Source organism: Candoia aspera, chromosome 4, assembly GCF_035149785.1.
Source record: "Candoia aspera isolate rCanAsp1 chromosome 4, rCanAsp1.hap2, whole genome shotgun sequence".
NCBI lineage: Eukaryota > Metazoa > Chordata > Lepidosauria > Squamata > Boidae > Candoia > Candoia aspera.
The window spans coordinates 69,622,258-69,683,205 of NC_086156.1; the positions used below are offsets into that span (position 1 = coordinate 69,622,258).

General features: G+C 41.5%; 1 protein-coding gene across 1 annotated transcript; it reads left to right on the forward strand.

Annotated features, from left to right (window-relative positions):
* Positions 1 to 34,330: 34,330 nt before the first annotated feature.
* KRCC1 (lysine rich coiled-coil 1) lies at positions 34,331 to 60,365 on the forward strand. Its single transcript, XM_063300398.1, has 7 exons — positions 34,331 to 34,467; positions 53,883 to 53,989; positions 54,908 to 54,988; positions 56,446 to 56,608; positions 57,031 to 57,300; positions 57,828 to 57,927; positions 59,199 to 60,365. Exons 1-7 carry the CDS (start codon positions 34,359 to 34,361, stop codon positions 59,977 to 59,979), a joined length of 1,611 nt encoding a protein of 536 aa, XP_063156468.1. The 5' UTR covers positions 34,331 to 34,358; the 3' UTR covers positions 59,980 to 60,365.
* Positions 60,366 to 60,948: the final 583 nt, after the last annotated feature.

The following is a 60,948-nucleotide window of genomic DNA, read 5'->3' on the forward strand; positions in this document are numbered from 1 at the left end:
TGGGAATGCTGATAGTTTATTATGAAAGACAGTAGATAATTGGTGGATTTTACAAAATAAGGTAAGAGTGATGTGAGCCAGACTGTGTGACTGTAGCTATGGAGAGCTATTTGGCACTAAAGTCAAAGAAAAGTCTTTGTCTCTTATTTATTTTTTATTTATTTTTCAAATTTCTGTCACTGCCCATCTCCCCCAAAAAGGGGGACTCTAGGCAGTTTACAATAAAATCAGCAATTAAAACCATGTGAAAAGTGTGAAAGGTCCCCTGTGCAAGCACCGAGTCATGTCTGACCCTTTGGGGGGATGCCACTTTCGCAACATTTTCTTGGCAGACTATAGCGGGGTGGTTTGCCATTGCCTTCCCCAGTCGTCGCCTTCCCCAGTCGTCACTTTCCCCAGCAAGCTGGGTACTCATTTTACCGACTTCGGAAGGATGGAAGGCTGAGTTGACCTGAACCGGCTACCTGAGAATCCAACTTCTGCTGGGATCGAACTCAGGTCGTGGGGAGAGTTTCGGTTGCAGTGTTGCCACCTACCACTCTGCACCACACAAGGCTCAGTTAAAACCATAAAAGATATAAATTACAATTATATAATATAAACAACCAGTATAAATAGAGAATAAAATAGATATAAAATCCAAGGAGCAAAGATCTCATTCATTGGGGAGATCTTTTCCTTTCTTTCTTTTTTTTTCTTTTTCACATTTGCTATATTTTTCCTTTGAATGTATTTCTTATATATGTAAATTCTTTTAACAAAAACTATTTTTCAAAATAATCACGGCAAGAATTGTTCAGCCACCCCAAAATCAAATGTCTTCTCCAACCCTGAGTTTGTTGTTGGAGATGTATTGGACTAATGCTCAGATTTTAAGGCCATATTATCTGGGAATTATGACAGTTGTATGGATGGAAAGAATCAGGTTTGGGAAGGTCACATTAATTTATTACTAAGCAACTTTGTCTTAAAAACAGAGGAAACAAATGTGAGAACTGACAAGCTTTGGTAAATGTGTGTAATGATTTGTGGGAATGACCTTGGGAGACAGGAGAGAGAGCTGTAGATGGGACAACCAGCATGTAAAAGATGTCTCAGCCCACAGAAGGGGGGATGGCATGGGAAGCAACTCAGAAGGGACCCTCCCTAGTTTTCCAGAGAGTAAAAGGAAAGGAGGGGAGAAATACTTTGTCTTGTTAATGAACTTTACAGAGCTAGTACTCCTGCTTGTGTTTCTTGCCTGGACTACCTCATAGGGCTAACAACCAAACTGAATGAGGAAAATTCCTGTTGTCCTTCCTAATCTCTCATATTCACTTTTGGAGTGTCCTCCTCAGACTCTTTTTGCCACCAGACTGAAACTGGGGGGAGGGAATTACCTATCCTTAGCACATAACTAATTCTGCACATACATATGCCAATACCAATGGCTCTGCAGGAACAGATAGACTGATATTCTTGATCCTAGAGTCGTATTTCTTAAACTTTTTTCTCTCAGGACCCCTTCCCACTTTTAAAAATGATGGAGGACCCCAAAAGAGCTTTTGTTTGCATGGGTTATATTTATTGATATTTACCATATTAAAATTTTAAACTGATGCATTCACTGCTGCTACCACTTCTCGTGATTGTTTGATGGGATTTTAATAATGCATTATTTTCCAACACAGGCTGGCAAATAATTTTGATTTCACGGACCCCTGAGAGGGTCTTGGAGAATCCACAGGGGTCCTACAACCACACTTGAAGATACATTCTCTATTTGCACCTGTGTTTCCTGCCTGTAGCTACCAAAATCCCTCTTCCTGTCTCTCAAGCTTAGGCCTTATCTTACCTTCTCTTGCCAGTGGCTGAGGGAAGCATATATGTGTGTGTTTAACTTCCCTATGGCAGCTGTGGGGGGTGAGGCAGAGCAGCCTTTCTATATCCCTCCGTTTTTTTCAGCTGAGGAGCTTGGTGATGAATATGTCTACTTTTTTTTCTACAGAGTCCCTAGGTAGTGGTGTGCTTGCCCAGATCTACTCTGGGGTAATAAGAATGCTGGGAATGACTGGGAGATTGTGGGAGGAATTGGTTTCTATCACATACTAAGCCAAAATTAACCAATCATATTTTAGCCTAATGACACTAGGGAACTCCTGGAAGCTTGGCATTCAGACAAATCAGCCATCAGTAGACACATAGAAATAAAACATATTTACACACCATTCAAAAGAGACAACAAAAAGCTAAGAGGGAAACAAAAAGGTCCAGAACACATCCTCTCCAGCAACCAACACCCAGATAAGCAGGGATTAACACTAGACAAACAATCAAGCAGAAAATAATGGCCTAATCAGGAACTACCAAGGAGAAAACCAAACCCTCACCAACACTGGCAGGGCAAGCTATTGTATATAAACAGGGAGCAAATCCCACACTCACTTGCACTGAAGACGTTGCCTAGTCTGGCAATGAAACATCTGCAAGAAAGCAAGGCTCAGAGAGCACCAAGGACTCCACAGTTCAACCCAGAGCTACAAATATTCTCTTCTATTAGCCTAATGAAGTATGTAAACCCACCCAGCCTATGTGGTTTGGTTAAGTTCAGTGCAAGCTTGAGGTGTATGAACACAAACTATATTGGGCTTCTAGCAGTATCTTACTCAGGGTCATCTCAACCCTAGTATTGTCATTAAACCTTTAGTACACAATTCAAAGGTGAGACTTTAGCAAGCACAGCTTATGTATAATAGGCCTTTTGTTGGCAATAAAAAAAACCAATATGAAAAATATAGTTTGCATAAGGATGTGACCTGTAATTTGTCAATGCTGCTGCTTTATGAGCACATTCCCAACTGCTTAGTCTTCACAGAGTTGTAACAACCTCCAGCTTTATTGCAAGGGTGGAACTTGTTGAGACCAGCCCTTTCCACATTCTAGAAAAATGCTTTGGGGAACAGTGTGGCAGGTTCACTTCTAAGCATGACAGTAATACTAAATTGAGTGGTAATGATGATGCAAGAAATGAAGGCTTGGTTCACAGAAGTCTTCTAGCACACCTGCTTCCTGTCTGCACTAGTTGCCACTGTTACACAGGAGGGTTACTGCCCTCTCTGTGTTCACTAGCCAGCCTTAGTGAGTAAAGTTCACAACATCCTGAGCAAACTGCCACATGTCCTATTATTGTAGGGCTGAACAGACTTCAGGCTTCAGTTCTGTGTTTTCAAGATGCTACAATCAGCCAGCTACAAAAGACAAACATTTCAAACTAAATAAGAGTATGCCAGACCAGAACTGTATTCCCAGTCCCTTCATAAAGAAGTCTTTTCCATTTCAGCAATATCATTTAGGTAGAAAATATCATTATGTGGTTGCTGCTGATAAGCAATTAGGAGTTAGGAGACCCTTGCCAATCTTCCTCAAATCATCCAAAAATCTACCAGTAATACCAAACCAATGTTATATTCACCCTACAAAAGACCGTAAGTAAATAACAGATCTGGGCTGTACAAATTTGTACCATCTTTAGATGGCAGCAAAGAGCTAGAGTTTTCTGTATCTCTTTGCTGATGTCCAGCCATAGAAATGAGAGACGTTCTGAACCAAAACAGCGGCATGCTCTGAATACTTCCTTCTGTATTCTCCTCTAAAAAAAAAAGGTCTGCTGTTATATTTTTACGCGTATATTTTATGTTGCAGTCATTACACTAGTTCTATGTAGAGGCCAGTACGAACTATAAAGAGATGGTTTTCTTGTGTAAATAAACTGGCTGAACACTGCGGGATAAGGATGACAGATCCCCAGTTGTTATAGGAAACTTTACTGTTAGCAAAGCCACATAACCTCTATGAGCATTCTTCTTATCCATACTACACTTAGGTTGTGCACATTTATTTATTAGACTTGCATCCTGCCTTCCACTCAGGAGCAAAAGGCAGCATACACAGCAGACCCTTTTTCCATTCTTCCACACAACAACCCTGGGAGGTAGGTTGGGCTGAGAGAGAATGACTGGCCAAACTCACCCAGTGAGCTTCTGTGGCTGAGGGGGGACCAGAAGCTAGGCCTCCCCAGTGCCAGCCCAACATCTCACCCTCTATATTAGGTCTCTCATGAGAACTTAGGCAGCTACGGAGATCACAGAACCCAGCACCTATTAGTGCTGACTGAGAAATGCCCTGGCTTGTTCACTGGGTCCCCAAGCCACCAGTGAAACTTTTCCACAGAGCCCCTGAAACAGCTTCACATAGGGCTATTTTGAGGCTGCTATTTAAACTTCCCAGAATGCCCAAGGGCAGTGTTATATCCAGCCACCTATTTAAATAAGTAATAAATATATAAGTGCAAATCTGTGATTCCATTGAAATCCATTTGTCCAGATTCCTCCATATGCTGCTGTCTCTTTCCATAGTCATTAGCAATTCAGTCCTAGAGAAAGATTATTGGGCTCACATTGGCTACTACTACAACTGGCTGTTTTGCATTGGGCTAGTTACAGGGGTCATCCTTGTCTTTGTACCTGTTGGAAGATACTCTGTAGGGAGCCAAGTATGACATAGGTACACTGCTGAGTAATGGTTAGCAAATGTTCAGTCAGTGCTAGAGAGTTAATGCTATCTGGCCTCAGCTTCTTGCTTGGCCTCCTTCTATCAGTATGGCACTCATTTGGAAATATAAGTTGGAACAGATACTATTTAACTTTCCCTGGTAGGAAGATACAGTGGAATTCTGCCTACATTTTGAACTGTTTCATTTGGTTGAGTTCTCATTCTTCACAGTAAAGAGGTTCTTGACATCACTATCAGAAATATCCATAGTCGACACGCAGAGCCTGCTCTTCAACAATAGAACATTCTACGTTGCCCTTGCCTTCACAAGTCCATGGTGGAAACGTTCTTGCCTTTCAGGTGCCATGAGCAACAACTCCTACCTTTAGCACAACACATAATTAACCTGTTTCCCTGCATGGAATCTGGTGCTTTTCTCTTTTGAGAGGAGAATAATTATATTCAGGAGCAGCCAAGACATGAATATTTGCGTCTGAGACATAGAATTCCACCCCTTTGCACCTGGGTGAGTTGCTTTGTCCTTTCATCACCAGCTGAGGGTAGGGTGGTTTTTATCTGGTACTTATCTGGAGTCCTGAAATAAGAATACTTAAGGGAGCTGGGAAAGAATTGTTAACAAAAGGTTCTTCCTATGAGACAGACTATTTGCAGGAAGTGTTCCCTTGTACCAAGGCTGCCTTTGAAGATGACTCAGAAGTTTCAGCTGGTAGAGAATGTAGTTATTTAAGTCTTTGCTGCTGGGGTTAGATATGACAATCACATTGCATCAGTTCTGTACCCACCACACTGGTTGCCAGTGCTTTTCTGGTCCCAATTCAAAGTGTTGATTTTGATCTTTAAAAGCCTAAATAATATGGGTCCAGGTTACCAACTATACTGATATAAACCTGTACCCTTCTTTAAGATAAGTTTCAGTGGTCCTACTTGCTGATCCCTGTCAAGATTAATAAGGCTGGTGGACACTAGAGGTAGAACTTTCATGATGGTGACTTCTGTGTGACAGGACTCGCTCCCAAGATGCCTGTCGCTACCCTATTCCAAACTTACCATTAAGAGGGTATTTCAAAAAATTTTCATCACTGTGGGTTTTTTGGTGAATAGATTTATAATATTTGCCCATATCTGATATTTAAAATTATACTTTATGATTTCTGGCTGAGTTTAGAACTGGTTTAAATGTACATCTATTATAATTTTGTTATTTTGGGGGTGTTTAATTGAACAAGCAAAATATCGAACCAAAAATTACAAAACAGTTACAAAGTCAAAAACAAAATCTAAACTAGGGACAATAGCAAATCAAAAACTAAAAAGAATAGAAAGTAATTCATATAAGATCTTACAAAGAAATATAAATATTGTAATTATCCATATTCAGTATTTATATCCAGAACTGGATTGGAACATTTGAAGGTAATCTATTAAAAATGGAGGGAGAGATCTTAGTATAGCTAATAAATGGAACCAAATTTGAATAAATTTGTATTTTGGAAATAGAGATAAGATTTGAATAACTTTATCCTTTAGATAAATTTTGTTATATTGATCTTTCAGATAGAACAATTTCTCATATTTTAAAAATATTACTGAAATAAGTTTTAGCCTTTCTTTTGTTTGTGTGTGTGTGAGTGAGTGTGTGTGTTGTGTGTGTGTGTTAATGAACCTAGCAACTAATGACAAACTAATGACTCAAACCACCCAAACACATTATTAATAAGCTCTGGCACATACTGAACAATGACAGTGCATGTTCTCAGGCACTGGGTGACAGACCCTTACTTGCACACAGACAGTCACCTAACCTGAAGCAGATTCCCACAAGAAACAACAAGACGAAGGTGGAAATCAGACCATGCCAAAAATTCAGATGTCTTCTTTCCCCCTATGTATTCCAGTAGCAAGCGCAATCATTACACACCCAAGGTAAGAGGCACCTGCATATGCTCTTCCTCAAATGTTATGGGACTGTATTTTCTTGGAAAAAATAAAGGACAAACCTGAAAAGAGAATGAATCTGAAAGAGGTTCATATGGATAAAAATATTAAATTGCTTTACAAAGGAAAAGTCAAGAGCAAAACCAAGAAAAGCTCTACGAAAATGACTATTCTAATAAAAATATCTAAAAATCATTAAAAACTATGAAGTTATAAGAAGCAAGTATTCAAAAGGATTTCTTCCATCAGACTGTGCATTAAGTAGTACCATTTGTATGGTAAAAGTTAAATGAACAAAACAAAGGACAAAAGTGAGTTTTGAAAAATAAATAAATCTAAAGGACAGTTTTCTGAAATAAAGGACTGTCCTTTATAATAAAGGGCATATGGTCACTGTATCTAATGTGATAGGTGCCATTGTCTGTCAGCAATGCCCCTCTGGATTCTACATAGAACAAGCAGGCCAAACTTTGCACAAAAGAATTAATAGACACAAGTTTGCCGTCAGGATTCAAAACAAGGAGAAAGTAACATCAGAGCATTTTAACTTCCTAGGATACTTGACATATGGCAGATCTCAAAGTTACCATTTTGAAAAATGAGACTTTAAAGCATAATTAAGAGTTTACTGAACTCACATAAAAAGGTTTCAGGCTATCTCAAAAGGTCTCAATAAACACAATGGGTTTTTAACACATCACAGTTGATAAGGTACTTAAAAACTGTCTCACATACGTCTGCAACTACATAACCACCCTGTCCTCCCCCTCTTCCCTCCCCGCTTGCCTAGGCTGCCCATATTCCCTTGAGACAAAAACAGGACATTGGGATGGCAAAACGGGATGGGGTTAAACTTATGTAATATTCTGTATTCATGAAAAAGTAAGACGATAAAAAAAGTTTTAAAGAATTTTTAAGATCCATTTGCTGGTCCTTAAACAGATTACTGTTTATATAAAAAGATTTTTGTTTTCATTAAAATGAAAGTTTTATTACATGAACATATTGAGCTAACAATTATTCTTCAGTGACAGAACTCATACAAAAATTTGGGTAGACGTAGAGGGGAATTGTATTTTATCACTTTCACTATCACCATCACATCTCATAAACAAACTGATGATTTTAACTGAAGCCAGAGTCTTTTCAGCATCCTTAAGTTTCTGGCTATGTAGATGCTGACGTCACTTCTACCTCCATGAGCAATGGAAAAATGGATATTACAATGTTGGCATACCACTTTTGTTCCATCACTGCAGTTTGTCCAATTTAATAAATTTGAATTCCTTCTGGAGATCGTCATTAAAACTGCAGGTTCGCCTCTTTGTCTTTGGCATTGCAAGGGTAGATTCAAGCTATAAAAAAATATGAATCCAGTTCACACTAGGTGCAAGGCAAGGCTTGAGTCCAGTTCACACTAGGTGCACGGCAGGCACTAGGACCGGCACAGAAGCCAGCAGGGCCAGGCACAGAGCTCCAGCCTGGTACCCCTTGGAGGCAGCAGCAGTGATTGGAGGAGGCGCAGGAAGGCAGACTTGGGTGGCAGGCTGGTTCAGCAGGGTGGGACTGGAAGTGGCGGTGGGCAGAGAAGGCGCAGGAAGGCAGGCTTGTCTGGTGGTCCGGCTGTGCAAGGCCAGGAAGGTCTTCCCGGTTCTGGATTCAACTGGAGTCAAGAGGCGAGGTCTGGAAGTTGAGCCTGAAGAACAGCTGTCCCCGACAACCCGTTCCTCTTTTTTTCCATCCTTTTATTCTTTTTTCTTCGTGCTGTTTGGAGATAGCAGCCAATGGGCTGGCTTTCTTTTTGGCGTTCTTCCCAACTGTCAAGCTGAGCTTTGTTGCAACTGTTCTGCCCTTGCTGCAGAGCTCAGCACCTTTCCCGCCATTGCTGCAAAGCTCAGACTGCATTCTAACAATAACGGCTCCAACGTTTTTTAAAAAACGGGACAAAATTGACATTTATATTAAAACGACGAGATGGTCGGGACATGTAAAAAAAACAGGACTGTCCCCTTCAAAACAGTACGTATGGTCAGCCTACCCAGTTTAAATCCTACATCCTTTAACCACTCCATGCATCTGATGGAGTGAGCTGTGGCTGTTACACAAGCTTTTAACAAAATTTGTTGGTCTAAAAGTTACCAACAGACTCTTCCTTTTTTTTTTTACTTTAAAATACTCTTTATTAAATTACTTACATAAAAAATTTGAACATAAGAGACACCTACATACAAACCATAAAAAAAGAAAAGAAGGGAAGAAAGAAAGAAAGAAAGAAAAAGAGAGAGAGAGAGAGAGAGAGAGAAAGAAAGAGAGAGAGAGAGAGAAAGAAAGAAAAAGAAAGAAAAAGAAAGAAAGAAAGGAAGGAAGGAAGGAAGGAAGGAAGAAAGAAAGAAAGGAAGAAAGGAAGAAAGAAAGAAAGAAAGAAGAAAAAAGAATTTAGAAGAGGGAAATAAAAAAAAAGTTTGGGTTTCCAACTCTCTAAGCAGTATATCTAAATATCTTAACATCTTTTTTTTTTCATTAATACTCTAAATTTAACTTCTATGGTTCCGTTTAAATTATATAGTAAGAATAATTACTATTTACAGTTTATATATTCATGTTAACATTTTGAGTCAGTTCCACATATTTAAAGAAGGGTTTCCAGTCATTCTGAAAGTCTTCCATATTTTTGTCATTTAATTGTTCCGTGAGTTTTGCCATTTGTGCCAAATTAAGAGACTTCAGTATCCATTCTTCAGCAGAAGGGGTTGATTCTGATTTCCACTTTGACGCATAAATAGTTCGAGCCGCGGTGATCAGATGTAGTAAAAGTTTTCCATGGGTTCTCTCCAAATCTTTATCCATAAAGCCCAATAGATAAAATTCTGGTGTTTTATCAATGTCTATTGCCAGCATTTTACAAATTGTATAATGTATAAATGTCCAAAATTTGTTCCCTTTTTTGCAAGTCCATCACATATGGTATAATGTTCCTATTTCTTTTTTACACTTCCAACAAATGTTTGTAGTATTTTGAAACATTTTTGACAGTTTATCTGGAGTAATATACCACATATACATCATTACCAACAGACTCTTCCTACCATGGATTAACATGGCTCTCTTCCTGCTATGGCCCTACAGCCGGAAGCTACAAGAGCATCTTATAAACTATAGGCAATCTTTAATTATCGAGTTACACAGCTCACCAAATTATTTAATTTTCACTGAGTTCTAGTGAAGAATTTAGACTGTATGTAGAGCACTAGAAACCAGATAGTTTGTGTTAAGAATGAATTCCTTAGGCAATTACCTACGATAAAAATGAATCAGCTCTCTGTGGCCTCCAATTACAATACAGAGAGCTACTTCCTTCCTGTAACTTTTAAGTTTATACTTGTTTTAGGACTTGTGGTTTGGAAGCAGGCCTACACTCTCACTGCTGCAGGGTATTTAACAAGGACATTTAACAATAGTTGCAATATATTTTATGACACTTATTTTACACCATCAGGAAGAAAAGGAAAACATCATCCAGCTACTTAATTTCTTATCCCTAGCTGTTATAGCTATGGGAATTCTCCTTAGAGAACATGGAACAAGATACCAATGCCAACACCATTCCTGCCCTTATCTTGTGAACCTGCTTATCCTTTTTCTGAAATGCTGAAGGCCCCTGGAATCCATAGGTCCCCTGGCCATTTTGCCAGGTGTCACACGTGGAGGATTCTTGCAAATTAGCCGTGCCCCACCCCGTAAGAGGAAGCCAACTCTGCTCCAGGTGCGGATGGTTCCAGGGTTGGAGAAGTATGTACAGAATGGATCAGTAGTAATATTCCACCCGAAGATTGTCACCAACAGGAAACCCAGAGAAGCAGCACTCTTTCAGAGAATGACTGTCCTGACTAAGCAAGAACCACACTGAGACGAGGAAGAAGTCTCTAGTGCTTTATTATTGCTATAGTAGACAGAAAATCCTACCAAACTGAAGAAGCATGGGAAAACCCCGACAGATAAACCCCCAAAAGTCAAGGGGGTCTGTTCTGTGTCTCTTTGAATGACAGCTCAAAGTCTCTAAACTACGCATGCGTTTTTGCCCCTGGATAGTGGCCCCCTTCGGCTCACCATCAGTACTCATAACAATGACAGTAGCATTCCCTCTTTCTTCTGGGATCCAGTGGGGGAGATTATTTGAGACTCCTTAAATACACCAGAATGGAAGAGTGGGATAGGTGGTAGGGCTACATCAATCTATTCCTCGTGTGGGTCTGATGGGGTTGAAGAGTAACTAGACCAGCTATGGACGACAAACCTGCTCTGTTCTCTATCGGGAAAGAGAAAAGGGAAATGTGATCCTGTTGTTATTTCTGGATCTCTTTGAAGCTTTTGATAGCATTGATCACAGGATCTTCTTGGAGTGTTTCAGGATCTGGGAGCTGGAAGCCCTGTTCTGTGACGGTTCTACTGCTGCCTGGCCACAACCAGAAGGTGATATAGACCAGTGTTTCTTAAAGTGTGGTCCTAGGACCCCTGGGATCCCCCAAGACCCTCCTGGGGTCCTCAAAATCAAAATTATTTGCCAGTTGAAAAATAATACAATATTAAAATCCCATCAAACAATTGTGAGAAGCAGTAGCAGCAGCAAATGCCTCACTTTTAATTTTTAATACGGTAAATATCAATAAATATAACTAATACAGACAAAGCTTTTTTGGGGTCTTCCATCATTTTTAAAAGTGGGAAGGGGTCCTGAGAGAAAAAAGTTTGAGAAACACTGATATAGAAGATTTTTGCTCAGCACTTAGGAGCTGTCCAGGAGAGCCTTATAAGGTATCTTTTATCTCCCATGTTACTTAATAGCTTTATGAAACTACTGGGAAGTATCATTTGCCGGTTTGGAGCTAGCTGTCATCAATGTGCTGATGATATGCTGCTGCTGCTGCTGCTGCTGCTGCTATTATTATTATTATTATTATTATTATTATTATTATCATCATCGTCGTCATCGTCATCGTCATTATTATTCCTGCTTTTTTATGTATAACTCAAGGCAGGGCACTGTTTATATTTTTACATAACTATGTGCATCCCAGTGAACCCCAAAATTGCTGCTGTAGTAGCTGCATTGGCCATTGGTCTGTTTCCAAATGTACTTCAAGGTGCCAGGTATCACTACGTGCCCTATGTGCCCCAGGCCTGCGTATCTTTGAGACCACCAGTTCCAGGTCAATAGGACCAGAATAGAAGAGTACTAAAGGCTATTCTTACCTCCTGATGGGGGGTGGACATGGAGGTAAGCATTCTCTCCGAGGTGGGATCTCCTCTCTGGAACAGCTTGCCCCCCCACCCCCGAGGCAAGAGTGGCTGTACTCTAAAAATCCTCTGGTCTTGTTGAGGCTTGTTTTTACTAGAGGGTCTTTGATTAGTCTGAGGGGGGCTGTGGCTGGAATGCAGGATGTAGTTATTAATTGATCCTTGTTTACTGCTTATTGTATTATTCTGTTTGTTGTTACTTCTTTATTATATTACTTGTATCTATGAGCTGTACATCACTTGGAGTCCACTGGATTGAAATAGTATAGACCAAGTTGCGCATCTCTGGGGGGAAGTAAAGTTGGCAGTTATGATTGAAGCCCTGCCCTTTTTAAAAATGTATTGCATGCATGACAGATGTAAAAAGGGGACAGGACTTCAATTGCATGGCTACAGCCACCATCTTGACTTTTTTGACCCCTTGGATGCCCTGTGAAGAATCCCTTTGGAGCCACTTTGAGAGGCATCCCCCACTTCCAAAGGCAAAGCAGTTGTACTATGTCATTGTGCCCCACTTGAGGCATCCTCTAGCACCCCAATAGCTAGAGTAGACCTCTGTACGTGCACAGAAACTTTTCTCAGCACTTCCAGTCAGCCACCAGGAGTACTGGAAATGCCTTTGCGCATGTTCAAGGCAGGCAGAGAAGCCTCTTTCAACTAATGGAACTGCCAGATGAGGCTTCAAGGTAGTACCAAATGCATCACTGTGACAAATTGCAGCTCCCTTGCATACCTTAAAAACCCATCCCTTGCTTTCTTGCAGGTTATGATTATTACTATATGGAACGGCTTTATTTTAAGCTGGATTCTTTAGAAGTATGCTTTACTTTTTCTCATGTGCATCATTAAAACGCTGAAACTTTCACCAGCCCTGTAATCTGCTGTCTTTTAACTGGAGATCCCGGAGCTTGAACTTGGGCCCTGTTTCATGCGAAGCAAGTGTTCCTGAACTTCCGGTGAAGCTTCTACTTCTAGTATGTGCTGGCTTGTAGCGCAAACAGCCACTTGCTACTGAAAGTGCTTGTAGCTAATTCTTGATGCTGGAGTGGATTCACTGTGGCTCAGATTTTAGCTTTGCCCATGTAAATGTTTTTTTTACAGTATTGTAGCAGATGCCACATGCCTCAGGGAAAATACCCAGGTGTACTAAGGACAGGAGTAAGTACCATTGTGGATACACAGTCACGTCCTGTTTAAATAGATCAACAAACATTGAAAGTGAACCAGGCTAGAAAACAAGAAGCTCCAACTGTTTCAAGGAGAAGCCCACTATGCAGCCTGCTAATTGGCTGGGTCCCATACCAATCACAAAGCTATTTCCCTCTCATTCAGAATTTCAAAGTCTTTAAAAATTACTTTTAAATATTTCAGATTTCTTTGGAGATGAGGGAGTGCTGAATAGACATTAGAATAGATAAATATGCCAAATGCCTGGGAAAAAAGATCCCAAGCATTCAGAAAGCATTGTGTAATGGTAGCGGTGAAGCAATTTCAGTTTATTAGATGTAGTTGAGCTTCACCTTCTTGCATCACTTGCATTAATTTTGCAGCATACAGGAAGCTGACTTTTCCCCCCTTGCACACATTGAAAGCAACCTGACAGCAGATTAAAAGTCTCTTCATCAAATATTACTCAAACATCAAAAGAATCATGAGTGGGTTATGAAAGCTCTTTGAGCAGTGCATTATTGCTATGTATTGAAATCTCAAAACTTTAGAGGAAACATGGGACATGACAGGCTCTAATCGTAAGTACCCAGATAGTTCAAGGCACATATAATTGTGGAACTCAAACTTAAACTTACTTCTAAGTAAACCTCCATAGGATAAAACTGCACAAAATAAACTGTGATTACTTGTACAAATGTAATTTTACAGAATGTTTAGAAGAGCTTTCCCCAGTTGGTGCCCCCTGGGTATATGGGATAACAGCTGTCATTAACTGATTTTCAAATTATTTAATAGCAACAGTAATAAAATGGCTTTTGTGCTGTGGGTTAAACTGCTGAGCTGCTGAGCTTGCCAATCAGAAGGTCGGTGGTTCGAATCCGCATGACGGGGTGAGCTCCCATTGCTAGTCCCAGCTCCTGCCAACCTAGCAGTTCGAAAACATGCAAATGTGAGTAGATTAATAGGTACCGCTTCGGCAGGCAGGTAACGGCATTCCGTTTAGTCATGCCAGCCACATGACCACAGAAGTGTCTACGGACAAACGCCAGCTCTTCGGCTTTGAAACGGAGATGAGCATCGCCCCCTAGAGTCGGACACAACTGGACTTCCTGTCAAGGGAAACCTTTACCTTTACCTACACCTACATTAGTCTGTTACAATGAAGAAAATTGGGATAACCAAGAATTGGGATTTATATGAAAGGACTGTGAGCTCACTTTATTTCTGACAAATTTTAGAATCTGCATTTGCTCAAAGAGCTGTCACAACCAGTGGATCAACATTCAATTGATCCAAAAAGCAGACTCTTACACCTCTGAAGAAAAAAAGATGCTCAAAAGTTTAACATAATGTGTGCAAACCTAGTTATTTTAATTTGAAAACTAGGTTGTAAAGTTGGCAAATTGGTTGAATCCAACTACTTGTGATTTATTGAACAAACCATGGTTAAATAAAATATGTCTTAATACATTGTAGAGTACATAGCATCAGTAGGAGTCTGGTAGCAACTTTTCTGACTAACAAATGTTATTAAAATCATAAGCTTTCATGAACTGTATCACACTTCATCAGAAGCATGGTTAAACTGATGTCAGAATTTGAAAAGGATTGGGAGAAGAAAGAGTGGTTTTACAGATGTAAGCTACATGTGAGAGATTATAAGTACCTCATCAATTAACAATTCTAATGTGTTAAAAACTGATATTTGTTAAGACCTTCTGAGATAGCGTGAAGCTTTTTGATGCATGTGAGTTTGGCAGTCTCTTATTCTTTAATGCTGGAGTAGTTACACAGTTCTAAGATGGCAACTTTGAAATCTATTGAGAGATTAAAATGTTCTGATATTTCTTGTTTTGAGTTCTGATGTCAAACTGATGTCCATTAATTCTTTTGCACAAAGTTTGGCCTGTTTGTGCTACATAGAACCCAGAGGGGTATCACTGGCAGAAGATGGCATATACCACACTGGGGGAAAAGCATGTGAAAGTGTGTGATTCTTTGAGCCTGTGACGGTGCTGTTGATGTAAATGTGGGGTAAAGTAGACATCTGGATTTCTTGCAGGTTCTGGTTTCCATGTTCCAAATTTCATCAACAAGACTCGCATAAGGAGGGGTTTTCAGAAGTAAGACTTCAGAAAGCGTTTCAGGTCAGCAAAGATATTGGCATACTGGGGAACCATGTGTGCGCCTATAGTTGTGCCACTGATTTGCAGGTGCATGTTACTGCCAAAGGTAAAATAGTTATAGGTGAGTACAAGACACACAGTCAGGTGGCAGGGTGTGTTGTGTTGCCATCAGTGATGATGTTCTCGATGGCTTAAGGTCCATGTTTGTAGGCATATTGGTACATAGTGCCTCAACAACCATTGTAGCTAAAATGGTGTCAAGGAAGTTGCCAATGGAATTCAGTATTCTTAAAAGTCTTGGTGCTCTTATATAACTGAGAGTGCTGGTGGCATAAGGTCTCAGTAAAGAGTACATGAAACCTGATATTCCAGTTGAAATGTTTCTAATGCTTGAGACAATGGGACAGCCTGGATTGCCTGGTTTGTGTATTTTGGGAAATAGATGAAAGATGCCTGGTTGGGGCTCCTGGGGTATTTATATGGTCCTATATGTCTTTGGGGAATTATTTCATTAGATTGTGTAGTTATTTTTGATACATTGCTGTGGGATCTGAAGATAGAAGCTGGTAGAATGTGGTATTGGAGAGTTGCTTCTCAGCTTCCTCGACATAATCCACGTTATTCATAATGACGATTTATTTATTTATTTATCTAATTTGTCCCAGCCCATCTCCTCCCATCGGGGGACTCTGCGCGGTTTACAATGATCGATTAAAAACAACAACCATAAAATACAGAGTATAAAAATACAATAATAAATAATATAAATAAAGGTAAAAATAAAGAATCCAGGTGGCGAAGAATCTAAAACAGTCCAAGTGTGGGAGGAGTGGTCTATAGCAACCATCCCCATGTAGATCTATTCCCCTCTCCACCCCAATTGCCCCTCCCATGTCAGATTGATTATGATGTCATTGTTTTTGAGGCCTTAGATGACATCTTGTTCTGCACTGCTGAGATTGTTGCATAAGAGGGTTTTTTGCTTTTTTTTTTTTAATGATTGTGGCATCAGCTTGTTAGCAAAAGCATTCAGTGTAGAATTCAATCCAGTGTTACATCCATCTGGAAGCATTCGTGTAGTATTCTTTTAATGCAAATTGGATTTGGTGTGATCTGTAGTTGTATGATGTCCCAGGAAGCATTGGGTTGATGGTTCTATACCTCCTGTATGTCTTGTTTCTTGTCTTAAAAGTACTCAAGTCTTAAGCAGCAAAAAAAAATGTTTAGGTCTCAGAAAGTTGTACATTTTGTATACTTGTTTCCTCTGAATTTATCTTTGCTGAGTATATGACTGATACTCATTTTTGAGCTCACCAATATTAAGTCTATATCATGATTAAAGCCTTTGTAAAATGTTATCAAAAATGGGTTAACATGTTTATTAGCTTATATATGCTTTTAATTGAGTATTGTAAAAGTAAATTACATTTATTTATTATCAGATTTTTATTCCGCCTTTATTTGGGGTCAACTCAAGGCAGCATACATACCTAATGCTCTTACCTCCTATCTTGTCCACAACAAGAACCCTGTAAAATGTCTTAGGCTCAGAGAGAGTGACTGGTCCAAAGTCACCCATGCTGGCTTTCATGCCTAAGGGAAGACTAGAACACATGGTCTTCTGATTTCTAGTCCAGTATGATTAATTAAGTACTTTTCATTAAAGATTTCATATATTACCTTTCAATTTGCTGGGGAGGACCCTAAATTGCCTTGCAAAGGGAGCTGTTCAGGTGAGGCACCCCACAATGGAGTCCTTGGGCGAGTACCAATGCCCCATACATAATACGTAAGATTTTATAGGTTAATCATACTTAGTCCATGTGACTTTAAACCATGCTTCTTGCTTACAATCACTACTGTAAGACATGATTACCCATATAACACATGCAGATTCTGTGATGGCTATTTAGTTTGTGCTTGAGATGCTAGTAAGTTTTTAAGTGTGTAAGTTGCTCAGAGTCAGTCATGACCGAAGTGACAAATAGTGCACAAGCCAAATAAATAAATAAATAAAATCTTTGGCTGGGAACTCTTAGAAGCATATGAATGTCTTTAAAATGACTCTTTGAAGCATTTATCTTTTCCATCTTGGGATATAGATAGAAGCCACAATATTTATAGTCTCTCTTTAGTCTAGTACTTTACACACCTTGGCTTTCACATACTGCATTAAACCATAATATAAAACATGGTCCATAAAGCCTAATAGGGGTTCACACAATGCACTAAATCAGGGTTTCTCAACCAGGGTTCCATGGATCCTTAGGGTTCCATGAGAGGTCACTAGGGGTTCCCTGGGATATCACAATTTATTTTAAAAATTATTTCAAATTCAGACTACTTCATATTAAAGAGGTTTCATTCTTTATTTTCAGTTTAAGAACAGTGTTAATGCATATATACAGGCCTACACATGAAACTAGTAATTTTGTAACTTCTGGCCTATATTTGAGCCTGAATGTGCAGGGGTTCCCTGAGGTCTGAAAAATATTTCAAGGGCTCCACCAATCAAAAAGTTGAGAAAGGATCAAAAAGTTGAGAAAGGCTGCACTGTATTCAGACTATGCAGTACTTACATTATGGTGCAATGATAAGATATAAAATCAATCTTAATTAATAATTTTATAGGTGCATAGTTTGTACTCTAATTCTCTGTTACCTGACATGTGACTGCTCTGGAGAAACAGAGCTGCTATATGAGATCAATGAGCATTACTCATGGAAAAAGAGACAGAGGGCCTTTTCCCACTACCGAGTTATATCAACCCATTCTTGAGTTGGCCAAAAACTATACTGGCATGAGATTGCTGTCCCCACTGCCAATCCATAGCCTTTCTCCATTTCTTTGGTTCCCAGTCACTACAACTCAACTGATTTCTCTCCAAGGTAATGGATATCAAAGTCTACCACCAAATATAAATTCTTATATACCTTCAGGGTTGGACAATCTTGGACAATGTCAGAAAAAGGAAGAAAACACTCTTCTGGTGAGTATTCATGGTGAACTAGACATCCCTAAAGGAGCAGGGACAGCGTTATGGCAGAGATTGGTGGCCAGACAGGGAATTCTGGCTAGTGAAATCTCTCCAGGAAAAGGAGAGACCATGAGATCACCCACTTGTGCTCCAGACAGCTGCTCATCATGAGTAGACTGCAGGAACTGAGGTTTTGGTGGTTGACTTGTGAGTCAAGTGGCTGGGAGTCAAGGGATTTCAACCAAGCTCACAGCCATAATGCAGCCTCTATGGACATAAGGTTTGCTAAGCCTAATTTCTTAATCACTTTTGGAAACTGCTTCTTAACTGCTTTGCAGTTAGGAACCTTTGGAGCAACAAGTTTTATAGCACCCGGTGAGTTTCCTTCAATCATTAGTGAAAGAAGCTTTAAATACAAGTTTAAGGACTAAAAAATTCTTTTTTTGGAATAAACAGCAAAAGGGCTGATTAGAACATTGATTTTGGAAAGTTACAAATGGGCCAAGGGTTCAGATAGATTTGAAATAAGATTTGGAAATTAATTAAAAGAATCCTTCCTGTGGGAAAATTATGTTTTGAATTCTTTAAAAAAAATATGATAGGATGGAACTTGGAAGGTTGGACACTAGAGGGAACCAGAAGGAACTAAAGAATACAATTAAAGGAGAAGAACACTTAAATTTGACTTACTAATACAGAATAGAGCAAAATACTTCAACATTGAACATACTGAAGGATATTTGTGGACAATGGACCCAGAAGTTAATTTTAAGAGTGTCTGCCATTATAGATAGTGTCCAAAGATGTTACAAAAGAGGAACAAGTTTTACCAGACAAGACTGAGACTGATTTAAAAGTGGATTTAAAAATGACAAGAATGATATGGAAAAATATGCTACACTGGATATACAAATGAAACTGGCTGATGTCTTAATAATTAAGAGAGAGATACAAATAACAAACCAAAAGACTGACCTGGATAATTTTCCTATACTGGATTTACAAAAGAGACTTGTTAATATTTTTGAAGGATTTTCTGAGACAGAACAAAGAAAAAATGAAAAGAAATCAGGTTCTAGGACGTTATTTGAAGGAATTAAAGATCAAGATTGTTAAAAGTAAAAGGAATATAACGTTGGTGTATTTGATCAAGGTTTATTTGATCAATAACCTCTGGTAACCCTTAATGGACTTTTGCTGATCAGGACTGAACAATGAGGCCTTAAGGATTTGTTTATAGATAAAAAGATGAGATATGGGTAGAAGAGATCATTTGTTGTAATTTAAGAGAAGGTGCCAAGTTACTAAAATTGTTTATACTTTTGTGATGAAGGGGGAAGTCATTTCTTTATATATTTCTTTTCTTTTTCTTTACTATATTCTTCTTTCTTTCTTTTCCATTTTTTTCTTTTCTGCACTATTTTTTCTTTCTATTCTTTTCTTTCTTTTAGTTTGTATTAGTTTTTATCTTTTTAATTGTAATGTTTCATAAAATTACTATAAAAATAAAACAGGAAGAGGGGGAAAACACTACTTAACTCTAAAACATCCAATGACCACTTAAGCCAATTCATTCTTGGCCTGCGGATAAGAAGGCAATGTCACAGGCACATGGCAGAAGAAAAATGTTGCCAGGGCATATCTGGGCCATGGTAGGTGCAAGCAGGAAAAGCTTTGTGCTTTCACAAATAGAAGTGACAATCATGTTTTTTCTAAATGTATAGAATAAACAGACAACAAAAGATACCTACCATTAGTAAATACATTCAGCCTACCATCACCATTGTGTGATTGATTTTGAACTACAGGCCTCATAACTATAGCTGAAACATTCAGCCTAATTTTGGGACTTCTTGTTTCTTTCCCATTCCAGTCTTGCCTAATGAAAAGTTTTGAGAGTGAAGAGGTGTCATTCTGATTTGTCCTGAGAAAGGGTACAGGAATAAAATAGCATTTCAATTTGCCACAGGAAGTACAAGCCCCTTTTTCTCTTCCAGACTGATTGTATCAGAATCCTCCTTACCTGCTGTGCACTTTGATGATTAAAAAGGCCAAGGGTTGAACTTCCTCTGCTTTAAGGTGTTGCCACATCATTCCCTTGTCATTTTAATGTGCAGACTTGCTTTAAGATATCAGGCATTCAAGCAAGTGCAGGCAAATGCTGAAAAATCTGGAGAATGCCAATTTTCTTTATATAATCACATGCCTGGTCATGTCTTGAACATATTACAATCTTTGTGGAGCAAAATATATTGGCAGAAACAATTAAGGAAGATTTTCAAATGGTTTTAAAGTATCCAAAAGTTTGTTATATTATGTTTATCTTTTCATCTTTCAATTCAATCTGTACTTCTCTAGAGTGTGTCTTGAAAGAATATTTGGCCAACCAGATTCTCTGTCATGTTTCCTTTTCTCTTACTGCCATTTATTCTATTTGACTTGAGTCTTTCTCCACAGCTCAATTAACATGCTGTCCATCATCCTTTAGCTAGCAGAAAACTATACCAATACCAACATAAAATTTGATGTCACCACTGGAAATCCCCTTCCAGCCTTTATAGCTTCCATTCAGGCTTGCCACTGAAAGCTGGGGTCCTAATTTCTGATATGCAGGGCATCTTAAGCAAACCCATTGGTTCAGCCTTCTGGCTTTGTGTGCCTTCCCCTTTCTGGACATCACCAGTTGACAAGAAACCAGTGATGATTGCCAAATGGTTTTGACCATTTGATGGCTAGACCTGCAGTTAAGCAGCTTGTCAAAACTGAATCCCGGGTTTTCTTACACAAATTTGTGGTGGGCTTGTTCACACTGTGGATGTGAATTTTGACAGATGGCTAAATGGTGCTCCCTTTTTATCTGTGCATGCCTGGTGATCTTGATCATCAATCTTGCAGAGGTATGGAGTTTTCAAGAGGTGCTAATCCCATGCAGGTGCTGTTGGTACATGTGGAGCATGTGCATTTCAGCGAAAGAAGCCTGCCCTTTTCACTCTGCCGAACAATTAAGAAACAATTTGTTACCATGGTACCAGGGCATTTCTGTCACTTATTCCTTGCAGAATAACAATGATATACCAACAGGTGCCACTGAGTTTGAAATAACTGAATTCTCCTGTTTTATCTAACAGCCATGGTGGTGGTGAATAAAGCAGAAGAGCCCTGGTCCCAGTGTGGGTTTAGCATTCCTTGAAAACTTTATTTCTCTGCAAGGCTGATTATCGGTTGTTCAGTTCTCCCACTTTATACCTGTCATGAGTGCCGTTGAGCTGAAGTCATCAGCGCAATGGCACACATGACAATAGCAAGGAAACAGGAGAAGGGGCTCAAGATAAGTAGCCATCAACTCACAACGACTAACGGCCAATAAACAATAGCTAAACGGATCACGGAGCACACCCAAGCCATCAGCGCTAATACAACGGAGATCGCCCAGCTGACAGCAATCACCGGATGAATAGAAAACCCGATGATGGGCGATCCCGGAACGCCAGCGGGGCCTCGCAACCCCTCACCCACCGGCAGGGCAACGTATTGGACAAAGGGGGGTGACGTGACCGCGAGTGAGGGGGCGCTGACCGGCGCGGGGTATTTAAACCCCGCACCGGCACGCTCCTGTCACTCTCAGCTTTTTTCCCGACGCTGTACCTGCGCTGTGAATAAACCAGAGCCTGATCCACCGAACCAGTGTCTGAGCATTATTCAAAGGTAGGCAGCGCATGACATAAAGCTGAGAGTCATAAACTCAGCCTCGCCGAGCCCCACCGGACGACAACGAGCCGCGGGAGGAATAGACGGCGAGAAGACCAGCAAGATGAAGCCGGAGCGACGCGGGCAAGGAGGGCAAGCCGCACGGCAAGAAACAGAGGAGGACCGACCGAGGCCAGGGGCACCGCGGACTCCCGGAGCCATGGACACCCACCCCACCCGACCCAAGCCGCAGCTCCAACCCCAAGGGGAGATGGCGACGGAGGCAACCCGACCGCGGGAGGGAGCAACATACCTTCCGAAACCAGCGGAGGACCCCGCGCCCCACATCGCACCCCAGCAACGGACATGGAGCGACAGCCCAACGGCGGTCAGCACGGAGGAGGACGATGGAGACACCCAGCAGACGGCGGAGCAAGCGGACCAACGGCAGAGGGAGGATGAACCCCGCCGGCAACCCACCCCCGCCGACACACCGACGGAACCGGCCCCAGCGGCGGCGTGGACCGTGGACGAGGAGGCACGAGCTGAACTCGCGGCCATGCGGGCCCAACTGACGGAACTCCGGACCATGCTCCAGTCGCTTATGCCCCCCGCGCCACCCAACGACGTCCCCGCACAGGCCCACACCCCGAGCGAAGCACCGAACCCCCACGGGCCAGCGGAAGGTCAGCAGACGGCCCAGGCGGACGACACCACAGGCCGGGAAGCGAGAGGAAGGGCCGCGCAAAACGCCCAGGCCCCAAAGGACTTCCCCATCTTCTTCGATGGGAACCCCACGAAACTGTCGTTCTTCATAACGAACGCCAGGGAGTTCATGGGGAGGCACGGACACTCCTACGACTCCAAAGCCGACAAGATCGCCGCCGTGGCGATCAAACTACAAGACAGGGCGGCGGACTGGTACGTCCAACTGTACGAGTCCAGCTCCCCCGCCCTCGCCAACTTCCCTGCCTTCATCAATGAGATGAAAAACTACTTCGAAGACCCCCTAGCCAAAGTGAGGGTGAAAAGCGCACTCCAAAGACTTAAACAGGGCACACGCACTGTCCCAGACTACGCCCTGGAGTTCAAAGCCCTCGCGGGGAAGGTCAGCGACTGGTCCGAGACCACCCTGCTGGAAATGTTCAAAAGGGGGCTCAATCGCGACGTTCTCCAATGGGCCCTCTACCGCGACGACCCAGAAACGCTACACGGGTGGATCCACCTCGCGGGGAAAGCCGAACACGCGCACCGCACCTTCCTCATGACAACCACGGAAGACACAAACTATGCCTGCAAAAAGGTACCCGCACCACACGTGGGGATGGCCGGCCCCATATACCCAAAAAAGAAATTCAATCGGGAGCCCTGCGGGAAGTGTGGCAAACTAGGGCACAAGACGGTGGATTGCTTCACCAACCGACCGCCGACCAGTGCGCCTAAACCCACCCCGAAAATTAGCCCCAAACCACCCAACCTGGGGCCGCCCCCTCACCGCCGAATGACCGTGGCCACAGCGACACCAGAGGAAGGCTGGGACGCCTACTGGGGGGAAGAGGATAACGTAGACCCCGACCAGCCGGCGGGAAAAGCTCCCCGCCTGCCCTGAAACGCGTTGCAAGGCAGGTGGTGGGACAGCAGCGCGGACCACCTCGACGGAACGACGAAAGCCCCGTAATAATGGCGGCAATCAAACTCTCTGCCGGCAACAGAGCCACCACGGCCGCGGCACTAGTGGACTCGGGGTGCTCAAAAAACCTCATCCACCCCGACCTAGTCGCCAAACTCGACCTCCGCTGCTTCCCCCTCCCCACGCCGTTGGCATTCCACCAGCTGGACGGCTCTACAGCGGGAGGGAAACCAGCCACGCTGCAAACCGAGCCGGTCACCCTGCAAATGGGCACTCACACCGAACGCACATCGTTCGTCGTCACTCACATCGGACGGCCCATTGCAGTCCTGGGGATGCCATGGCTCGCGACAAACAACCCGCGCATCAACTGGGAGACCCGCACCTTCACATTCGGCGACGGCGAGTATCGGGCACCAGTTCCAGCGGGCAGAAACAACCCCACTGTAGGACGAGCGGAGGCGACTACACAGGACAACGCCGCTACCATAGCAGACCTACCGGAACAATACGCCGACTTCTCCGAGGTCTTCGGAGAGGCGGAAGCTGACCAACTACCCCCCCACCGCAAGACGGATTGCCGGATCGACCTGCTGCCCGACGTCCCCTTACCTAGACCAAAGATCTACTCGATGACCCCGAAGGAGATGGCAACCCTCCGGGAGTTCATCGATAAAAACCTAGACAGGGGATTCATAGAGCCAGCATGCTCACCGGTCGGAGCCCCCGTCTTATTCCGGGAGAAGAAAGACGGCACCCTACGGCTCTGCACCGACTACCGGGGCCTAAACGCGGCTTCCCTGTCCAACAAATACCCCTTACCCCTGGTGAAGGACATGCTCGCCCACCTGTCCACGGGCAAAGTCTTTTCCAAATTGGACCTTCGCGAGGCGTACTATCGCATCCGAATCAGGGAGGGGGACGAATGGAAGACTGCGTTCAACTGCCCCCTAGGCGCCTTCCAGTACAAAGTGCTGCCCTTCGGACTCGCGGGGGCCCCTGGGGTGTTCATGCAGCTCATCAATGAGGTACTGCATGAACATCTGTTCAAAGGGGTCCTGGTCTACATCGACAACGTCCTTATTTACACAAAAACGCACGAGGAACATGTGAACCTAGTCAGGCAAGTCCTCGACAAGCTCAGAAGGGCGCAGCTCTATGCCAAGCCTACAAAGTGCGAGTTTCACAAAGCGCGCCTAGACTACCTGGGGTACCGAATCTCCGGGGACGGCATAGAAATGGACCCCGCAAAAGTCGAGGCGGTGCTAAACTGGGAGCGCCCCCGCAACAGACGCCAACTCCAGAGCTTCCTCGGCTTCGCGAATTTTTACAGGTCATTCGCCCGGGGGTTCGCAGAGATAGCCCTCCCCCTAACGGACCTCCTCAAAACCAAAGGGGTGGGGGACACCCAACGCGCCAAGAACCCGGGCACAGTGTTGAATTGGACTCCCGCGTGCCAGACCGCATTCAACAAGCTGAAAGCGCTGTTCACCACGGAGCCAATCCTCGCGCACCCGGACCCAGAACGGCCGTTCGTGGTCCAAGCCGACGCCTCAGACTTCTCCCTGGGGGCCATCCTACTCCAAAAGGACCCCACGGGACTCCTGAAACCATGCGCCTACCTGTCAAGGAAGTTCTCCGAGACAGAAAGGCGATGGCACGTCTGGGAGAAAGAAGCCTTCGCGGTAAAATCGGCGCTAGAAACATGGCGACACCTACTCGAGGGAGCCACCCAACCATTCGAGGTCTGGACCGACCACCGGAACCTCGAGGCCCTACGAATGCCCAGACGCCTTAGCCCAAAACAGGTCCGATGGGCCCAATTCTTCAGCCGCTTTAATTTCCAGCTGAAGTTCATGCCGGGCAAAAAGAACTTCCTGGCCGACGCCCTCTCCCGACTGCCCCAAGACGAAGAGCCCGCCCCAGACACCATTGGGACGGTCCTATCCGCCTCGCAACTGGGGATGGCCGTGACCACCCGAAGCGGCGCTCGGAGGCAGCTCGACTCTACGGCGCAGCCGACGGCGGGACAACCTGCGACCAGACGAAGCCAACCGCAACTACCAGGGGGAATGCGCACGGACCTCGCCGCCGCCCTCAAAACTGACCCCTGGTTCCTGGCAAACCCCGACAAGGTAACGATGGCACAGGACCTGGCATGGGGGGAAGGCAGAATCTATGTCCCGGACTCGCAACGCCAAGCGATCTTGCATAGGTCACACGACGCCAAACAAGCGGGACACTTTGGGTTCCTCAAGACCCTACACCTAACACGGCGTCAATTCTGGTGGCCCGCGCTCAGGCGAGACGTAAAAGCATACGTAGCGTCCTGCCCAACGTGCGCTAGGGCCAAACGGGCACCAGGCAAACCCGCGGGGCTATTACAACGGGTGGCAGAACCCTCCCGCCCATGGGAGGAAATCTCTATGGATTTTATAGTGGACCTCCCACCCAGCCAGAAGAAAACGGCCATTTGGGTGGTGAAGGATTACTTCTCGAAGCAGGCCCACTTCATCCCCTGCACGTCGGTCCCATCCGCACAACAACTAGCCAAACTCTTCCTCATCCACGTGTACAGGCTACACAGATGTCCCGCACGTGTGGTGACCGACAGGGGCACACAGTTCACCTCCAAATTCTGGCGGGCCTTCCTAAAGCTGACGGGGACCCAACAGGCCCTATCCACTTCCTGGCACCCCCAGACGGACGGAGCCACAGAGGTCCTCAATGCCACCTTAGAGCAATTCATACGCTCATATACTAACTATCACCAAGACGACTGGGCGGAACTGCTCCCGTTCGCCGAAGTCGCATACAACAACGCCGTCCACACGAGCACGGGGAAAACTCCGTTCGAGGTAGTCTCGGGGCGCGACTTCGTCCCCATACCGGAGCTACCTCAACCCCCGGAACCCCAGGTGGACGCTAGCGACTGGGGACGGAAGATCGCGGAATCATGGCCAATAATCACGGCGGCGCTGAAGGATGCACAGGCAGCCTACAAAGAGCAGGCCGACAAGCACCGGCGCCAACAACCGACGTTCCAAGCGGGGGATATGGTCTACCTATCCACCAAATTCCTAAAGTCACCCCAACCCTCGAAAAAACTGGGGCCTAAGTACATCGGGCCGTTCCGAGTCACGCAAATAGTGAACCCGGTAGCAATACGCTTGAACCTGCCACACAACCTACGGAGACTCCACCCGGTGTTCCACACCAGCCTCCTGAAACCGGCAACCACCTCTCGATGGCACCCAAGCACGCCACAGCCCTCACCGGTGATGATCGACGGGCAACATCACTTTGAGATAAGGGACATACTCGACTCCCGCAAGCAACGAGGAACTCTACACTATTTGGTCAGGTGGAAACACTTCCCCCACCCGGAATGGGTGGCGGCGCACAACGTTAACGCGCCTGACCTGACCCGGGCATTTCACCGGGCATACCCCGACAAGCCACAACCAAGGTTAGCAAGCCGTCCCCTGCAAACCCCCCCCCGCGGGCCCCCCCCGCCTACCGTGCCCCAAGGGAAAGGGCCCCCCCAAGCCCGCGACTTGGGTGGACCTCCCCCCCCGGGACTCACTCCCCCCGCCCCGGGCCCACGAGGCAGTAACAAGCGTTCGCCAGCACCCTCCCCCCGCCCCCGGCCACGGGGGAGTGGCAAGCAAGTCAACAGGGCAACCTGGGGGCAACGCCCAGGAGCACAAATAACAAAGGCGACGCACTTTAAATAAAAAAGAAGGGCCCTACCTGGAGCTGATAAGCACCCGACCAGCCACGCCTCTCTCCTCGCCGAACTGAGCCAAACAAACAGGGTGTGGCTGGAGCATGCGCACGCCAGGGCGTGACCCGGGCATGCGCACTAAGGACACACCCTGGGAAGGCACGTGGTAGAGGGAGGAGCAAAGGGAGGGGCGACAACTACTCCGGCGGGAATTTAAAAAAAAAAAAAAAAAGTGCCGTTTGACAGCTCCACCGAGAAAAAGGAAAAAACCAGAAAACCGGGGGGGAGCACTATTCGGACAGGGGGCAGTATGTCATGAGTGCCGTTGAGCTGAAGTCATCAGCGCAATGGCACACATGACAATAGCAAGGAAACAGGAGAAGGGGCTCAAGATAAGTAGCCATCAACTCACAACGACTAACAGCCAATAAACAATAGCTAAACGGATCACGGAGCACACCCAAGCCATCAGCGCTAATACAACGGAGATCGCCCAGCTGACAGCAATCACCGGATGAATAGAAAACCCGATGATGGGCGATCCCGGAACGCCAGCGGGGCCTCGCAACCCCTCACCCACCGGCAGGGCAACGTATTGGACAAAGGGGGGTGACGTGACCGCGAGTGAGGGGGCGCTGACCGGCGCGGGGTATTTAAACCCCGCACCGGCGCGCTCCTGTCACTCTCAGCTTTTTTCCCGACGCTGTACCTGCGCTGTGAATAAACCAGAGCCTGATCCACCGAACCAGTGTCTGAGCATTATTCAAAGGTAGGCAGCGCATGACAATACCACACATACTCAGCCCATTGATCAGTTGATTTTTCAACTGCTCTTTCAAATCAAGTACTACCCAGAGCCCACCAGATGGCTGATCTGCTGACTCCAGGAGGCAGAGGGTATAGCGAAAAAGCCAGAGTCCAGAACAACCCTAGAGCCCTAGAAGAGAATATCCAGGGTCTGGAGGGTGACCTGCAACACTGAAGCAGTAAACACACCAGGCCAAACCATCCCATCTGGTCAGCTGATTGTGCCACCACCAGTATGGGTGGCAAACTACAGCAAATTGTACACATCCAGAAATTGCTGTCAGTTGTAAGCTTAAAAAGAAAACATTAATTTAACAGTGGTGCAGCTAACCATGAACTGAGGGCATCTTACATATGGGCCAAAGACAAGATGAAGGCAATATCATGGGGATGTGGCAGAATAAAGATATTGCCAGGGGGTGTTCAAATCTTAAGATGCAAGTGGGATGAAGTCCTCAATAAATTAACAAATGATTTTTACAGAACACTTAGCAGAAGAGAAAGCAATCTGTGTGCATGTGGCAAATACTCAAGAGTATCTTACATGATATATTCAAGGCAATTTGAAGCTGACTTTAGTTCTGCCTGATCCCAAAATGTTTCTTTGGAGAATCAAGTAGGCTTTTTTTCTGTCCAGTTTTAGTTTATTTGAATCTGGAACAAAGCTGGTATTTTCTGCAACACTACAGATGAATGGAGCTTGTAGACTGTTTCTCACTGTTTAGAATTCCTTTTTCAACCATGCCTCCCAGCAATAGCTTTCATAGGAGTTATAATTCTCTTTCCCTCCTTACCCACTCCCCAAATAGAAGCTTATCCCACTTTTGGAGCCTGAAGTATACTTTTATCACTACCTCCCTGCCCCCATTACAAACACAAAATACTGGGGAAATGCTTAATTACAAAATGATTGTTTCACCTCAAGGATTTTAAATATAACAAATTGTGTCAAAGACCAGGCAGCTTGCATTTTTATTTTTGTTTCACAAAAATCGTTCCTTGTATCCCTCCCCATAACTTACTATACAGGTAGTCCTTGCTTAACAACTGCAATTGGGACGAGAATTTTGATCACTAAGCAATGCAGTTGTTAAGTGAGGCATCACATGACCAGACATTACTACCAATTTTACTACCATTTTTACCATCGTACTTAAGCAAATTATGGTTGCCTCTTGATTTGGCTTGTCAGAAGCCAGCTGGGAAAGTCACAAATCGCAATCACATGACCACAGGTCACTTCAACTGGTCATAAATGCAAGCCAGTTGCCAAGCACCCAAATTGCGATCACGTGACCACAGGGGTGGTGCAATGGTTGTAACTTTGAGGATGGGCCATAAGTAACTTTTTTAGCCCTGTCATATCTCTGAACCATTGTTAAATGAATGGTCGTTAAGGGAGGACTACCTGTATGTATTAGCTGGAGGAGGCCATGATTTATTTATGCTGATATTTTTGCTCAATAAGAGCTCTCCATCACAGTCACATTAGTGCACATTACTTCCATCTCTAAGTCAACAGAAAGACATGTCAGTGTAATGGCCAAGCTGTATTCTGTCTTAGCAATAACACTGGCAACTGGTGTTGTCCATACAGTTTAAGTGTCAGAGAAATTAAGGGCAGCAATTAGTGGATATCCCTGGCAATGTTTCCCTCCCACCCAGCATCATCTGCTGGTGGAAGAACTGTTTTGTCCTTAATGTGTGATGGGTAACTGTGGATGTGTGCTTAGGAAAAAGGCTTTAACTGCTCAGGTTATCTGAGTGACAGGTCCCCAGCATTGTAGTTAATTCATGCTCAGGATCTGTCATTTGGACTATTTCTGAAAACTGTCTAGAAAGACCGCTAAACCCATGTCAAATGGTAAACAGGGCAGTGGAGCTGTGGGGAGGGAGCACTGGGTCAAACATGATTGAGCTCTCTCAGTGCAGTGGACAATTACCCTCCTCCTTCATTATGTGCCCGCCCCCCTCTGTGCCTACGATCTGTCACTTCATGAGAAAAGGGGAGAGAGACAGAATTCTTGCCAATTCACCCAAGTTCCAATATATCTCAAACTGATAATACTCAAGGGAATGTCACTGCTGGCCACAAATGGCCAGGGCCAGCAACACAATGGAAGGTACCCTGGCATAGAGAAATCAACTTGGGTATCAAAATAATGATACCAATCCCCCAAGGAATAATTATGATAACATGAAACCCCTCATCAGCAGAAATAGCCAAAAATCTGTAATGCCCTTATTTGATGACAGAATCAGCAAGCACTACTAGTAAAGCCCAGCCTTCTTTTATGGTTTAAATAGTTTTTCAAAAGACAGGTAAAGTAGTGTTTCGAAAGACTGCTATGTGTTTAGCACTATTCCAAAACAGTGCTAAACTCATGTATATAAGGAGCCCATGCACTGTCCAAATAGGCGTTACACCAGAGATATCTGCTTGTATCAGGTCTGACAGCCCAAGCCAAACATCTATGGAGAGTAAATTCCCAGGAACTGGCAGAACCAGATGCGCCTTGTGATAGGTAGATTACATGTGGTGGGTGCATGCTGCCTTACTGAACTTTGCAGCACAGCCTGTCAAGACATTTACTAATGGGATGATACCTAGGATTATACTGCTGTCTGAATTCTCACATATGACTCTATGTTAGTCTAGGCTTTGATTATGTAAATGCTGTGCTTTATTTAGATAACTTTATGGTGGATCCAGATATTGTCTTCTACAGTATTTGTAATTTTCCAATCATTTATCTTTTTACTCTTTAATATCCTAAAAGAAGACTTCAGTCTATTTCATTACTTGCTATGCATGTACAAGTTACTATTAATAACTGCACTGCCTTATTGGAATGACTACTTTCAGCCCTTCCCCACTGCTAATAAAAAATGCTATCCATCCATTTTTTTGGTCAGCAAAAGCCTATACCAGCCTGAATTGGTGCCTTCTTTGCCAGTCCCCATCCTGCTTCTGTTGTGTCTGTTTTGCTTCATTGCTGAACGGTACTGTCCTGTTCTTGCATCTGCAGCATGTGATAAGCAAACACATTGGTTGATTCCTCCATCTTTGCTATCCTCCCTCTTTTGCACACCACCTGGCAGGAAAAACATCAACTAATCATGATGCTGCAGGAGGAATGGGGTGAATCTGGTTGTGAAAGATGTATACAAATTAGAGAAACCAGAGTATCTGGCTGCAGGATTCTGGGCTCTTCCCAACGGCTGCATTAAAGATCTATTCACTAGTCCTTGAGCTGGCAGAAAAATATGCTGGCATAAATTGTGCTGTCCAATTGCTTATCCCTATTACAACTGTAAGGAGGCTGAGGAAAGGTGCTGTTTTTCTGCACTTATTGTGGGCCAAGTTAAGGGCAGGGATTGGTGGATTCCCCCAGCTTTGTTTCCATTCTCATCTGTTGGCAGGAAACAGTCATCAATCACTCTCCTTAAAATGTAGAGGGGGACAGCATTGGATGAATATACGTTATAGTAAGTACAGCGACATTTTGCCTCCTGTCAAGTTGCCTGATTCACTGGTGGCTGACATGGAGGGGAGCTTGGGGCGAAGAGACAGACCTGATGCCCTGCTTGACACAACTCTTCCTCCATGCCCCAAACCTGTCACTTTGGCTATTTCTTGACACAAATCTAGCATTCTTCTGAAAGAGTGCTGAATCCACGTCTGAGAATAAGCTAGCTGACAGGTCACAGGCAAGGAGGAGGGGCCAAGAGTAAAGTGGGAGGGAGCTGGGCCAGTGCTCCTGCTTAGCACAGTCCCTCTTCAGTGCCTGCAACCTGTCAGTTGGACTGTTTCTCAACACAGGTCTGGGATTCCTCAAAGCTAGCCTGGCTGACAAGTCAGGAGGCACAGGAAGGTCATAGGATGAAGTAAGAGGTTAACAGTAACAAGCAAGCTCCATTCTCTCCACTGCTGCAAGGGAATGGCAGTGCTGGAAACAAATGACATGACCAAGGATTCCAGTTCTGACTCATGGGTGGCAGCACCTGGAAATAACTGGTTCACGGTCATGGAGAACATGTAATTGTCATTGGGCTGCATGTAACAAAAGAAGTTATCACCAGGCTACCTTATACTGCCAACGCTGGAGTGGAATAGCAAAACAGCTTCCTCCTATGACCTTCATGTGGCCAGCATGACTAAACGGAACACTGTTACCTGCCCGCTGAAGCGGTACCTATTAATCTACTCACATTTGCATGTTTTCGAACTGCTAGGTTGGCAGGAGCTGGGACTAGTAACGGGAGCTCACCCCATCACGCGGATTCGAACCACCGGCCCTCCAATCGGCAAGCGGAGCAGCTCAGCAGTTTAACCTGCAGCGCCATTAGATTCAAACAAAATTCAAAGGAAATTTGTAACAGTGGTAGAGATTTGAAGGCCAGCCTTCAAAGCTCCCTTTTAACCTGAAAATTGGATGCATAGGGTACAAATGATAACTCTAGTGAATCCCTAAACTAACTTTTAAAAACTTTATCCAAAAAACTAGGGAAACCTTCTGTTCTGCATGTGATCTGGCCCATCCACTATGTCCCTCACTGCACCAACATATTATAGATGCTTAGTTTCAAAAAATTATCTAAGCTGCTTTAGTAGAATGATCCAGTTCATTCTGCAGTCAAAAGCTTGTTAAAAGTTTCAGAATACAAGTATTCCTCGCTTAACAACCATTCATTTAGTGATGGTTCAGACTTACAATGGTGCTGGAAAAACCGACTTGCGACCAGTCCTCTCATTTACAACCACTGCAGTGTCCCTTATGGTCACATGATCACGATTTCAGTGCTTGGCAACCGGTTCACATTTATGACTATCGCAGCGTCCCCGTGGTAATGTGATTGCCATTTTCAACCTTCCCAGCCACCTTCTGGCAAGCTAAATCAATGGGGAACTGTGTGATTTGCTTAACGCCCATGGTGATTCACTTAACGGTCACCACAAAAAAGGTTGTAAAATTGGATCAGATTCACTTAATGACCATTTCACTTAACTACAATTGGGACTGGAATTTTGGTTGCTAAGTGAGGACTACCTGTAAGCATGAGATGGACTATTTTTTTCAACCACAGAAAATATTTAATATTGAATTTCACAAAAACTGTTAAGATTAGCTTCTGGGAATCCACTCCTACACCACTTACCACTTGAATATTCACAAATGGCCATGTACAGACAAATGGCCATGTACAGGCAATAGAAGTTACACTTTTTAAAAACTTATTTTAGCATACAAAGGACACAGTATTGACATGATTACATTCCTGGAGGTGGATGATTTTTCAACTTTTTTGCCTTTATTTTTATGGGGAATTGAGCTGCTGTTTTTAAGTTAATACATATATTAGGTGTATTAGCAACTGCTTTCCCATTTCCACAACAAAGTGACTGTATCATAGCAGTTGTACAAAAACAAGACCTGTGTCATGACTACAAGTTAATTTAGTTAACCATGGTTGCCATACTTATCAAATTTATATTCCACCAAATTTGTAAAAAGACTTGGCAACAAGAAAGTAGTAACATAAACATCCATAATAAAAACATAACGCATACAAATTCACAAAGTACCTCGCATCAATTGTGCAAATAAGGCTTGAATATTGTACAGTAAGGAATTTGTGTCCCTCCATGTACTCCTGAACTAGAGTTTTGAACTTTTACAATCAGCATGGTCAGGTATGGTGGAAGTAGCCAGTGATATCCATACCACTATTTTATCATTCCGCATCATGGTCCACTGTAATCCTGCATTCAAAGACATCATCTCTTACAAAGATCAGAGTTTTGAAATATATTTTTCATTACAGCATTTTACTGTTACAATAAACAATGAATGTGCAATAGGTCATGGATTAATATTTTGGAATTGTCTTGTAACCACAGAAAACAGATATTGCTCAGATTAAGGCAAACTGACGCACCCTAGGGTTTCCCTCCCACCGTGCACAATAAAAAAAATCCTAAATCAAATAAAAAAGCAGACTCTTGGCATTACTTCAGGCTTTTTTCTTCTTGGTAAGAACACACAAAGAAGGTAAAACACATAAAGTTGAGACTTAGGTTCTTCCAGGCCTTTTTAAAACAAAAAACTTCCCAATCTAACCTATAGTCCTATGATTTGTTCTTGGTCTCCCATTTAAATACTAATCGGACCTGCTTAGCTTTTCCAAAGCAGCCAAGGCTAGACAAATGGGCGGGATTAAGTAAACTAGTTTATGGGGAGCATGCGACGGACTCTCGTGCAATTACCGACACTATAAGGACAGCTGGGAAAAAAATTAAACGCTTCCCAGTGGTGCGATTTCAAATGAGAAAGCGCGACTTCCGCAGCTTTCCGTTTTGCTTCCGGGACACTGTGGCCCCGCCCCCGCATCTCCGAGAGGATTTCCCTGCTGGTAGTGGGCGGGGCTTGCTCTGCTCTGCTTCCCCAGTCATGGCGGCGGCACCTGCTGCTGCTGCTGCTGTGGGGAGGGAGAGGGCAGAGGGGGGAGGGGACGTCCCCTCCCCCCCGCTGCCGCCACCCCCCCGCGGCCAGAAAGCAGGTGAGTGAGAGAGCTGAGTGGCAGGCAAGGCGGCCGGTCGGCCGAGAGGGAGAGGGGAGACCCCTAAGCTGCCGGGAGGGCGGGGGAGTGCCAGAGGAAGTGACGCCCAGGAAGCAAGCGACGGCCTCAGCTGGGGGGAGGGACGGCGGGTCTAGGTTGAACCCGGAGGGTCGAGGAAGAGGGTGAAGGAGCTGCTGGGTCCTCGGAGGAGCGAAAGGGGGTGCGAGAGCTTTGAGCCACGTGCCTTCAGGGGATGCAAACAATGGGGAATCTAAGTAGGGAATCTACTTAGAAAAGTGCGGTGACTTCCTCTGGAAGGATCGGGTCCCGCTCAGCGGTAGCTGCTGCTCCGACATTCCGTTCCTCGCCCACTCAAATACAGGGGCTTCCGGAAGCGAGCCTGGACCCATAAGGCCTGCAGAGCCTTGGGGTCGGGACGGACGACACATCTGTTAATCGTAGGGGCGAAAAGGCCGCCATTCCTATTTCGAATGAAAAGCAGCCCATTGTGAGGAAAAGCAAAGAATAAATAATCAGCCTCTTTTCTTCATCCTACAACAGAGGTTGGAAGTAGTAAGAGATACTGTAAGGATTTCTCTTCCTTCCACCATTTTGCATCCTATCTCTTTGCTACCCACCCACCCCAAACTGATGGAGAAGACTGGACCTAGAGATTGGCATAAGCCATGGCCTCTTTTCTGTTTGTTTGTCCTTTAATTAGGTGATGTGTTACAGAAGGTGGGTTAGAAAAAGAGCAGCAAATCATTCATTCCCCCCACTTCCTTTGAATGGCATGCTAGTGGAGTAACTGTTCACCTAGTCTAATTCCCCCACATCACTCATGAGAAAAGACTAGCAGAGGAAGGTAACTCCATTTGCCACAGTGCCATTCAGGGGAGGAGCACAAGTAAGTGAGACTGTTAGTGGGTACTCTGTGGCCACTCCTCAATGGCAGGATTAGGGAATTTGACTCTTCAAATATGAACTTCAACTCCCTGTAGCATTGCCCTGTTGGAAGTTGTAGCCCAGCAACATCTGGAGGAGACAGGGTCTCCATCCTTTGTTTCATTGCCCAGGAGGGCAGCAAGTAGTTCAGAAGGTACCTCTGTCTCATTTTATCTGCTCTGATAGCTTTGGAAAGTCGGGGGAAAGCAGTAGAAGCTACTGCCCCTTTTTTATGCTTCCTGTCCTTTTTTCCTCTTTCTTGACAGGAGGAAAGGGGTTGCTACTTCCCATTTGCTGTTTTATTGCCTTTTACTTCCAATGGGCTGCTTGTTACTCTTCCTTTGAGGAAAAATGTTTAATGGTTTTACCCAAGTACATCCACAGCATCCTGACATAATTTAACCCTTGGTCTTATATATTGTAGAATGGCCATTGGCAGACTTGAATGCATTGGAATTGCATAAAGCAAATATAGATTCCACATTATGAGGAACACACAAAATGACTTGCATCCAAAACCACAATAAAATACAATAAAGCAGTCATAAGTCTGAAAATCATCACTATGGTGTAGAATCAAATTGAATTAGGTTGTGTGAAAGAGTCTTGATCGCACAATTAACAAAGTAAGAAAGTTTTGTTTTGTTTTGAGTGAGAGGTAACCTTGGAGGCCATTATACACTGGGTTCCTTTGTAGATCTAGAAATTGCTCATTTTTTACCTCATGGTGAAAATCAGAGTATATTGCAGAAAAACTTACTGTCCTAGCATCCATTCACAGAAACCAGGCTTGGAACCTCCTAAGAATATGTGGTAAGAGATTTCTATAAGTACTCCTAAGCTGTTAGAATTTCAGAGGAGATATTTGATAAGTGAGTGGAATATTAAATCTCAGTAAATTCACACAAACCCTGCAGACAGATGAAGAACATAATAAAATCTGAGCTTTTGAGGAAGAAGACCTTTTTGCCATCTAAAACTGTTCTTGTTGCTTCAACTAAGCCAATAGTTCATACAGTAGCCATCAAAAGCAGCTCCCTGAAGTATTTTCTAACCTTTTGAGCCAAACACTGGAGATACCATAGACTGGTATAGCTGGGATTATGTATGCAAAGTATTGCTTATTCCAGTGAACTGTGCCCTATCTTGACAGGTGATCTGTGGCATTACATTGATATTAGAAGATAAAGAATTTTTAAGCCCCAAATTGAAAATCTTTATGCCACTTCAATAGATTTTAAGACAGAATTTGAACCGCTCATTATGAGAGGGTGACATTTAAAATCTGACTCAGATTGTTTAAAGCTTGTAAATTGTCATACATTTTTATTTACACCCTAACAGTATTCACAATGACATTTACATTATGGTTTTCTTGAAATAGTATTCAAAGCAATTTAATGAAATCAGAGGCAAGGCCATGCAATGTTGTCACTATAATAAAGTTTATATTTATCCATCTTTCTTAAACTGAACTCCTTATTCCTAAAGTGGAGCAAGATGATAATCTAGGCTGCACTCTTAGATATTTATTTGGGAGTAGGTTTCATTGCATTCTCTGGGTGTTTTAATTATTATTGTTTTTAAACATAATTCTCTTACAAATTACTAGTAGGGTTGAGCACACCTCAGAAATGATTCACAAATGCTGAGGGCCTTTCTGTTCATTAAAGTGGCCCATCTTTTTTCAGATTTCCATGTGAAATTGAAAACAGTCATATCAGTTTTAAGAATCACATTAACTTGAATCAACTCCTTAAAATAGCTGTAACTTTCATTTTGGCTCATGCAGAAAGTTGAAAAAAGATTTTGTAATGAATAGGAGAGAGGTGCAATGATCATGTGAAGTCCAAAGCATTTTTTCTGAATAATTTTTAAAGTGTGCTCTATTTTAGAAACTAACTTTGCACAAGATAAGTGAGTAGGTTTAAATATGTCCAAGCATTTGTGTTCATTTAGGTAGGTTTGTCTTTTTTTCCTTTGGACTACACACACACACACGCACACACATATACATACACACACACACAGTGCATTCAGAAAGTATTCAGACCCCCTTCATTTTTTTCAATTTTGTTATGTTGCAGCCCGATACTACAATCGTTCAAATTCGTTTTTTTTCTCATTAATCTACACTCAGAACCCCATAATGACAAAGTGAAAACAGAATTTTAGAAATGTCTGTAAATTTATTAAAAAGGAAAAACTGAAATATCACATGTACATAAGTATTCAGATCCTTTACTCAGTACTTTGTTGAAGCACTTTTGGCAGCAATTATAGCCTCGAGTCTTTTTCAGTATGATGTGACAAGCTTTGCACACCTGGATTGGGGGATTTTCTGCCATTCTTTGCAAATTCTCTCAAGCTCAGTAAGGTTGGATGGGGACCGTTGGTGGACAGCCATTTTCAGGTCTCTCCAGAGATGTTCAATAGGGTTCAAGTCCGGGCTCTGGCTGGGCCACTCTAGGACATTCACAGAGTTGTCCCTAAGTCATTCCTGTGTTGTCTTGGCTGTGTGCTTAGGATCGTTGTCATGTTGGAAGGTGAACCTTCAGCCCAGTCTGAGGTCCTGAGCGCTGTGGAACAGCTTTTCATTGAGGAGATCCTGTACTTTGTTCCATTCAGCTTTCCCTCAACCCTGACCAGTCTCCCAGTCCCTGCTGCTGAAAAACACCCCCACAGCATGGTGCTGCCACCACCATGCTTCACTATTGGGATGGTATTGGGCAGGTGATGAGTGGTGCCTGGTGTCCTCCAGACATAATGTTTAGAATTGAGGCCAAACAGTTCAATCTTGGTTTCATCAGACCAGAGAACCTTGTTCCTCACAGTCTGAGAGTCCTTCAGGTGCTTTTTTGCAAACTCCAAGCGGGCTTTCATGTGTTTTGCGCTGAGGAGAGGCTTCTGTCTAGCCACTCTGCCATAAAGCCCAGATCAGTGGAGGGCTGCAGTGATGATTGTCCTTCTGGAACTTTGTCCCATCTCCACACAGGATCTCTGGAGCTCAGAGTGACCATTGGGTTCTTGGTCACCTCTCTTACTAAGGCTCTTCTCCCCCGATTGCTCAGTTTGGCCGGGCGACCAGCTCTTGGAAGAGTCCCGGTTGTGCCAAACTTCTTCCATTTGAGAATTATAGAGGACACTGTGCTCTTGGGAACCTTCAGCGCAGCAGAAATTTTTTTGTAGCCCTCCCCAGATCTGTGCCTTGCAATAATCCTGTCTCTGCAGGCAGTTCCTCTGACCTCATGGCTTTTGCTCTGATACAGTATGCATTGTCAGCTGTGAGGCCTTCTATAGAGAGGTGTGTGCATTTCCAAATCATGTCCAATCAATTTAATTTACCACATGTGGACTCCAGTCAAGGTGTAGAAACAGCTCAGCAACTATCAAGAGAAATGGGAGGCACCTGAGCTAAATTTCAGTTGTTGCAAAGGGTCTGAATACTTACGTACATATGATATTTCAGTTTTTCCTTTTTAATAAATTTACAGACATTTCTAAAATTCTGTTTTCACTTTGTCATTATGAGTGAGTGTAGATTAATGAGAAAAAAATGAATTTGAACGATTGTAGTATCAGGCTGCAACATAACAAAACTGAAAAAAGTTAAGGGGGTCTGAATACTTTCCGAATGCACTGTATACACCTGCCAGATCATAAACTGGTTTTAGAATTCATTTCAGTTTTGATAGTGGCTTTCCTGAAGGAGTTGCTGGCTACTATTCAGGAAACAAAAATCTTAATATTTTCTTGGTAGTTTGAAACTAGTCTATGGCTCTATGACTTTCTTATACAAAGAGGAGAAAATCCTATACAATTGACCTTGGATCTGCTATCCTTACAGCAAATAATATGGACATGTTTGAAAATATGAATCTAGAAATATTTATAAACATTCGCCTTTGTAGAACTATGTAAAATCTTGTTAGGTGCTACTTTACACATAGGCATAATTCTCCCTGCTTCCTCATATTGAAGAACTAGAGTGGTGATAATTTATAGCATCTAAAAGCATGTTATAAAGAAATATATTAATTTATAATGATATAAAAATACTGCACAATCTGATTTTAGTTCAGAAGAAAGTTATATTTGAGATAATAGCATTATCTCAAGTATGTTTTGGCATGTTTTGGCATGTTCACTTTATATTCTCTTATGCTTACATACTCTCAGTATCTATAATTAAGTTAGATGTTATGGAGAGACTGTAGTAGGGCTAAGAAGACACATTTGCCTTAGATGCATAGTGAGTTCATGGTAGAGGTAAGACATGAATTAGGATTTCCCAGCTTTGGAATAAGCAACCTAGTACACTCCAGAAATTTTGAATTTCAATTCTCATCAGCCCCTGCCAGCATTGGCAATGGGAAGAGGTTATAGTAGCAATCCAAATTGCATGCATGGTGTTATCTACATCTTTCCTAGCTAATTGTTTGTAGTTACCAGAGAACAGCAATTGTTTGTTTTTATTATGTGTCTGGCCCATGTAGTAAGCACAAGAAAAATAAGCACCATATATCTGTGATCAGCTCCCATGTGGAACTTGGTGTACTCTTAAATTGGAAGGCCCAACTATTTTAATCTGCTAACATTTGTGCTATGCCTGTGACTGTGTCACTGGATTTTTGTAGCAATTACTTATTTACTACTATATGTATGACTTAGTGCTTTGCAATATAATAAAATACTTCTTTTTAAGGTTGTTTCCCTTCCCCAGCTGCAGTTTCACTGACTTGTCCTCCCTCATTGGTGCCAATGAACTTCTTTTTCCTTGCACTAACTGCTAGAGAAGTAGAATAGTTTTAATTGGGAGCATGATTGGAGAGGGAAAATTTCCTACTCAAAGCCTTGTGATGGGTTTTCATTCTGAGAACTTAACTACATATATCGGATGTTCTGTATCTTGCTTAAGTAATGAAATTAGATATTTTTACTATCTAAATCTAAATTTGATTTGTTGCATTACAATTATATCTTATGAAAAGCACCAGAGACTTTCAGTCCTTTTTTTCAGTAAAATAGGTCTTTTTTTTCCTTGCATATACAGTGTGATCATCATTCCCATAAATCACTTTGCTTCTATTGCCAACATGTAATTAAAATTAATTTGAAATATACTCCTCATGAGTTTGAAACATGTAATACCACATTCCACAAATCTGTCCTGAAAATAAGCACACTATGGATACTTCCAGTATATTTTCCTATGTGATAGTGAACACTATGTATATAAATTATTTTATGTCACATAGGAAATATTTGGACATAACAGTACATCCAATGAGTAACACTCTTTAAATGCTTTGTGTCCAGAAATAGTAACTTTTCTTCATGTGACTGTTAGAAAAATATTGACAACATGTAGATTTACACAATTATTATATCCCAGATGCAATTATGTAAATCTTTAAAAAATATGAAATACTGTGAGTTTGGATTGTGATGGCAACATATGGGGAGGGGAGTTATCATTTGCAAAATGCACCGATAATCCCAAGAAATCATCTAGTTTGTTGTGGGAATAGCATTAGTCCCTTTGTATTCTGGTGTTGATCTTTTTCTCTCTCACACACACACACACACAGTTTTTAAAAATTAATTTTATGAAACTGTAATTGAATCCAAATTAAAGAAGTATGCAATAACTATTCCTGCAGTATTGGAAATAATGAATACATTAATTATAAAGGTGTTCCTAGTCTTGCAGACAACTGTAAGACAAATGGAAACAGAAGTGAAGGAAAAGGTTCATAAATCATAGACCATAGAATTGGAAGGAGCCATTTATGTCACTGAGTCCAACTGATTTTCTATGCCAAACTCCAGTTAAAGCAAGACTCTTCCTGTATGAAGTTGTGCTACAGCCATATTACATGTCCCAAGAATAATCATAGTTCAGAGATAGCAAAAAGTTTTCCTTCATTTAACAGTATGAGAGACTGCTTGACTTCACATACACAGTAGAACTAGTTTGTATGTTGCTTCTAGACATGGCTACACAATTGGAATGACTTGTCATGGTTTCTATATATGAACTTATTTCATAAAGCAGCCTGCCCCAAGCTCATATCCTCCCACTTTATTGGGCTGCTGCAGTTCCTGTCACCTCCCAGTCAGCTAGAGCACTACTGGTACACCTAACTGGAATTGTCTAATTTGGAATTAGCTCACTGTGGTCTCAAGGACAGAGTTCTTTGGCTTACCGGAGACCACTTAAACAGTTGTTAGGAATTGAAAATGGGATCTTATTCAAGCAAAGCTTGTATTGTATCACTATACTTTTAAACTCCCCATTTGATTAAGTGGCTGAATGGATTTATGGCCTACTCTCAGAGTGGTAGAAATAAGAATTCCCAGTCCACCTTTCATCTGCCCTGGCCCTCTGCCAGCGGTTTCCTTCAACTTGTACGAATAATAGCCATTGAATACAAGATCATCGGCTGTCCAAGTTTCCTGAAGCAAAAGGACATCCGTATCTAACAAATGATCTAAATGGTTAAGGCCTTTGTTACGATACCATCCAGCTATATTCCACGAAATAATTTTCAGGGGATTTATCTTACACTGGTCTGCGTACCGTCAGGTATGCATTAATATCCTTGATCTAGACAAACCCTCTGTATGACCCAAATGGGTCCCATCCATATCCCCATCTTCCAATCCTCTTGGTTAAAGGACATTGAGTTTAGCCTCGCAAAGCTAGGATTTTCTACAGATTCAATTCTTAGGATGGATTACGAACAGGCAAAATTGACCCTGAAGCAAAGGATAAAGGATATAGAGAGACAAATGGACTTACAGAAGGCCCCTCATTTCCTATCTTCAGAGCATAATAAATATATTGTCAATACTGCTAACTACCTTTCTCAACTTGAAATTCCTAGCCAGCGGAAAGCTTTCTCCCTAGCTTGAAGCCATGCACTCCCTTCTGCAGTCTTGGAAGGCAGATACAAAAAAATCCCAATAGCTGCAAGGCGGTGCCCTTGTAACAATGGAGAGATAGAAACTACAGACCACATGCTTCTCCGTTGTCCTTTTTATAAAGAGCTCAGGAGTAAACTAATATTACCTTTGATTAGTAAATGCCCTAGATGGAAAGATATAGATTGTATGCAAATGTTACTTATAGATGAATATCCAACTGTCACGGCGCAAGTAGCCAGATTCTGTGCAGCTGCTATAAAGATACGTCAGATTACGATTGGAAAAATGTAGTAATGTATCCCTTGTAATAACTTTGTGGCCTATATAACACATTTTATATATGATATTTTACTCGTTTTATCACTCCTTTTAATATTTTATATATATTTTTATAGACACTTATACCTGATAGAATATTAGTCATGATAATGCAAATTAATAAGATTGTTTTTAAACTAGATTAAGGGGCTCACTTACATTGTGATCCAAACGTATTTTAACACTTAATTGGAACTTGTAAACTCAAATTTAAAATTATTTTAATTTAGATGGCTCATATTTTATGGCTAATGGCTAATGTGCATATTTTTATAGAATTGTATCTTGTACTGGTCAGTGACCGTAATAAAATCAATTGAATTGAACTCCCCATTTCCTTGAGCAGCAAAACTGTTTCTTACTGCAAAGAGAGGGGGCAAAATTTGGACAAGTTTTCCTGTTCCACTATTAATTCTGCTTAAAGAAGCAGACTGTTTACATAATCCATTATGGGATAATACATGAGTCGGCTTAAACAGCACAGATTTGCCCAATGTTTTCAGGCAGTACAATGAGGTGAAATGCAGAAAGTTACATCTGATCATAGGGGTTGTTGAAGATGACAGCTAGTTGTGATCATGAATTTACATGGTAACTTAGAACTTTGATTCCTTATGTGAAAAGGAAAAGCTTTACTCTCCCCTGGATTGCAGAAATCAAAGGGGGAGTTCTTCCATATCTGTAAGACATGAAAGATTGCCCCCAAGTATTTGGGTACATACAGGTGAAACGGGGATGTGCAGCTAGATTCTGGAAGAAATCAAAAGTCACGAATCTCTTTCTCTGATCTCATTATCTCCCCCCCCCCCCAATGTTTATCATAAAGTTGCTTGTACTTTTGCATTAGAAAGTTGCAAATAGTGATGCCAAGCTACTTCTGACCTTATCAGAATAGGTCAGCAGAATATGAGTCTAGATTTCAGAAGTTAAGGACTTCAACTTGCAGCTGTTCCATCCATAGCTAGTGGCAATGGACTGTGTGAGTTATTAAAAGAAAAACTAGAGAGTATCAGCTTGATAACTGGATACAGGATGAGCTGAATTTTTTGAACTCTGTCATATAGGCACAAATAACAGAAAGTTTGGAAGAAAATGTATGTAAGATCTTTTAACGTAGCAAAATCCCTCTAAAAGTGATCATCGATTTCATGCAATGACTGTTTCTTATAACTGTGTCTATTGCATGTTTGGTAGGAGTGGACAGCATTTTTCAGCTGGGGGTACCCATGTGCCTTTTTTATTATTTTCAGCCTCTGAAGCAGACAGGGCAGGGATATGCAACTGTTGAGTTAGGAAAGTTACATTAAAAATAGAAATGTTAAGCCTTCCCTAAAAAGGGAAGTTTAACATCCCTTTTTATTGCTTGAGATGGATAAATATCAGGTCCCTTCCTCATCACCATTTTACTGCTGGCGTTAAAGTATGATCCTGGAGCCTACCTGCAATGCACAAATTGCCACCAATCATGTATGGAGAAATTCTAATGCAGAGTTCTCCAACATTGTGCCACTGGGAACCAGGGTTCCTACAGACATCTCCCTTGGCACCTGCCCAGCCCCCTGCCATTTTCCATATTTAAAACATTCCTTTTAAGCAAAAGTTTAAAAGGAGAATGCTGCAAAAGAAATTCACCACCTTATTTCCAAGAATGTTACTTTTTAAAAACATCTTGAGGCTTATTGTTAATCCAGAGGCATTTTTTGGATTAACAATAAGCCTCAAGATGTTCTTAAGAAATAAAATGATGGAGGGCTATCATTCAGTGCTTTGCTTTACATGTATCCACCTGCTCCCCAAAAGAGTAAAATCAGTAGAGAGTTTATACTAACTACCTTGGGTGACTATGTCATGGCAGGAAGCAGCCTCAGATTTGTGTTTTATGACAGCCCATATGCACTGTGGGAGCCATTTGGGGATTGGACTGGCCTTCCCCTGGTAGTCATTTTATCTGTTTGTCTAACCCATCCCAATCCCAAAAGACTGGCCAGTGTACAAGCGTAAAAACAGAACCGTTTCTATAATAAGTGCCACTGTGCAATCACTGAAGCTGCAAGCATGCTGAAATAGAACAGCTTTAATTTATTTCCATAAAGCTAAGACCGTAGGGGCTGTGAGGACAGGACCACCAGAGAGAGGGTATTCCAAAGGGAAAGTACTACCACAGAGAAAGCGTATTTCCTTTAATGCCCTTAACACATGCTTAAAATACCAAACATGCCCAATGGCCTTAAAACGTTATGGCTGTGACCATAAGGTTCCTAGACACAGTACACACCTGTTAGTACTGTCTGAGAAATAAGAAATAGTCACTACATTAAATTGATGCAGCTAAGCAAAACTAAGTGAAATAAATGTTAACTGCAAAGAGAATCAAAGGAAAGCATCATAGCAGAAAATAGTATGCTTTTAACTGTTGAAAAAGGAGCAACAGGCGTTCTTGCCTGCAGTACGTTTCCAACCCTCGCCAGAGCTTAATCATTCAGCAAATAGAACATGCCTCATGAGGGTGTGGAGGGACAGAGGATTAAACTAGGCCTTCATGTGAGGGCTCCCTTCCTTTGGAATAGCTTACTGCCACTGAAGTAAGGCCTTTAGAGATTGCTAAATTAAGGGGTTTTGATGTTGATGACTTGTGATTGTTACTGATAAGTTTTAATTTGTTGCATTATGATATTGCATTGCTGGTATTACTGTTTCTCTTACGTGCACCAACAGTCTTTTTAGACTGAAGCCTAATACATTTTATAAATAAATAAATAAACAAGCAAACAAATAAATAAATCTATTACTTAGCCCAGAAGCACCACTTCAGCATTTCCACCACCACACCTGAATCATACAGAAAAGAGATTGAACTGGATGTAATCAGCATATGCATGAGCATACCAAACATTCCTCCACCGATTTTCATACTCATTGTTCTGTTCTACTTATTATGGAGTTAAAATATAATTCAAATCTCTCTTTGCTATAGCAAATGAAAGCGAAGTAATATACTGCAAAGATGGTTGTTGAAACATCTTGAAACATCCTGTTTGTACCATTAACCACCAAAAAAGCAATTTGAGATCCAGGAACTTAATTTAATTTTGTTGAACTATAGAACTGGGTGATAGTAAAGCCAGTGCAGTCTTATCGTTAGAATTTTGGACTATGTCCAGGGAGAACCACATTCAAGCTACCTTGTTCATGAAGCCCAAAGTGACATTGGGTCAGTCACTTTCTTTCAGCCTAACCTAACTTACAGGGTTGCTCAATTGCGAGAATTAAAGGCTGTTTCCATAAATGACCTTTTCCTTGAGCTCTTTAGAAGAAAGTTGGGATATAAAAATTACAAATAAATAAAACTTTCCAACAGAAAATTCAGAAAAGAACCTCTAGTTTGTTCCTTTCTTGTAGTGTCATGCTGGATCAGTGAAAAGATCTTTCCCTTTAGAAGTGCTGGATACTGTGTGTTTGAAAACTTTTAAACCTATTGGTTTACCCAGGCTTTTAGCTGAATCTGTGTCTCTGTGTCATTTGTTGCTACTGCATTTCTAGTTACCATAGTATTAAGATGCTGTGTTACATTATTCTAATCCTATTATGATTCCCAATTTGAATAAATTGGTTGGAGTTGAGTAGCATCCAAATTGAAATAATAAAAATGATGAAAAGTTGGTAATAACATTTATAAATATTAAAACATAAAAAGTTAGTAAGCCACAATGCCTTTCTAGAATGTTTTGCTTTTAAAAAGAGGTTCAGATTGCAGTAATATTTCTTATAAAAATGTATTGGCTGAGATGTTGAGTGAGCATAGTGATATGACTGTATTTTTTAGAAGCTAGCATCAGCCCACCCAGTTGGCAAGTCCTCATAAATGCTAGCTTCTAAGAAATACAATTCTATCACTATGCTCATTCAACACCTCAGCCAATACATTTTAATTTTATTTATTTATTTAATTTTTATTCCACCTTTATTACTTTTATAAATAACTCAAGGCGGTGAACATATCTAATACTCCTTCCTCCTCCTATTTCCCCCCACAACAGGAACCCTGTGAGGTGGGTTGGGCTGAGAGAGAGTGACTGGCCCAAGGTTACCCAGCCAGCTTTTCATGCCTAAGGCAGGACTAGAACTCACAGACTCCTGCTTTTTAGCCTGGCACCTTAACCACTAGACCAAACTGGGGATTTAGGCTACAATCCCATCGTCCCTACAGTGGCTTTCCAGAATCCATAGGAGGTACCACATTTTTACCTCTGAGGTAGGAGGATGAACTCCAATCTTGTGGATTAAAATCTGAATTGAATTTCTCCTTCCAGCCCCTCAGATCTTTTCACATGCCTCTCTGATGTCGGATTGGGGAGGAAAAAGGCATAATGGGCAGAGCTATAGCATAAGTAGATTGGGGAAAGTATTGTAACTATGGGGGGAAATAGTTGACCAGGCCTAAAAAATAAAATAATTTTTAAAAAGATTGTAAGAAAAGCAAGGATGAACCTGGTGGAGTTCTGAACTTATCAAATGTATCCTAAGATTGCTTTGTGTGTGATTGAATAATCAAGAAAAAAAAAAGATTTATTTAAATCTGCACTTCTAAACAAAAGTGAATTAACTTTGCTAATTTTAAAAAAATGACATTTTTTTTTGCCACTTTTCAAGGATAACAACTTAAGTACTGCACAAAATTGGTGAAGGGCCCCTGCTGATTGCCACCACCTGCATTTCCACAATATTGATTCCAGAACTGACCTTACGCTAGAAAGTTCAGGGGAAAATTCAATCTTAGCCAAGAATAGTGAGTCTGTATCAATAGATTTCTCCATATCTAATGCTTGGGTCTTATCTAGATTGTTTTCAGACTTATCTATTTCAATTTTGCTCCAGATACTTATTCAGAAGTCCGGAGTGTTTGTGGAATTAATATATGGAAACAGAAGTAGAACTATATGCTACACACATATTGGTACGCAGAATAAACAGTCCTCCAGCAGTTCATGGAAATGTTAGCATGGGATACAACAGAACAGAACAGTTCTGGTTTTGCAGAACAAAAACAAGTCAGCTAGTAGCATTTTCTGAACTCAGCTTGCTGGATAAACACTGTAATTTTGTCCCTAAATACAACCCAGCTATCCAAATTGGGGTTTAGTGCTAAAAATTGTTCATGAAGTTGTTTGTTAGTTTGTTTGGAGCTTGAGTGAAATCAGTCATTCAAACAAATTACAATTTGACCAAACAAATAATTTGAGGTAAGAGACTTTTCTTCATGACCTTTTTAACATGCACAACTAATACACCGGATAGACTATATAAAACAGTTTAGGAAAATATAAACAGAGACTTCAACGTACACATTTCTATGAAATTCAGGTTTCTTTTAAACTAGATTATCCTTAAGAGCTGCCAAATAAAAATTCCATCTATTAATGTTAGCTTTTATCCACCCTGCAATCCTCTGTGGCTGTTCCCAAGTCACATATATTTGTCAGTTGACCTTGACTTGTGTGTAACATTGCAGTGTAATACTTTTGATGGCATGGGCATCTTTTAAATGGCTTTTACAAAATATAACATCTTATACATTATGAGGTACATGAAAAAACAATTTTATATGAGGTAAACAAGAAACTTGCCAAAAAAATACACAAGGAGCAATATGCTGCTGTTATATAAAATACATGTATCATTAATCTTTTCTTACAAAAAAAATGAATTGACAGTGTGGTCATGTCTGTCCCCAAAAGTAATACAGGTAGTCCTCACTTAACAATGGTATTTGGGACTGGAATTTCTATTGCTAAGTGACCTGGTCGTAAAACACGATGTCACATGACTGTTGTTAAGCGAATCTCATGCCATTGTTAAGCAAGGATGTCATATGGTCGCCATTTGTGACCTCCTACCTGCTCCCCATTGACTATGTTTGTAGGAAGCCTGCAAAGAAGGTTGCAAATGGCAATCATGTGACTGCAGGGATGTTGTGACCATTGTAAGTATGAGGACTGATCATAAGTGCCACTCAGTGCTGTCGTAAGTTCAAGCGGTCACTGAATGAGTGGTCGTTAAGTGAGGACCATCTGTATAGCATTGTTTGTTATTACACACTAGAACTTAGTTACTAAATACTAGTGAAGTAACCCAATTTAATGACTTCTGAACTACTGATCAAACATGAAGGGAGATCACACATGACCATGTTTAAGACTTCATTGTCCCATTACAGAGGAATGTAGAATATATTGTCCTACTAGAGACCAATTAACTTGTTAATCCTATTTTCTGTCCCTTACACATATTATCAATATCAACACAGTTCCTCGAACTCCTCTTCCTGTAGTGAATTTTAGCATGTTTTAAGCAGTATTTTATATTTGTGTTTACAGAGTATCCTTTGCATTGGATAAATCACCAAGATATCTACACAATAACATATATTTACATTATTTTAAAGAGCGTCTAACTGAAATTTATTTATTTATTTGTTTGTCAAATTTCGCTGCCACCCATCTTGTGTACAATGACTCTGGGAGGCTTACAGATAATAAAATGACAAATAGCTAAAAACACTACAATATAATATAAATATAAGTATAAATACACATAAATACAAATATAAAAATACAAAAAATATAAGATATAAAATTCAAGATGGCAATAAGATCTTATCCTTGGCACCATCAGGGTGCCAACTACCCCCATGAATGGCTGTCCCCCCTCCCATCCCAGGCAAGGTGGCATAGCCATGTTTTTTACTCCCTTCCGAAAGGCCAGGAGAGTGGGGGCCTATCTTACTTCTGGGGGTAACCTGTTCCAAAGGGCAGGTGCCATGGCAGAGAAGGCCTTCCTCCTGGACTCTGCCAATCGGCAGTCCCTCATGGACAGGGTCTGTAACATGCCCTCTCTGCCTGACCAGGTGGGACGGAGCAATGTAACAGGGGCAAGGTGGTTCCTCAGGTAATCAGGACCCATGCCATGTAGGGCTTTAAAGGTGATAACCAACACCTTGAATTGGACCCAGAAGCAAACTGGTACCCATTGCAGCTCACGCAGCAATGGTGTTATATATCCCCTCCTTGGGGCTCCTAGGACTGCTTACGTGGCCGCATTCTGGACCAGCTGTAGCTTCCAGATACTCCTCATATATTAAAATGTTGGGTTCCACATAACATCCACTCATTATTTGAATTACTTTAAATGAAATGAATATTAAAAAAAACTTTAATGAATGGGCTTAAGCAGAAAGCTAGAAAATAATAATGTTGACATATATTAGACATGTATCTTGGCTTATCACCAGTGTGGTTGTGGATGTTTGAAGTGACATAAAATATTATGCATCTCAAAATATTTGAGCATCCAAAGCATTGAATTAGAAAACATGCCAGTCAAAGATTTGTTGAAATATTTTTCACTACTTACTAAATACTACACGCATTTTTCTGAATGCAACAAAGGAAACTGTATTCAAAATATTTCAGTTTATCATTATCTAACCCCAACTGAAAGCTTACATATTCTCTGGCAAATGTTGGCCAAAGATGTATGTATTTTGAAATACAGATGTGAAAATATACTTCCATTTGCTTTAAAGTAGCACAATCCCTAATAATATTTACCCATTGGTCTTAAAATTATAATAATCTTCCAATATTTTATCTTGCAAGTGTTAAAACATCCACTGCATGTTGTACATAATGACATCTCTGGCTACCTTTGTTTTATACCATGCTCATGTAGTATTTAAAATACAATTTAGCAACTTCAAGGCTTGCAGCATTAGGAACCACAAGCAGAAAAAGGACCAGGGAGGAAAGAGCAAGGAAACTCTGTTAAACAGCTCTTTGGAATCAGCAACTTAAGCAATCTGTCACCTGCCCAGCTATTCACAGTCTGCTGAGTAGTAGCCAGTTAAATACGGGGCTCAGTTCCAATGTTAGAGACAAACACCAAGATTCTGTGTGCCCTCAGCATAACTGGGGACAGAGAAACATTTTTTTCCACCCCTTCCTGGTGAGCTTGTCTAAATATTGCCTACACTTGGAGTATAATCAAAATATTATATCTGTGATCCAAGTCTTTAATACCCCATCCATCTACTCAACCTGCAAGATGTTCCTTTTAAGGACTTGTTACATTACACCAATATATATATATATATATAATTGGGGGAGGAGGTGTAAAATAGAATGTAACATTGGATTTCTCCCACTGCAGTTCTCTGGGTAGTATAGAAATGTATTTCTATAATTAGTTGTATATATATCATATTAATATTCAAATAAATATCCCAGTGGTATTTTGAATTAAATGTTAATGCAGTGATGGGTTTAGAAGCTAACCTCAAGAAACTGAAACAGCTTTTCCTCTAAGATCGTGATGGCCCTGACCCTATTGGCTCTTTCCTTGGGCATTAGGGCCAAGGCATTACTACAGCCTAACATGTGGGTTGTTTTGAGGCCCCTTGTGTGTCATACTATGATTATGCCTAATTATATTCTGTATTGTTTTATACTTTTTTATTAGTTTGGTTTGTATGTATGATTTGTTAGCTGCTCAGAGTTACTTGTTTAAGAGGAGTGGTCTATAAATCTAAATAAATAAATAAATCATATGCTGCTTTAATGAATATCAGAGAGACGCTGTGCTCACACAAGGTCCCAAACACTAATTCTGAATCATTTTTGAAGAAGCACATGTCAACTGCTGTAGTGCATACTGCCAGGCTTCTGTATAACAGGCTAGACTGAAACAAATTAAACAGGCACACAAAAATATAAAAATGTCTGACCAGAGGTTTCATTGTAGAAAAGAAAAGAAGCCATTACAAACAGTTCCAGCATCTGCTGTGAAAGAAGTCCTATTTATTTATTGCATCTCTTTCTCCCACCCAGTCTACATAAAGGACTAGGAGCAAATCTCTCTGGGGCAGGAGATAACAGTTTCCATCTCTTCATTGTTTTGGTACCAAAAAAATAGAATTGGATAAGCTGTGTAGAACTTTAAAAATATAATGGAGGTTTGGCATTCCAAGTTTGAAACATCATCATGCCTTTCAGCTAAGACAGTTAATACTATTAGGAACTAAGATAATGGTCTCTGGGTACATATTGAATTACTGTTAGACTCTCTATTAATTAGCAGTATGAATGAATGAATTACTTTATTGATTAGTCAATTGACCATATCAAAATATTAATTAGCACAATACCATTCCTTCCTGATGGACTAACAAATGCTATCTCAAATCCATATTTAAATCTCTCTTCAGAGATTTAGAAGCCAAAGAAACATGACCATTCACTTCATGGATGATGATAAATTTGTTCAGTACAAAGAATGGGAAGATCAGAGGGTTTTAGAGCATTAGGGATTTAACCAAAAGTGTTAGTCTCACTTTTTGGAAATGGAATGGGCACAAGTACTAATCTGTTTTCAGATGTTAAGTAAAATTATAAAATAGATAGGTTGTATCAATCAAGACCATTCACAAAATCTGATGAATTATATATATCTACATTTAAGAGCCAGGGATTCTCGTCAATATTATGGTGACTTCATTTTTATTAACTGCTGTGATTCTTATTACAAAGCACTGTAAAACCAATGTACTGCACATCTTAACAGGCTTAGCGATACTTGAAAGTGTAGGAAATTGTTTACTGAAAAATTATCACAATTACAAGGAACTTTGAAAACCTCTATATTGAAGGACAGTTTCAATAATATTTGGTTACTATTTATTAGCCTCATTAACAATATTTTTCTAAGAGATCACCCTTGTCTTTGTATGTGTTGTTTTGGAATAGAAATATTGAATATAAATTCTTAAAATGTTTGTAACTCCCTTCAAGATTCTCTTCCCTCTTCAAGACGCATTCACTCCCAATTAATATACATACTTTTTTATATTCATTACATGTATACCTTGCATATTCTCTAGGATCTCAAGGAACTTTGAGCTAGGTTAGCCTGAGAGGAGGTAATTGGCCCAAACACAGCATGTGAGCTTCAGGGCTAAGTGAACACTTGAATTCTGGTCTTCCTGGTCTTAAACCCACACATTATTTTAAATGGTTTTAAAACACCAGCATGGCATAGTCTTAACCTACCTCACAAGGCTGTTCTGGGGATAAAATGAAGGATGCAAGCTCCCTTGAGCTCCTGAAGAAAAGGTAGGAATAATAACAACTCCCAGGTTGTATTGTAGTCATTAAAATTCACTTGCAGATCTCTCTGTGAAAGAGGTTTATTAATGTGAAACATGTCTCATCATCTGATTTCATCTACCGATTGTTCAGTGCTTGACAATTTTGCCATCATCACTAACAGTTTTTTGTCAGATGATTGAAGCGCAGTGTATAGATCGCTTCAAAATTAATTAGCCAGTGTCGGGGGTGGGGGGAGCCAAAGGAAGTCAAATGATGAGGCAAGATTGTGCCATTGCACTGCAAGCTCCACCCCTTTTGTACATGCACTGTGATACACACCAGTACAGAAAGAGAACTTGCAGCAAAACAGTGCAGTGTTGTTTTCATCATTTTGAGAAAAGCATTGGCCTGCAGACTCCTCCTCAATTTTGCCTTCTGGGAGATCTTTCTTGCTTTTTGTTCTGTTTCTTCAGGCTGCATGAAACTGAGTTCAGTGGATGTTCTACAGAGGCAAAATAAGCTGAAAGGCTTCATCTTGTTCATTTGTTTATATTTCTCCCTCAGAGAAATGTCATGAAATACTTGTGTTGATTATTACTATTAACATACAGGCTTTGAGATGCTTTATATTTCAGTAGACAGAAGAGCAAAAGAGGTAGGCAGCCTTCCACACATGCTTCTCCTTAGTCCCATAACTGTCACCACTGCAAACCAACCTCCCTGCTGTGGATGGAATATCCCAGATGCCCTGTTCTTTTCTGTAAGAGATGATGCTGTGGCCACACAGAGGATAAGCCCTCCTATTTCAGAACAGCCAGAACAGCATAGCTGTTGCTGGTCTGTATTTTTGTCTTCCTAAAAAGAGCATGTCCAGGACATACCCCACACTCAGTTTGGTTTAAAGAACATGGGAAAGCATCAGCAACAAAAATGTTCAACAGAAAGCAGATTTAGTTCTTCCCTACTGACTCTTGGGAACAAATTGCATCATCTTGCATTTAAATTTTCTAGTATGGCTTTCATAAATAAGAGGTCCTCTTTGTTCCAGTTACCAATTATTATATCCTTAACCTTTCACTTTAGATGATATCTTTGTTGAGATGACAAGAAAAGAACTTTGCACAGACACTTTCTGTAAAGTTTGTGGGGCTGTGCTGCAGTTTGAATCACAACGAATAGCACACTATGAGGTAAGCTTTAATATGGAACACGTCAGCAAGATTTCATGACCCGCGTTTCCCCAGATATGGAGGATTATCTTTTAACTTACTAAAATACTTGCTTAAGAAGGTCAGGTGTTCATAAAAGAAACCTAACTGTATCCGTTGAAGAACTCTGACAACCTGTCAAATAAAATGCTACTGACAGTCACCTGATCACTCGTCAGACCTGATCTGATCTAAGATACCTCATCAAGCTGGCCTTTGCTTTAAAAGTCTTCTCCTAATCTGGAATACTTTTAAATGCAACACATAACAAAGGTTTTTTTTTAACTTACATAATATTTATTCCCTTACTTTGACCAGCGGCCACAGCAGAATAAAGCTATGAAGTTCAAACCAGTTGTTGAGTATCATGTGGAACTAGCCTATGAAACGTTCCCTCTCTTTCTGAGGTTTACCAGTTGAAGCCTAAGTATCGTCTGAAAATCCATAGCAGTAAGCAGAAAATTGATGTACCTCTCGTCTGCTACACTCACAGTGCTGAGGCTGGTTTATACAATTTAAAACCAGCAAAAATTAATCATACAACAGGAAGGCCAACAGGCAGAGCAGAAAAAATCCATCTGAGAATATAGGTGCTAAGCACAAAATAGTCCTCAACTTGGCATGTCAAATGAAGTGCTGCGTGGCCTTCCATTATGAACTGACAAGTAGTTTTGTAATTAGAAACTCAGTATAATATGCTGCCATAGCTACAGTATGCATCCATTAATAGCCTCCACTAGAGCACTAGGCAGTCACCCAGTCTGGATGTAAATAACTGGGTACTGAAAGTTCAGCTTAAAGCCTCTGCTCCTAGGTGATGTGTGTCTTACACAGTAGTTTTTACATGTTTTTAAAGGTTAAATTCCAGTCTGATACAAAATTGACACTTTTGCTTTTCAGGGCAAAAGGCATGCACAGAAAGTCCGACTTTATTTACAAATGTATAATGAACAAAAGGACAGGCTGCACATGAATTTCCAGGTAAAGTTATCCCATCTGCATCAATAGGACTGTTATATGTGGGATGGAGAATTTGTGGCCTGCAGCTTAATTTTAAGCTCTTAATTTCTTAGAGGGAGAAAACATAGAGGCAGCGAAAGACTTTGTATTTCTAGGTGCAAAGATTACTGCAGATGCTGACTGCAGACAGGAAATAAGATGTTTAATCCTTGAGAGAAGAGCAATAACAAATCTTGATAAAATAGTTAAGAGCAGAGACATCACACTGCCAACAAAGGTCCACATAGTTAAAGCAATGGTGTTCCCCGTAGTAACATATGGCTGCGAGAGCTGGACCATAAGGAAGGCTGAGAGAAGGAAGATAGATGCTTTGGAACTGTGGTGCTGGAGGAAAATTCTGAGAGTGCCTTGGACTGCAAGAAGATCAAACCAGTCCATCCTCCAGGAAATCAAGCCAGACTGCTCACTTGAGGGAATGATATTAAAGGCAAAACTGAAATACTTTGGCCACATAATGAGAAGACAGGACACCCTGGAGATGCTAGGGAGAGTGGAAGGCAAAAGGAAGAGGGGCCGACCAAGGGCAAGATGGATAGATGATATTCTAGCGGTGACGGACTCGTCCCTGGGGGAGCTGGGGGTGATGACGACCAACAGGAAGCTCTGGCATGGGCTGGTCCATGAAGTCACGAAGAGTCGGAAGTGACTAAATGAATAAACAACAACAAGAAGCTTAATTTTATTTGACCCATGGCATTATCTGAGGCTCTGTCATGACAGAGAGAAAGATAAAGGGTCCCTCATGTAAAACTGCAAATCCTGCTCATGTTTGCCCCAGCTTCTGGCTCCATTTACTGCAGCCCCAATTGAGTTTTCTCATGGGTCAACAGATATTCCTAAAATGAAGATTTTTCTTTTTAATCCGTTCAATCATGTCTGATTTTTGGAGACTACCTGGACAAGTCCCTGCAGGTTTCTTGGCAAGGTTTTTCAGAAGTGGTTTGCCATTGCCTCCTTCCTAGGGCTGAGAGAGAAGGACTGGCCCAAGATCACCCAGCTGGCTTCATGGCTAAAGTGGGACTAGAACTCAGTCTTCTGGTTTCTAGCCGACTGCCTTAATCACTACACCAAACTGGTTCTAAGATGAAGATAGTACTTTATTTTCTTTTTAACCATTAACTATCACTTTCCCATCTAGAACATGTTTTTTAATTCCATCATGCAGCCAACCATTCTTTGTCTTCCAAACATGAGTGTGAGAGAGAAAATATTGATGACCAAGGTCAACCTATCTGTTGCCAATGGAATTAGTACCTAATGAAGTGATGGGCCTTCTTTGTTGGGTGTCTTCAAGCAGAAGCTTGTTAGCCAAATTATCAGAGATGCTTTTAGATTCTTGCCCAGGGTTTGATGTCCTAAAAGTTCGGTCCAACATCTGTAATTGTAATGAATTAAATAACTTTTCACTTTTATTTCAGGAGAATCCAAATATGGACAAAAATATGTATTGCAGACTTTGCAACATGATCCTCACATCTCCAGTTGTTGCTCAATCACACTATTTGGGAAAGGTCCATGCCAAGAAATTGAAGCAGTTGTCAGATCAGACTCAGCCCTTAGAGGATGTTCAGTCAGAACCTGGTAAAGATCTGATAGTTAATGCATTCTATTTTTTGTCAGATTTTCAGTGAGATGGTGAAACATGGATTGTTTTAATCAGAGAACCAATGCAGCTGAAGAACAAATCACATTAAGTTTCCTTATTTTGTTACTCTCTTACATATTTCTCTTTTTTCTTTTCCCCTTGTAATTTCATACAGTGCAGAGAGGAAGAAAAGAATCAGTAACTTGCCTTGCTTAACCAGCCACTTATAGGAGATGTTATTCAGAGTATATTTGCCAGCCAAGAAATTAGATGCACATAAAAAGATGGCTGTATTTTCTTAGGGGCAGTCCAATGGCTCCATAAAGAGTCCACTTCCAATTTTGACAGGTCAGATACTTTTTGTTCCTAGCTGTTCCCCATGAGGAGACTAATCTTTCTGCGTGGCCCTTTCTCACAGATTCCTCTGCAATTCCAATTCTGCCAGAGGCATCTCTTGAAAAGAACGTGCAGCAGGATGTTGATTCTGAGGACCCATCTTCATCCTGCAGAACTGCTTTGGATTTGGATGATCCAGATAAGTATTGCAAACTCTGCTCTGCACCCTTCAACAACCCACTTATGGCCCATCAACACTATGTGGGCAAAAAGCACAAAAGAAATGAATTACGTAAGAAGTTGATGGCTGAGATAGGAACTCAGGTTATTCCTGCAGAGTCCAAGGCCAGTGGTAAGCATGCAGCATCAAGATAAATATTCTACTTTATGTCAAGTGAGCATGGCTCAGAATGAAACTACACCATCAACCTTTTCCTTTCATGTGCTGGCTGTTGTTGGACAGCACCCCTTCAGACTGCAGGGGGTGAGGAGAATTCCTTGCTTGCTTTGAATGCTTCTCTCTACTTTTTCTTAAAATCCAGTGTGTCATTCCCCACCTGCATTCAGAATTTTTATGTTGCAGTAACAGGTTGATCATGACAGCGTGTTTGCTGTACTTATTCGTTATTTTATGTTGAAGCTATCAGATAATGTGTAGACTTTTTTCCTACCACAATTTAACCATTACAACAAGATGTATTTGTTTTGAGCATGCCTTGTATTATATATTGCATAAAACTATACAAATCTTCTTTCCTGGAACTGTCTGCAGTAGCTCGCAAAGAACTGCATGAAGATTTCACACAAGATGTTTGTTGTTCGGGAGAAGGGGCATCATTTTTACTGCATGTTCTTTAACCTGTAGCTCTTTTCTTGTAGCACTTGGTGTAGGCAACTACATATGCCCGACGTGCAGTATCAGCCTCACATCCATAGAGATGTACCAGTCACACATGCAAGGAAATAAGCATCAGGTTAAGTAAGTATTTTCCTGGCCATCCATCAGTGGTTGAGGAGCTGTGCTGAGAGTTCAGGAATAAAGTGTGAGTGTGTGGATAGTGTGCAAAAAAATGTATATATATGGTTAGAATTGCAGAGAAAGAATATGAACAAAGTTCACTGCAGACCTTCCTAGAAGGCAAGTAATGTTCCTGTCTCTTCACTTGAGACGAGGTTTCCTCTTTGCCTTGAAGGCTGGAGCAACTGCTTTTCTGCCTAGTTCTCTTCAGACTTTTCCCATAGCACTAACATTAGAAAAAAATGTTCTCTTAAGGAAAAATTTCCTTTCCATGCTCTTTAACAGGTAACTCGGGTGAGAAATCTCTGACCCTCTAAATAATTTAGAACAGAACTCTATCATTAACCATGGTGGAGTGCAATGATATCTGGAGGTTCACCAGATGCACCCTCCTGATTTAAGTACTACAGCTGATACTCAGACCTTTAGTCAGGCTACCCTCCAGACTACAGTGCAGTATCTATCTTTCAAGATGGACAGGTTTGTGGGACGAAACAAGCAGCTTGGCTTACAGTTGCCCAAAATAATAAGCAGTACAAGGAATTATAAGAGTCAAAGGAGACAGGAGAAATAATTGTCCAAGAGTCCATTGGAGTTGAGCAGCTAATTCAAATAAATAAATAAATGCCGGAGGAGTGTGTGTGTGTGTGTGTGTGTATCCCTTTGCCTGGCACCTAAAAGACACAAATGCAGGCAAGCAACTGCCAAAGTCGGGTACATTAGTTATTTCTTGATGTGTGCATGTTCTGTAAAGATAAAGGTTCGTTTTTCACATGTTTAAATTAAGCTACACATGATCAGACCTGGGGAGGGAGACCATCGGGAAATCTCAAAGTTGTGAGCTGGTTTATGAAGTTTTAAAAATGGCCTGGAAGAAGGCAATGACAGACTGATAGGATTGCCAGGAAAGTTACATACTGTATACATGTCCATGAAGTCACCAGGAGTTGACCTCTATTTAAAGAACTCTTTGTTTTTACACATAAGAATACATGCTAAGGTGGCCTTTCCCAATTTTATGTCCTCTAGATATGCTGGACAATAACTCCCAAAATTTCCATCCAACATGTAGTGCAGGCACCAAATTGGGAAGGAGTGAAGATGTAAGTCCTATTGAGTTTATAGGATTGTACTACTACATGAGTCTCAGGAGTGGGACTAATAATTCTAAGGTAGCATTGAAGCCATTGAGACATTCTCATCATACTTCATTTATTTGTTGTTTGTTTTAGAGAAAATATGATTGCCACATATCTGATGAAGAACTCCAAGAAAACATATAGTTCCTTCCAAGATGAACTGGCAGATTACATTGAAGTACAAAAAGCAAGAGGACTGGAACCAAAAATTAATTTTAGAAAGCCAGAGAAAGAAAGGAATGAAGCCATGAATGGTCATGAGGAGACCTTTGCATCTAACCAAGATTTTCTTTCAAGGAATGTTTGGGAATCAAATCAGCATTCCATTTTTTTTCCAGAAGCGTGCACATTTTCATATTCTGTTGAAAACAGATTGCTACACTCACCAGTAAGGCTAGAAAATGTTTGTATGGCTCTAAACAGCACAGACTGTGGTTCTGAAAAACAGTTGACTACCTACAAAGACGACAGCCGCAAACCACCATTGGCGGAATCTAGTGATGGCTACCAGGCTTTGTCTTCAAAGAATAGCTCTAGTGCTGATAGGAGAAGCCAAAAGCTGCCGAAGACATCCAGAGCCAAAAAAGAATGGCCACAAGAGGGAGAAGGAGACCCTTGCCGACATCTTTTAACTCTTAAAAGAAAACAGTACAGTCACGATACAGCGTTGGAAAAAGATGGTAAGAAGAAAAAGAAAAAAAGTGATATAGATTCAGTAGCTGGGTCAAATTCAAAGCACAGGAAAGTAAAAGGAAGTAAAGCTGGCTCTTCTGAAAAGGAGAGCAAAAGACACAAGAAGGAGAAAAAGAAGTACGAAGCCGGTGGAGCCACAGAAGAGGAGATGCTGTGGAATGAATCTGTCTTGGGATTTTAATTCATTTTGTGTTTGTTGTAGCCTGAACCATGACACAGTTTTTATGTTTTACTTACTGGCTATTTTTTAAATTGCTCCTTCAGAAATAATGGGTGATGGGGTTTGAGATCATTTGGGAAGAAATTCAGAAACTCACCAATACGCTTTGGAATATGATTTATATTCAAAAGTGCCTCCACCCAGAACAAGACTGAACACACTATAAAATATTATGAAATATTCTTCCAACGTTTCAAAGTTGGTGCAGACAGACACATAATGTCTCTAGTCCCATTATATATGTATTGTTGTATACTTTTACAGAGAATATGGAAATATGAGAGGGGGCTGGATTGTATCCCAAGGAAAGTTTTTTTCTTCCTGCAGATAATAAAGAAAGAACTAAGTTAAACATGCAAGAGAGAATTTGTTTAATGTTTTTCCTCCATATCAGTCAAACTCAACCATTTTTGAGAGACCGTTGATGGAGTACTGCTATTCTAATTTATTTTACTTAATCCTAGGCAAATTGGGTTAACCATTGCTTCCAAAAATCATTACAGCAGGCTTTGTTTAAGACCAGAAGGAATAGTGCTGTCCTCCAGTCTTAACCCTTGAAGCAGCAGGAAAGTACACCCAACCTGCACTGAACTGATATGAAACCTTCAGAACTTTGCCCATTCTGGCTCACCCACTAGCTGCCAATATATGTAGCATGAATGGGAATTAGTGAACTATTTATGTCCTTTATTGAAGGGAGATGGGGAGATAAGCAGGAGGCAAGAAGAGAGCACAACATTGTTTAAAGCAGGGTTTCTCAACCTTGGCCACATGCTGCCTGGGGACTTTTGGGAGTTGAAGTCCACACGTCTTAAAGTGGCCAAGGTTGAAAAACCCTGGTTTAAAGGGTGAATGGAATTTTGCAGGCTTAAAAATCAGGTAAGCAAAAAGCAATGGCAAGTAAAAGGCCTGGGAGTATTCCCAAGTTTT

What these genes read in the sequence shown, in the direction of transcription:
- KRCC1 (XM_063300398.1), top strand. Translation starts at nt 34,359, where the DNA reads ATGGCGGCGGCACCTGCTGCTGCTGCTGCTGTGGGGAGGGAGAGGGCA. An exon ending in AACGAATAGCACACTATGAG is followed by an intron (nt 53,990 to 54,907) that starts GTAAGCTTTAAT and finishes TTTGCTTTTCAG; the next exon opens with GGCAAAAGGCATGCACAGAA. An exon ending in TGCAGAGTCCAAGGCCAGTG is followed by an intron (nt 57,301 to 57,827) that starts GTAAGCATGCAG and finishes CTTTTCTTGTAG; the next exon opens with CACTTGGTGTAGGCAACTAC.